Source organism: Solanum lycopersicum, chromosome 8, assembly GCF_036512215.1.
Source record: "Solanum lycopersicum chromosome 8, SLM_r2.1".
Classification (NCBI taxonomy): Eukaryota; Viridiplantae; Streptophyta; class Magnoliopsida; order Solanales; family Solanaceae; genus Solanum; species Solanum lycopersicum.
The window spans coordinates 46698328-46770416 of NC_090807.1; the positions used below are offsets into that span (position 1 = coordinate 46698328).

General features: G+C 35.0%; 2 protein-coding genes across 2 annotated transcripts; both read left to right on the forward strand.

Moving 5' to 3' along the window:
* The first annotated feature begins 17250 nt into the window (after nt 1–17250).
* On the forward strand, nt 17251–29012 carry LOC112942057 (uncharacterized). Its single transcript, XM_069288427.1, has 3 exons — nt 17251–17600; nt 17796–17989; nt 28912–29012. Exons 1-3 carry the CDS (start codon nt 17251–17253, stop codon nt 29010–29012), a joined length of 645 nt encoding a protein of 214 aa, XP_069144528.1.
* Nucleotides 29013–49609: 20597 nt separating this feature from the next.
* On the forward strand, nt 49610–51442 carry LOC138337980 (uncharacterized). The gene is made up of 5 exons (XM_069288428.1): nt 49610–50063; nt 50182–50218; nt 50315–50478; nt 50596–50895; nt 51372–51442. The coding sequence occupies exons 1-5, from the start codon at nt 49610–49612 to the stop codon at nt 51440–51442; spliced, it is 1026 nt and encodes a 341-aa protein (XP_069144529.1).
* The last annotated feature ends 20647 nt before the right edge of the window (nt 51443–72089 follow it).

Here is a 72089-nt window from a genome sequence, read left to right on the forward strand (position 1 = left end):
TAATTGAGACAAGTGGCTTTATTTGTAGAATATGGATTTATAATATTTTAAATTTTCATTCTTTTTTCAGAAATGATAATGCCAAAATCATTCTGTTTGATAACATGCTTGTTTTTAACAAAGTAGAGATTTGAAATATTTAGAGTTTGTTATGAAACTATATAAATTTAGAAGAAGAAAATAGGGAGAAGAGAATAGACTTCTTGAAGTATATTCAAGATTTATAGATCTTTCACTTTTCTACAATGAAGGAAAACCCATTTATTTATAGGGAAAACCTTACTTGGTCCCCAAGTAGGATTCCTAATCATATCCTACAAGGACTCTACATAATTAGACATTCACTATAATACAAATTGTTTATAACACTCCCCCTTGAATGTCGGTAGATTATGTGCCTCGTTAAAACTTTACTAGATAAAACCCTGTGGGAAAAAAATCTAGTGAAGGAAAAAGAGTACACATATCTCATAATACGCATTATGAATGCCTCATTAAAAACCTTACAAGGAAAACCCAGTGGGACAAAACCTTGTGAGGAAAAAAGAGTAAATCGCATATTAACTCCCCCTAATGATAGCATCAATTCAGAGACTAGAATTTTAGTTTTTTAAGCCTGTGCACCATCTTTTTGAAAGTTGTAGTTGGTAGAGACTTGGTGAATAAATCAACAATAATATTACTTGAACAGACCTCTTGCATGTTGATATCACCATTCTTGGGAGCTTATGAGTGTAGAAAAATCTTGACGAAGTATGCTTTCTTCTATCTGCTTTTATAAATCTTTCCTTCAAATCAATGATTTCTGCAAGTTCATTACTTCAACTTCTTTAAGCAAATAAGCTATTGCATTTTGAAAACTCTTCAAGAGTTTTAGTTCTAGTCATCAACTTGCATAATAATACTTGTATATGCTCTATGCTTTAGAATCTATTTAATCCTTATGAGGATGATAAACAAGTTCTTCAAAAACTTGTATATGCTTTAGATTTTGAACCCATTCGATATTTTCGTATCAATTTTGTCAAGTAACAACATTTAATATTAGATGTATGACATCTTCTAGTGCCTATATTGCAATTCAAATAAGCTTTACGCTTACAAAGATGCATCATTCTACTTTTCACTTGATAATTATTTCTATACAAGCATGCTTTAATAGATGTAGAATACATATCCTCATAATCTTTTACAATATTGCGCGCTATTGTATTAAAGATATCGTTAACGATATACAATTTTGCATTGATTCACAATACGACAAATTTATTGAGATCTCATCACTTCATTATTTTTAGGTAGCTACCCCTCTCTTGAGGTTTTCATAAAGTGTTATGTCATATGCTCTCCAAGAGCACATTATCTCCTTATTATGATCATTTTGATTCTTTGATCCTCTCCCTTTTTCAAAGATTATTTTATTTAGAATTGATTAGTCTAACATGCTTCATGCATGTCGTAGACTCTATCTTTAAGGGACATTCAATAGGAGTATTTACAACTTTTGCGTTGCTTCTAATCTCCCCCTTATGTTAGACAAACTAACATATATCTCAATCTTTAGAGAATCTATCCTTGTGCATCAATGTATATTGATTGATTATATACCACATGTCAAAATAATCAGATGAAAAATATTTGGTCCCCGACCATAAATCGATTGAAAGAAAATTTGATCATAATTTATCGGTCTGATGCGTACAATTATGTTTGTATGTAATATCATATTTCATATCAACATATGAATCTTTATTTTCATAAACAATGATTTTACTATTTGAGACATTTAGTGTCACATCATCTTGAGTATTTATCAAGATAAATTGTCTTGATTACATATTCTGAAATTATGATCTTAACTCAATTATTTTTGCACAAACAATTTTGTGAATGTCAAACTGCAAGTTGACAACAAACGCACATGTGATTATCTTATAAATACATCTTTTTATCATATCACATGATAGGTGAATGGGCCCATATTCACCTTATATACCTTTCAGAATTTAAGGATTTTGTCCCAACTTTAGTTGATCCAATCAACTTTATCACGAGAACAAGCAATGTAAAGAATTGTTGAAAAATCTTCTAGTTTTTCAATGTTTGTCCATTACTCAGTATGCACATCTTTGGGATGACCGAATTATTCATGTCAACTAATAAAATTATTAGTACTTGTAAACTCCAAGTTTACTACATCATGTGCCGTTTGCTTTAGTAAATTTATGATTTACTATTATATGAGTAAATTTCATTTTATTAATCCAAGAGTAATTTTCAGATTTATTTCTTCTCAATTACTTCACCCTTTAGGTGAGTCTTGATCCCATCATTGAATGAACTAATCTTAAGAAAATTGTGCATGCAAACATATTATTTGTGCCAACATTTTTACACATCAAGTTGCGAGATAATAATAGACACACATGAAATCATATAGAAGAAACATTTGTTAGGATCATCAAATATCTAAACAATCCACTTGGTGGATGACTAGGTCAACAAATATCTGTATACGTTCCTAGAACGCAAAAAATTTAATCTCAACTTTCGTTTATGGTGGTCTCACAATTAGCTTGCCTTGCTAACAAGTAGTACAAGAAAATTCACCATTTGAAAGAATTTATAGTTTCTTCCATGAAAGTCCATTTTAATTTTCCATAATTCTTCTAAACATTATAGACTAACGATGTCCCAGACAATCGTGTCTAACTAAAGAAAGTATAGGAATTAGTAAATTTCTTATTTACCATAAAATTTGCCTCAATTGCGTTAATTCTTATCTAATACAAGCCCGAAAATAAAACATGAAATTTTTCTATAATACATGTCTTCTTAGAGACATTCTTGGTGATACCACATCATTGACCAAGGTCACAATCTTTCTCATAACTAACATGGTGGCTTACACCTCATTCCCTTTAGAGAATGGATCCATATTTTAGCATTTATCAGAAGTTCTTATTCTTTATGAATGGAACACAAACATGTGAGATTATCAAATTATGATAGCTTTAGTACCTTATTCCATATTTATGTGCATTATTCAATCACGTGTCTTCTTTCAGACATATTATGCACTACAACCACATTCACTTTATGTAATGGAGCAAATTCAGTAAATTTTATGACTTCTTATAAAAAAAACATTATTTTTTCTTTAGTCATTATTATATTATCAATATGGTGCATTTAGACTCATATTCAATGTCTTACCATATAAAAGTGTTTTAGGTCATAAATTGATGGATCTTGAACCCAATATCTTATTATCATGGTGCATCAGGACTTTAACCCAATGTCTTACCCTCTTTTTGCGATTGAACATAAATCCATCGTCTTATTCTTTTGGTGAGCTAAAACTTAAATCTACCGTCTTACCCATAATGAGGCTCAACCTCAAACCTTCAAAATAATTGTAATTTTAGCAGTTTTGATGATCATCAATATGATCGTACATTATAATTACACACAAAATTGAGATTATTGATTTATTATAATCAACATTAGTAGTTAACAAATATAGCTTAATAGATCACATACCTCATATAAAGGTTGAAAACACACCTTTCACTAAATTTTGCTTATTCAATTATTAAAATAAATTAAGAAATTTTCTTCCCAATCGATTAAAATTAAATGTATAAAAAGTCAACAAGTTTCTTTAAATACTTACTTTAGATGGTACCTCTAGATCTGTTACATAAATAATTATAATATAAAGATAAATCATAACTTGAAGATATAAGAACATTATTGCAACCTTTTTGCATAATGCAAGATCTCTTTTGCACTTTTCTCGTCTTCTATCACAATTCTTTAAGAATAGAACAATCGTGCTGATAATGTGTTATGAAACTATATAAATTTAGAAGAAGAAGAAAGTAGGGAGAAGAGAAAAGACTTCTTGAAGTATATTCAAGATTTATAGATCTTTTACAAATCTTCTTTACAATGAAGGAAAACCCCTTTATTTATAGGGAAAACATTACTTGATCCCCAAGTAGGATTCCTAATCATATCCTACAAGGACACCACATAATTAGACATTCACTATAATACAAATTGTTTAAAACAGAGTCATTTTTATATAAACTTAAAATTTGAATTGATACGTAACACTTTTGGCTTATAGTAGAATTTTAAGAGATTAAGATAGTTAGGTAAGTAGGTGAGAGATTTTAGGAGATGATTTTGATAATTGTTGTTTTTAAAAAAAAATTGAGAAAATTGTATATAATAGCAAACTAATAACCTAAAATAAATGGGGTAGCTAGGGTTTGATTTAATTGTGCTCCATAGCAAACTTTAGCAAAAATTTGTCATGTGCCTCTCTCCCAAAAATCTCGCTCGCCACTCTCCCATTCTCGCTCGGCACTCTCCCTCTGCTCGCCTCTTTCGCTTTATACACAAAAGTGTATAAATTTTGTTTCTGTTTTGTACAAAGCGAGAGAAAAATGTACAACACATTCAAAAACATATATCTTTGTGTTATACACTTGATTATACAATTTACAAACATTTTACTTCAATTCAATTGTAGACAAATGCAAATTTTATACAAATATTGTAGAGAAAAAGGCCAACGAATTATACAATTGTGAATTATACAATTGTAGTGAAATTTAATTTCTTCTAGCTTTATACAACAGAAGTGTATATATTGTGTTTCTGTTTTTGTATAAAGCGAGAGAAAAATATATATCTTGTTGCTATACACTAATAATTATGCAATATACATCATTTTAATTCGATTCAATTGTATGCAAAACAAATTTTATAAAAAATATTACAGCGAAATAGGTAGCGAATTATACAATTGTGCATTATACAATTGTAGTGAAATATGATAGCGAATTATACAATTGCAAGCGAAATAGGCCAGCGAATTATACAATTTAGGCCAGCGAATGATACAATTGTATATGCATAGCGAATGATACAGTTTTATGTTTGCTGTAGAGCGCAATTATGCAAACTTTGCTATAGCATACAAATATGAATTTTTTGTTTGCTATATATGAAAGTTGCCCAAAAAAATTACCTATATATTTTAAGGTATTTCTTTATTAATGTTTACTATTTCCTCTTCTTTTTTTCTGTTACATGTTTTATTTTAAATTTATTTTGTATCGTGTCTTTTTTTAATTTATTTTCTAATCATAGTTAATTGTTGTTTATTAATGTTTCTGTATTATTTTTACTTTTTCTTAAAACTATCAAATGTTTTTGTTAAAATTTAATTTAATAATTAAAATAATTTGAGTTATAATTTTTTTAAAAAAAATTCTTGATCAGTTACCTAAATTTTAGACTTGCAATTCAATATGAATAAAAGTAAATACAATTACTCAAATTTAATTTAATTCATGTAGGAGATAAAGTGATATAGTAATTTATGTATTTTATAATTTGTTAGTATTTTTTTTTTCATAAAAAAGTTCTTTTTTAAAAAACATGCAAATTAGTAATATATAAATATTACGTAGTGTTATGGTAGTTGCATTTGATAGATTTTGACATAATTACTTTTTAATTTATTTAAAAAAAAAAGATATTCAAAATTTTAAGACCATGGTATTGAAAAGTTTGGAGTGTTTATTTTCTTTTCTAATGAAGTGATTGATAGTTAGTTTTTTTGGATTTCTTTAAACTCCCACTAAATATTAACATTTTATTTTTTTAACCTCTAGAAAGATAACAAAAAATCATAGATAATTTTAACAAAAGTTGAGAATATTTCATGAAAAATTAAATGATCAAACAAAATCATATTTGATAAATGTTGTATTATCTTAAATTATGAGCCTTGAACGCATGCCTATAAACAAAATTGTATGATATGATATACATGAATATAATCATTTTCTGCCGCTACACAAACACCTATGCTTCATTTGAGATTTGAAGATTTTATGGTTTCTTAAAAAATGATCATAACATTTTGTTAGTAAATATAAATTAATGATCTGAAACTAATAAAGAATAAAATTGCAAAATCCAATTTAGTAATTCTAATAGTAGTTTAATATTTACATTTACAAAAAGATAGAGATACATATTTTCGCAAATTAGTTTTTATTTTCACAAAAAATAGAGTTTGGATGTAAAATTTGAATACAATTTATAAAACATATGCTCACAAAATAAATAGTATAATTGATATTTAGTCATATAAATTAAAATGAAAGAATTGTCTCACATTGTATAATATGATATACATGAATATAATCATTTTCTGTCGCTACACAATCACATATGCTTCATTCGAGATTTTACAATTTTATGGCTTCTTAAGAAGTGATCATACATTTTGACAGTAAATACAAATTAATGATCTGAATCTATAAAGAATAAAATTGCAATATCCAATTTAGAGATTCAAATAGTAGTTTAATATTTACTTTTTCAAAAAGACATAAATACATATTTTCACAACACCACTCTCCAAATACTATTTAAAGAATAATTTATCAAATATATAAGATAATTAAAAACTCTTAATATGAAAATTTTTAACTATTAAATTAAATGTTATTAGATATAATACATGAATTCACAAACCTTTTAATCATGGCAAGATTTTAATCTCCGTTTAGACAATAAACACCAATATAAATATAAAATTTAATTCTATGTATAATTAAAACAGATAGATAAATAAAGACAGACGATAATATAAATATAAATTAGTGCTATAATTTTGAGACAGTATATATACAAATAATATGCATCAACTCAATGTTACCTTTTATTCCTTTAAATATTGTGCTATTCATGACGAAAACAGTACTTTTGAAAAGAAAAAATCCATTGCTTCATTAATGCGAGAAATTGAAAAGATGTGATACTAACTAGGGAAGTGATTGTGTAGAGGGAAGGAAATGGGAAAGTGGAAATAGTAGATATGTTTATAGGATAATTGTAATACAGTAAAAAGTTATTTACTATAAGAAGTTAATAAACTGTTGATGAGAAGTTTTCATTATTATATATATATATATATATATATATATTTATTTATTTATTTATTTATTTATTTATCTTTTTTAAACTTTTATGTTAATCAATTTTTAATTATCTATATGTAATCATTTTTTAGAAAACTCAAAATTCATGAATGTAACTATTCATTTGAACTTTTATCTTCTAAAATAATATCCTTTTTTTCTTTATTTAAAAACAAATTACTATATTAGATTAGTTGATAATTTAAAATTAAAAAATTAGAGATTAATTGTGGCTGACACGTTGGCATTATCACCTCTCCTATTATATATACTAGTATACATACCCGCGTTTTGCACTGTAAATATTTTTAAAAAAATTGTGATTATTTATTATATTTGTTTGTTTGAGTATATTTAATATAGTTATTTTAATAAAATGGTATGTCATAGTGCTAAACATGTTTTATATGCCTTTGTCACTAAATTATAATGTATAAATACATATTTTTATCTTATTTAAAACATAATTATAGTAAATTAGCATAATTTAATATCGATCGTTGAGTATGAATATTACTTGATATTAAAATGTGATTGTTTAAGAAAATATAAATATTGTTATCGAATTATTTATTAATAGAAGTTTTATAAAAAAAGAAAAACTCAACATATTCTTAGGATAGTTTCTTATATTGTTATCTATTCATTTAAATAAAATTATTGATATGTTTTGAATCTAATTGCAATTCCTAGATATTTCTCAAGTGCACTATAACTTTATCCAAATCAATAACTGAGCAAATTTTAGAGATATAATTCTACTTTCATTAGACTATTGGATATTGAACGAAGCCATATCACAAATTTTAAATAGAATTTGTCTGATCACAATAATTAAATAAATTGTGTCAATTTGATTTGTAAGAACAAAAAGTATATGTTAGTCCAATTCTCTTTAAACCAACAGTTTAAAATGAGCATGTAATACATATACGGAATCGTGTCAAAGTGAGTGTTGATCATAATTGATTCGATTATTCTTGATATTTATTAATGAGCATAACGTAGAAATCATGATTAAAATTAGAATACTGAGAGAAAATACATATTCTTATAGGAGAGTTGAGAACATGAAAAAATACAGTTAATGTGTGATTTTAAGATTATGAAATCGTTTGTTTATATTGGTAAGTTGATTATCCTTATCTTTCAAACTTATTTGTTCAAAAATAAAACTCTTATTTTAGTTTGTTACCAAATTTATATATTGTAAGTATTAGTATATTATTTCAAAAATAAAAAAAATCTTGTTTTAGTTGGTTACAAATGCTCATCTTAAACATATTTAACAATCATATTTAACATATCTTTATGCAATCATTTTTTGCCTCATATATTATAGATTAGATATTAATCAACAATATTAAATATTAACTTTATACTAAAAATTGTTTCTCAAATAAATTGACAATTTTTTATACTTTGATATTTTTTATTATGGCGCAGATTTCTTTCCCTCTTTGTTTGCTTACAAAATATCACATTTATATTTTTAAAAAAACAGTCAAAGGACACGTGTTTTAGGATAAACAAACAAACTGATCATTAAAATTTAAACAATAATGTTTCAAGTTAAATATTTCTAAATTTGGTGCCTATGCAATGCATATTGAGAAACTTAAAAGAAAAAGTTATCTAGTCATCATATAATTTATTAAATTGTATGTGAATCTTCGATAAAACTATCTATGCAATAGTTAAAAGATATAAGAAAAAAATAGACCGAACTCATAAATAAATCTCTAAATTTGTTGGGTTATTCCTCTCAAGTATCTCAACTACGTTATTTTTTTATTAAATAATTAAACCACCCATAATTTATTCCTTTTAAACATTTTTAGTTAATTTTGATCGGGTTTTCTAATGTACATGTCTTTGATTGTGTTGTATTGTAATATTTTTTTATTAAAGAATAAAGAAAAAATGTGTTAGTCCCATTTGTTTTCTAATGTATTCAAATGACTTGAAGTAAAACATAACTGTTCTCGAACAATTACATTTTCACTATCAATTGGACTAATGAGTTTTTGAACAACATATGTATCTTCTATCGATACCCCTAAAAAATGTGATTCTGTATCAGCCAATGGTGTATTTTAAAAGGAATAAATTATGGGCCGTTCAATAATTCAATAGGAAAATGACATAGTTAAGATACCTGAGGAGAAAATCCTAACAAGTTTAAAGATTTATTTATGTATTTGATAAAGAAAAACAAAATTAGCAAAACAAAGTAAGGGACACAATATATAATGCGTGTGAATGTATGATAGATGATGAAAGTGTGTAATGACTTTGCCCCTTTCTGTTCATAATGTTATCCCTAATAGGAATGCAATTTTAAATTATAGAAAATCTAAACAACATGTTAAGTACATTTAAGTAAGCATTACTATTATGTCCTAATTTTTATTATTGAAATATTTTTTATTAAATGATGGCTTGAGATTAAAAAAAAAATTGAAAACGAAAAAAGAAGAAGAAGATAAACCTCTTATTTAATTTTAAATATACACAAAAAAGTTCTCAATCTTTTAAAATTGGAAAAAGGGTCAAATATGTCCTTAAACTATTTGAAAAGAACTAGATATACTCACTGTTTAAAGTTTGATTCGCTCATACCCTCGTCATCCAAATTCTGGCCCAGATATGACCTTATGGGCGTTAGTTGTTATGCTGGACATATCCAGTTCATTTTTTATTTCTTTATATGACACACGGAATCACCATATCATTTTGACCTTACAACATGACATTTATATGAAAATGAAAAGGGATTCGGACCCATAAAGACCTAATCCGATCCATAAATCACCCTCCTTTTAATAAACTATCCGACCTATTTTTAATAATTTTGTTTAATTTTATTTTTTTGGGTAAATCTCGAAAATGAGTAATTAATTAAAAAAATTAGGAAAAATATGAAAAGAAAATAATAAAATTACTCCAAAAAATTCACAAATAAATATAGTAACCTTAAATTCAACAATTTGAATAAATTTTTAAAATTTTTTTTTTGGTAAATTCCGAAATGTGTAATTGGCTAATAAAAAATATGAAATATTTGAATTTTTTTAATATTAATGCCAAAAGTTCACAAATAAATATAAAAACTTTTAGTCTACAATTTTTTATTTTTTTCGACTAATTACGCCAAAAAATCACAAAAAAATATAGTAACCTTAAATTCAATAATTTCAACATTTTTTTAATTATATATTTTTTATTAATCAATTATTCATTTGTTAAAATTGTTTAATTTAAGGTTACTATATTTATTTGTGATTTTTTTGCGTAGATTTTATTTTGTTTTATATTTTTCCTATTTTTTTATTAATAAATTGCTCATTTTTGGGATTTTTTTAAAAAAAAATTAAAAAAATGATAAAATTATTGAATTTAAGGTTACTATATTTATTTTTGAATTTTTGGTGTTAATTTTAAATTTTTTATTAATCAATTACTCATTTTCGAAATTTATCAAAAAAATAAGAATTTTAAAAAAAGGTGCTAAAATTGTTGAATTTAAGGTTACCATATTTATTTCAAAATTTTTGGCGTTAATTCTATATTTTTCCTATTTTTTATTAATCAATTACTCATTTTCAGAATTTATCGAAATAAAAAAAAACAAAATTGTTGAAAATGGGTCGGATAGTTTATCTAAAAAGGGGTTGATTTATAAGTCGAATTAGGTGTTTATGTGTTCAAATTTTTAGGGGCATAATTGATCTCTTTTTATTTTCATATAAATGACATGACAATTTCATGTGACATTTAAAGAAATAAAATATGAGTTGGATATGTCCAGCATACCAACTAACGCCCATAAGGACATATCTGAGCCAAAATTTGATTGGCGAGAGTATTAGTGAACCAAACTTTAAACGAAGGATATATCTTGACCTTTTCAAATAGTTTAGGACATATTTGACCCTTTTCCCTTTAAAATTTGAATATGATGACTTGAGATAAAAAAAAATAAATTGAAAAGGATTAAAAAAGAAAGAAGATAAACATCCCACTTAATTTTGAATAGATAAAAAAAAGAATTGATATCTTTAAATTTGAATATGATGTCTTGAGATTAAAAAATAAATTGAAAACAAAAAGAGATTATTATCTAATTTGATTTTTGAATAGACCTTTCAGATTGTTTATTATTATTATTATTATTATTATTATTATTATTATTATTATTATTATTATTATTATTATTATCATGTTATTTTCAAACATTAAAAAAAATATATACCTTTGTAATTCTCACCTAATCAGTGCAAATCACAATCATGGATATCTCCAATCAAATGATAGGAGTAGCACATTCAATAGTATGAAATGATATGATTGAGAAGAGGAATGAAATGAACTATGACTTGCTCTAATGATAAATCAGTAGGAATTAAGATTATGATCCACCAATATCTTATACAATTTTTTTTTAATTATCTTATCAACTTATTTGATTTATCATCTTCAAAGTCTTAAGTTAAAGAAATCAAAGGTCAAGGAATAACATCTTGTACATAAATCACAGTATAAACTAAATAAATAAGATTATGCATAAAGTTAACAATCAAGAATTTGAGGAATGATTGACATATAATTTCTTTTCATAGCATATATATCAAATGAATTCAAGATTTGTTATTTGATGAATTTCATACCAACAAATATCATCGATCATCGCTTATTTTTCTTTGTTGTGAACATGAGATCATGATCCTTAAATCCATAATCCAATTCAAGGGAAGCTAAGATCAAAGTCAAAGAAGTTGAGAGTCAAAGTCTAAAAGTTAAGAAACAAGTCAAAGTAAGTTCTTAAAGTTTTCAAAGTGTCTTAAACAATCATTTTTACTTTGTTTTAGGACTAAAGTTAACAGTTGAGCCAAGAATAATGAGTAGAGTAAACATCTCAAAAGCTAAAAAGGAACTAAGTATTCCCTAAGAGTCAAGTTTCAAGTTAAGTAAAGGGCAAGAGTTGAGTTTATTTCTCAAAAGCTATAAGGGAACTAAGTATTCCCCAAAGGTTTACAAATGTTTCACATTTAAATAAAAAGGAAGCTAGAAGTTCCAAAAGAGTTTTGAACAAAAAGGGAACATTGATTCCAAGAGGAGCTTCTTTAAGATAAAGGGTTCAACAAATTATCTCAATCTAAAGAAAAGAAAGTTTCAATTAAACAATGAGCTAAAGTACATTCTATGAGTATTATTGAGCACCGATGTGGGGATGAGAGGTCATAACTCAAGTCTCCATGTAAACCATGTAGCCACCATGGGAATTGACGGGTCATACTTTTTATATGTTCATGTAAGGAGAGCTAGTGGATCCAATGAGATGAGTAAGGTCCTATACCGATGGCAAGGTGTAGGATGATCCTCTTGCAATGTGAGGTAAGACGTTGTACCATCACTTAGGCTCATAGTGATGGTTGTCGATTGGAGAAACTCCCACAGAAACTATATGACTTTCTTATGTAAGTAAAGTTGAGTTTTTTATTGTATGTTCTTCAACAAACCGAGTTGTTTTTATTTGTTTTATAAGCTTTATATATATCTTGCATATGATTTAAACTGCTTTATATTTATATCCTTTGAGTTAACTATAGTCTTGAGTTGAGCAGAGCCAATGTAGGTTCATCGAATTTCATCAAGCTTAAGTCATCATTTATCCCTTCAACTTGCATGCTCATACACTCAATGTACTGATGCCAGTTGGCGTGCATCATTTTATGATGCAGACGCAGGCACCTTGGATCAGCTCGCAACACTTTATTAATCCAGACCAAGTTCCACAGTTAGTGGTGAGCCTCCTTGCATTCCAAAGGACATCTTTTTTCATTGCTTTATTAGTTTAGATTTTAGGATGTTGTGGGGTCAGCCCCAACATCTCTCTTCAGTCAGTTTAGAGGCTTTGTAGACAATAGTATTTCAGTTTGGAGTTGTTGTCAATTTTGAGGCTTAAATGCCATTTTGGCCAGATTTATGATATGAAGTACTTTACATTAAACGTGGATTATTCTTGTTTAAGTTGAGTTTATTCTTCTGCTGAGTTAAGTAAGCCAGGCCAAAAGTTTCTCTTGAGGGCCATCGATGGTCTTCGAGTGCCAGTCCCGCCCAGGTTGTAGGATCGGGGCATGACAAACTTGATATCAGAGCATAGAGTTTAAACATCCTAGAGAATCTATGAAGCCATGTCAAGATGGTCTTAGTAATAGGTGTGAAGAGCACCACATCTATGATTAAGAGGCTATGACATTTAGAAATGTTTCACTTATTTCAGCTTATTTTGTGCGAAGAGTTTTATCTCTAAAAGTATCTCTCTCTAATCCGTACTTACATGTACATTCAGATCATCATGACTCCAAAAGATCAATAAGAGGTAGACTATGAAGAAATGTTGAGGAACAAGAGGTCGCAAATGCACTTGATGTGCAACCTCAAGGAGAGGTTACCAGTGTTGAATTCTGGGAAGATATTCGGATATTAAGTCATGTTGTGATTAACCAAGTGGGGCAACAGAGAGGAGCTCGACAAGAAGGGGCTGATACCTCGAGAATTTTGTGGGTTCCTTAGGATGAATCCTCCTAGTTTCACTGGATCAAACACTACTGAAGATCTGGAAAACTTTTTGGAAGAATTGAAGAAGTTGGTTGAGGTAATGTATGTGGTGGATGCTGAGAGGGTTGAATTGATTGCATATCAATTGAGGGAAGAACCTAGTTTGATCAATGAAAGGATGGTAGAACTGAGGATGCACCACATCCAAGTTGGGTTTGCTTTAAAAAAAGCTTTCTTGGGGAGATTCTTTCCTCGAGAACTGAAGGAAGCCAAGGTGAAGAAGTTCTTTACTCTGAAAGAGGACTCCATGAGTGTAGAAGCTTATCCTGATGAATTTTACCTACCTATCTCGCTATGAAATGGAGATGGTGAAAGACACGAGGAGCAGAATGAATCTGTTTGTTGTAGGGTTGGGTCAAACTTCAAGTAAGGAAGGTAGGGCTTCCATGTTGATAGGATATTGATATGTCTATGCTGATGGTATATGTTCAATAAGTTGAATAAGAGAAGGTGAAGGATAGTAAAGAGTTCAAAAGCAAGAAGGTAAAGACTAGGAATAAGTCTGGCCAACAGAATGGTTGTTCAAGATGACCATAATTCCACAAATCCAAAGGGCATGCACGATCATCTGCTAGTGCACCTGTACTCAGAAATCGAGGTGAGTATAGCGGTCATAATTCACAACACTTCAGGGTTAGATCGACCCAATCTCAAGGTAGTATGGTACAAAGAGGTAGTAGGAGTTCTGCATGTGGTAGATGTAGTAGAAATCACCCTAGAAAATGTCGTAATGGCCAGAGAGGTTGTTTCAAGTGTAATCAAGATGGTCACTTCATGAAAGAGTGCCCTTATAACAAGAAAGGTGGTGTAAATATTGGAAATAGAGACCAATCTTCGTTAGTTACTCCACCAAACAGGGCTTCACCAAGAGGAGCCACGTCTGGTATCGGAGGAGGGGCAAATCGCCTCTATGCAATCACTAGACACCAAGAGAAATAGAACTCTACGGATGTTGTCACGGGTATGATTAAAGTCTTTACATTTGATGTTTATGCTTTATTAGACCCAAGAGCATGTTTATCTTTTGTAACTCCTTATGTTGCAAATCAGTTTGAAATTCTCCCTGAAAAGCTTTGTGAACCTTTCTGTGTTTCTACTTCTGTTGGGGAGTCTATTCTAGCGGAAAGAGTCTATCGTGATTATCCTGTTTTCATCAATTACAAGAATACCATGGATGATCTAGTAGAATTGGACATGATAGATTTTGATGTCATTTTGTGTATGGATTGGCTCCATGCCTGTTATGCATCAATAGATTGCAAAACTTAAGTTGTCAAGTTTCCAATCCCAAATGAGCCTGTCATAGAGTGGGTTAATAGTTCAGCAATGCCTAAGGGTTATTTCATTTCGTACCTTAAGGAGAGAAAGTTAGTTTCTAAGGACTGTATCTATGACTTAGTCAGAGTTAATAACTTAAGTGTTGAGGTACCTTCCCTTCTATTACCAATCCGTGAGTTTCAGGAAGTCTTTATGATGAACTACCCAAAGTCCCTCTCGAAAGAGAGATAGACTTCAGCATGGACATCATCCCAGATACCCGTCCTATCTCTATTCCGCCATACAAAATGGCACCAACAGAGTTAAAAGAGCTAAAGAAACAGTTGAAAAATCTGTTAAATAAAGGTTTCATCTGACCTAGTGTCTCACCTTAGGGCGCTCCAGTCTTGTTTGTTAGGAAGAAGGATGGGTCCCTTAGTATGTGTATATACCATCGTTAGTTGAGTAAGGTGACCATCAAGAATAAATATCCTCTATCAAGGATAGATGATCTTTTCAATCAACTTCACGGTGCTTCTTGTTTTTCCAAGATTCACCTCAGGTTAAGCTATCATCAGCTGAAATAAGGAAATGTGATATTCCCAAGACAAATTTTAGAACAAGGTATGTGCATTATAAATTTTTAGGTATGTCCTTTGGTTTGACAAATGCACCTACAACGTTAATGGTTCTTGTGAACAGAGTCTTCAAACCTTATTTAAATATGTTTGTCATCGTCTTCATTGATGACATACTGATCTATTCGAGGAATGAATAAGATCATGCTAGGTACCTAAGGGTTGTTCTTCAGACGTTGAGAGATAAGGAGTTGTATGCCAAGTCCTCCAAGTGTGAGTTTTGGCTTAACTGTATGGCATTCTTAGGCCACATTTTTTCTGGTGAAGGTATTATAGTTGACACACAGAAGATTGAGGCAGTTCAGAGTTGGCCTAGACCCATATCTCCAACAAATATAAGGATTTTCTTGGGCTTGGCCAGCTATTATAGGAGATTTGTTGAAGGATTCTCATCTATTTCTTCTCCTTTGACCAAGTTAACTCAGAAGACAATAAAGTTTCAATTTTCTGAAGCTTGCGAGAAAAGCTTTCATGAGTTGAAAAGGAGATTGACTACCGCTTCGTTAACCTTATCCGAGGGAACTCAAGGTTTTGTGGTGTATTGTGATGCATCAAGAGTTGGCTTGGGCTATGTTTTAATGCAGAATGACAAGGTCATAGCTTATGCTTCCAAACAATTGAAAGTTCATGACAAGAATTATCTAAATCATGAATTAGAATTGGCTGCAGTAGTTTTGAATTGAAGATATGTCATAACTATTTGTATGGAGTTCATGTTGATATATTCACTGATCACAAGAGCCTCCAATATGTTTTCACTCAGAAAGAGCTCAACCTCAGACAGAGAAGGTGGTTGGAATTACTCAAGAATTATGACATGAGTATTCTTTACCACTCAAGTAAGGCTGATGTAGTTGCTGATTCCTTAAGAAGGTTGACCATAGAAAGTACTTCCCATGCCGAAGAAAAAAAGAGGAGTTAGCAAAAGATGTGCACAGACTTGCACGTTTGGGAGTCAAACTTATGGATTCCACAGAGGACGCATAGTAGTGACCAATGGGGATGAATCATCCTTGGTGTCAGAGGTGAAAGAGAAGCAAGACCAAGACCCTATTTTGCTTGATTTGAAGGCAAGTGTCCATAGCCAAAAATTATTGGCTTTTGAACAAGGGGGAGATAGTGTGCTGAAATACCAAGACAAATTATGTGTACCTAAGGTGGATGGAATTCAAGAGAGGATATTGGAGGAGGCTCACAATTATAGATACTCCATTAATTAGGGTTCCACCAAGATGTACCATGTTTTGACGGAGGTATATTGGTGGGAAGGAATGAAGAATGACATTGCTGAGTTTGTTGCATAGTGTTCAAATTGTCAACAAATGAAAGTAGAACACCAAAGGCATGGATTTTTAGATCAGAATATAGAACTTTCAAAATGGAAGTGGGAGATGATTAATATGGACTTCATCACAGGCTTTCCAAGGTCTCAAAGGCAACATGATTCTATTTGGGTGATTGTTGAAAGAATGACAAAGTCAGCCTAATTCTTGCTGGTAAAGACTACCTATTCGTCTGAGGATCATGATAAGTTGTACTTTCAAGAAGTAGTAAGACATCATGGAGTTACGATCTCCATTATTTCAAATAGAGGTGCATAATTTACTACATCATTCTGGAAATCTTTCCAAAAAGGTTTGGGTTCCAAGGTGAATTTGAGCACTGCTTTTCATCCTCAGACAGATGGACAAGCAGAGCCTACTCTCTAGACCTTGGAAGATATGTTGAAAGCTTGTGTGATCGACTTCAAAGGAAATTGGGATGATCATACACCTCTCATTGAGTTCGCGTACAACAATAGTTATTATTCGAGCATCCAAAAGGCTCCATATGAAGCTATTTATGGGAGAAGGTGCAGATATCCTATTGGGTGGTTCAAAGTTGGCAAAGCAGGGTTGATAGGACCAAATTTAGTTCACCAAGCTATGGAGAAGGTGAAAGTGATTCAAGAAAGGTTGAAGATAACACAAAGTTGCCAAAAGTCCTACACATACCTTAGGAGAAAGCCATTAGAGTTTGAGGTAGATGATTGGGTGTATCTTAAGGTTTCACCTGCGAAAGGAATTATGAGGTTTGGTAAGAAGGGAAAATTTAGTCCCCAGTATATCGAACATTATAGAATCTCCAAGAGAGTGGGAAATGTGGCTTATAAGTTGTAGCTACCCCAAGAGTTAGTAGCAGTTCATCATGTATTCCATATTTAGATGTTGAAGAAGTGTTTGGGTGATCTTTCATTGATAATACCAACAGAGAATGTTGGGATTAGGTATAACCTATCCTATGAGAAAGTTCCAGTTCAGATTGTAGATCGTCAGGTTCGCAAGTTGAGAACAAAGGAAGTTGCTTTAGTCAAGGTCCTTTGGAGGAACCAATTTGTTGAAGAAGCGACTAAGGAAGCAGAAGAGGATGTGAAGATGAGATATCCATATCTCTTTGAATGCCGAGAGAATATAGATCAAGGTACTAAATTCTCTTATTAGCACTTTATAAGGCTATGTATGAACATGTTACTTGCTTTTGTTATTGAGTGATGAAATGATGTTACTATCCTTATCTTAGTGAAAGGATTCTCATTCGAGGACGAATGTTCCCAAGGGGAAGATATTGTAACATCTCGTGTCTAGAATTTGCTAAGGTTAATCTAAGAAAAACAAGAAGAATCAAATTTGGAAATAAGTAAGGAAATCTGGAAAATTTCCAGATTTCAAAAGTAAGTTTTGGTCACTTTCAAAAAAAAAAGTTTGCAAATTGCCGAGGTCGTATGAGGGAGATATGACTTTCGAAAATTAGGCTGTTGAGCAGGGAAAGTTCCAAATTCGGATTTTATTAAGCGTGTTTTGGCCTTTTCCTAAGTCAATCATTAATTTTATTTTTGGGGAAGTATTTTGGGGTCTAATAGATCCCATTTAGTTTGCATACTTAGAAAATAATCTTGGGCTTTGTAAGAAAGGTGAAAAGAGGATAATGGAGAAGAAGATGTAAGAATTCCAAGATTTCGTTGTGTGGACTTCATCGGGGGTGTTCCCTATCACGTATGTGATATCATTCGTGTTGGGTTCTCTCACCCACCCTCCAACTTGATTCATTACAGCAATTTAGAGTTAATTGAAAGTAAATCTTTAAGTTCTTGATGAAAAGTTTGTGGTTCTTGTGGGTTGATTTGTAGTTGATTAGTAGTTTTGATTCTTGTTTCCGGACTGTTATCGGGTCTAACCTATTGGGTAATGAGTTATTTAGGGACCCTAAATTTTTGGGGTGGGATCCATGGGATTTGGGAAGGTTTAGAGATGTAAAACGTAGGAGAATGTCAGGGAAACCCGTCTGATACGCACAAGGGCGCCGCGCCTCCAAAGCGATTAGGAAATAGTGTTTCCATCAAGCTCTGGCACGCCGCACCTGCCAGAGCACCTGAGGAAATCATCTGTCCATCAGGCTCTGGATCTCCACGCCTCTCAGAGTGCGTCGACCCCTTGAAGACCCCGTTCTTTCCCTATCCTTCTATACTAGTTCCTAAGTGATGTACCCTTCATTCCTAGTTGATTACAACACTCTAGAGTACATATAAACATCATGAAATCATCCATAAACATGATATCATGATCCTTGAATCCATAATCCAATTCAAGGGAATCTAGGATCAAAGTCAAAGAAGTTAAGAGTCAATGTGTAAAAGTTAAGAAGCATGTCAAAGTAAGTTCTTAAAGTTTTCAAAGAGTCTTAAACAATAATTTTAAATTTTTTTATGACTCAAGTTACAAGTTGAGCCAAGAGTAAAGAGTTGAGTAAACATCTCCAAATCTATAAGGGAACTAAGTATATCCTAAGAGTCAATTTTCAAGTTAAGTAAAGAGCAAGAGTTGAGGTCATTTCTCAAAAGCTATAATGGAACTAAGAATTCCCTAAAGGTTTACACATGTTTCACATTTTAATAAAAAGGGAACTAGAAGTTCCAAAATAGTTTTGAACAAAAAGGGAACATTGATTCCAAGAGGAGTTTCTCAAAGCTAAAGGCTTCAACAAATTATCTCAACCCAAAGAAAAGAAAGTTTCAATTAAACAATGAGCTAAAGTACATTTTCGGAGTAGTATTGAGTACCGATGCAGGGATGAGAGTTCATATTAACTCAAGTCTCTATTTAAACCATGTAGCCACCATTGGAATTGACGAGTCATACTTTTTAGATGATCACGTAAGGAGACCTAATGGATCCATTAAGTTGAGTAAGAACTTATACTGATGTCAAGGTGTAGGATGGTCCTTTTGCAATGTGAGGTAAGATGTTGTACCATCACTTTGGCTCATAGTAATAGTTGTCGGTTAGGGAAACTCCCATAGAAACTATATTACTTTCATATATAAGCTAAGTTCAGTTTGTTATTTCATTTTCTTCAACGAAATGAGTTGTTCTTTTTGTTTTATAAGCTTTATATATATCTTGCATATGATCTAAACTGCTTTATATGTGTATCCTTTGAGTTAACTATATTTTTGAGTTGATCAGAGCCAATGTAAGTTCATCGAATCTCCTCAAGCTTAAGTCATCGTTTATCTCTCCAACTTGCATACTCATACACTCAATGTATTCATGATAGTTGGCCTGCATTGTTTTATGATGCAGACGCAGGTTCCCTAGGATCAGCTCGCAATGCTTCATTAATTCATAACAAGTTACACAGTTAGTGGTGAGCCTTCTTTGATTCAAGAGGACATCCTATTTCATTGCATTATTTAGTTAAGCTTTTAGGAAGTTGTGGGGTCTGTGCCAACATACCTATTCAGTCTGTTAAGAGGCTTCGTAGACAATAGTATTTCAGTTTGGACTTGTTGTCAGTTTTGAGGCTTAAATGCCATTTTGGTCAGATTTATTATATTAATTACTTTCTTTAAACATGTCTTATGTTTGTTTAAGTTGAGTTTAGTCTTCCACTGAGTTAAGTAATCCATGTCAAGGGTTTGCTTGAGGGAAACGATGATCTTCGAGTGCCAGTCCAGCCTAGGGTGTAGGCTCGGGGCGTGACAACTTCTTCTCATACATAGTAAACAGAATTAAATAATGTATAAGTTTTTTCCAAGTCCATTGTGACTTTTTGTGCAAAAAGTCACTGATTTTACTATATCAAAAGAATTATTGTGTAGATTCTTTCCTTGATATCTTGTTAATGCCTTTTGATATTTTATTGTGATTAGATACCTAAACTGTATTAACACTCACTAATCAATTTAGTCTCCATATAATAACATTAAATGATTTGGCTTGAATGTTTGAAGTTACAATTGATTCTACTTAAATATTTTCATTATGGTTAGTTGACTTTTGGACGTTTTCAAAATTTTTAGCTTTGTGTCCAATTTCATGGCATATATATATATATATACATACATATATATACATATATACATATATATATATATACATACATACATATATATACATATACATATATATATATATATATATATATATATATATATATATATATATATTTAACTTCTACTTTTATACTAGAAAAGTGTTTTGAATCTTGGAAATATACCTATACCGAGTGAAGTATCATTTAGGGTAGTTTTTGACACACCTCAGCCTTTGATGAATTCTGTACAAGTTTTCATGAAGAAGATATTTTCCATAAACTTTTCAACAATCTTAAGGATATTTACAGATTACCAATTACAAAGAAGCTCTCATGATTATGGTATTGATGATTGATGGTATCAATATGTTTTGTATAAGAAGTGTATGTAATCGAACTAATATCTCATCAATTTCAATGCTATAATACCTATTCTCATGCGAGTATACCCGATGAACTTTGGCTTTAAGGTGATCATAATGATCTCTATTAAAATTGTAAATTATTAATGAATATTTATTCTTTATTGACATGAGCTTGTCTGTAAAAAATGTATGACATCTTATTTTGTGAAAGACTATTTATTTTGATAGATGAATCATATCTCTTGCAAAGATAAATTATGACTTAGCTAAACTTATGGATTTAATATCTAAGCGCTTACCCGGGGTTTTTGAGGAGTCACCTTAATCGATAGGTATGATCTTATCCTATGTTTATTGTCACGACCCAAAGTATACCCTAGATGTAACATGACATATAGAACCCCGAGAGACCATACACGAATCACTTATCACACATATACAAGATAGTATAATTTAAGGAATTCAAAATAAAACATTTAATTTTCAAAGGAATATCACAAAGCAAAAGTCTAATAAGTCTCAATTAGTCATCTTATACATTACAAGGAAAGTGATTGTGACATACATCATACAAAGTATGAAAACTAGAAATGACATAAATAAGTAAGGGTATCTCAGCCCTTGGAACATGAGGACTCACAAATATTCAAAGTCTATGAAACCTACTAGCCACGAGTATGGGGGGTTGGGCGTCAGACCCAATACTAGTAAAACAATGTAGGCACAAGCATAAGGCAATATGCATAATGACATGTGATGAGTGGCATACTTGCACTTATTTAAGGTCCATTTATCTCTATAATTAGTGTCTGAATGCCTAATTGTTTCCTACTATATTAGGATATTATTGGTTTCCAGTTATGAAGGCAGGTTGACAAGGAAAGGACTGATGTTCGAAAGAAAGCAAAAAATGTAAAAAGAAGTGCAAAGTAAATAGAGTTTATCCCCTATTATGAAGGGTGGATTGCCAACTGAGCACAACCTTGACCAATTTGATAATGCATAGCACTTGTGTCAATCACATAAGGTCGGCGAATTCCAATAGAGATGGTGATGCACCAAATGATAATGGTGGTCCGGATGCCTATCGCCCAAAGATACAATATGTAGTGCAAAGATTTAATGCTCTAAAGGTAAACCAAAATGATATTGGGTGATTTAACACATGTGAAAGGCTGACTCAGTTTAGTGTGCTAACAAAGGTTCATGCACCTGAAGCTTAGAGAATGACAAGCAAAATAGAGGGGCAAAGGGTAATTCATTAAGCATATTTGGTAAACCCGACTAATATCGCCGAAGTAGTCACAATGTGGGTTTTCGACCCAAATTTTCATAAAGTATAAACAGCCCAACGGATACAATTCTAAAGGAGAATTCCATTATAAGCATTTGAAAATTTTCTTTTGAGTGAGTCTATGAACACTTCACCTTTGATGAACAATTTTCTAACTTTGTAGGTTTTATAATTTAGAGTTTGAATTTGATAAATTGAAGTTGAATCCAAAGTGGATTTATTATTAAATTCTTGATTTTATGTTACCCATGTCCGATTTCATAGAAGGTATAATTTCTCTACCTTTTGTGAAGGGTGGCTAAAACACCAAGATCTAGGGGTTCTCAAATGGGGTTGGGTGTTGATTTAATGTAGTCGGTATTGTGCTATGCTCGAGTGTGTTGTTGTTTGTCCATGAAATCCGTTATTACCATGGGGATAACTCACGGTTTAAGGTTGCAAACTTTATTCCTATTTCGAGTCTCTGGTTGATGCTCGAGAAAGATTGGTTGGATTTGTTGCAAACTTTATTTCTTAAGTATGATTATTTGCTTATGATCAGTGAATGTAATTATTGAGTACATGTTAATTGTAATCACCCCTACTTTTTTTTTTATCCTCTTTGATGCGGATCCTAGTTACGATGATCTCTGTTGCAGCTGATCTGATATAGCGATTTCTTTTATTTCAGAGTAATGGTGACATTCTATTTTTTAGATATCCATTGGTCTCCATATATCATTTAAATTCTTTATTTTTTTTCAAAGACTTGATATGTATTCAGAATCTTAAAATGTATTAGATACTCTTTATACTTATGCTTATCGGTTTTTAGGATTTCTTTGTTGTTTTCATATCGGTTATGGCCTGAATTTTCTTTGGGAGTCTCGTATTCACTATTTAGTTATTCTTACACACTATTTTGGGGTTGTTAGGGTTGTGTGTCATCATGACCTCAACTTTTGGGTCATGACAAATTAGTATCAGAGTGCTAGGTTCATTGGTTCTATAAGTTAAAAAGGACGATATCTTGTAAAGTCTTACAGACCGCTATGTAGACATCCGTACTTATCTTTTAGAGGCTAAAAGATACCTAGTTGGAGAAATTATTTTCCTTTGATTATTTTATTGTAAATTATTCAATAAAGTGTTGCATTCCTCTAATCTATTCTCTTTACATAGACGGTGAGGACTAGAGCTAGTACCTCAAAAGAAGAGTAACTACTGCTGCTCAAGCCTAGTTCGTGAGAGAAGTAGAGGACGTAGTGTAGTTAAAGGTCATGGTCCAATGAGAGGGGCACATCCTGTTCAAGATTGAGATAAAGACGCATTGTCTGATCCTGTATATGAGCATGATGTAGTTATTGGGTAGCAAAGTGAGGAGAGCGGACTAAATCACCCTCCCTTGGTTCTCGATAATGATCCAATGCTTTAGAAGTTGATTGTCAATTTATTTCCTAGATTGGATAATGTCCCACTTTTTGGTTTTTGTCCAATACTACAGGGTTTCGTATTATTGTTGGTTCTATACCTTCTGTTCAAGGGCCTTGTGTGGGATTTAAGACTCCTGGTTCCTATTTAATATCTTTTTTGGCACCTCCGAGATTTGCATCTCCACTTTTTCCTAATAATGCAACCATATTTGTTTCCGAGTAGTAGATTTTTTTATAGATTTGTCACAATGAAAACTCCTAAGATTAATGGTACGTCTGGAGAGATGTTTTATGACTTTTTGACCGAGTAATAGGACAAGTTGTTCAACCTGAGTAGCTTAGAGTCTTACGAGGTGTGTTGCATCTGTTATATGTTTTTATGAGTTTCCAAGGAGTAGTAGAGACTAGTCCTTGATTATAGGCTCGTTGGTTCTCCTACTATGGGCCAAAAGTAGTTTATTGCTGTATTTCTTGAGAGGTTTATGCCATATAGGTTTCAAGTGCATCGTAAAGACAAGTTCGATCAATTGGAGCAAGGCTCCTTATTAGTTTTTGAGTATGATGCTCGTTTCATAAGTTGTGCCGATATTCCATGTCAAGTATCCCACAAAGTTTGTACTGATCAGTAAGTTGGTAAAAAAGGTTCGCTAGTTATCTTCAGGAGGCCGACACCTCTCTTGTATTATCAAGTGGTATATTCTAGAGTATTATTCATCATTGATGATATTCAAAATGCTATATAGGGTATCGGCACAAAAAAACCAATTAAAGATTAAGTGATTATTGTTAGTAAAAATACGCAACTAAGAATCGGGGTCTTCTCCCATAAGGAGTGATTTAATAATAAGAATTTCAGATAGGAAGTTAAAATGCAACTAATTAGGTATGGATCATTCCACCAAGTTTAATAAGGAACTTTTGGAAGCAATTATCACAAGTTAACTACAAACATGGATTAAAACAATTAATAAATGATCTAGTGATGTGGGGGTTGGTATTAATGTCAAATTGGGTTATACAAGGCCTGCTCAATCATGCTAGACAACTATAGACACGTCGGGTAATCTTCAATGAAACTAATCTTCTTTTGATCTCCTACCATCATATCATAAAATATGTTTTTGGTAACATCTATGTGCATTCCTAATCAACCCAAGACCTTCACCTTACAAATATCTCTATTCTTAGAAAATCACAAGATTCAATTCTAAATTGGAGGCATCAAGTTATTTAATCACTTCAATTGATCTTTTTTGTGCATTATGTAACAACCCAAGGGTATACCCTAGAATTTACACGGTGTATTCGACCTCTCTCAGGTCTTATACAAGCACTTAGACATCTTTCAGCGCATATATATGAAATGTAGTTCGTAATTGAAACTTCTATCACAATAGTCAAACTCTTTTATGGAAATATATGAAAGAACTAAGTCTCAACATAAGCCAGCTTAGAAACAAGTCTTTATCATAGGGTCACGAAACCTTACATCAATTCAAAAAGAAACTATAGTCTATTAAAAAAAAGAAACTAAAACATAAGCCATGTCCTCAAAACATATGAGCACATACCAAGCTTCTTGAGAAAATGCTATTTCCAAAGCTTCAACTTCTAAAAGAATCCTCACTTGCCACCTACACTTGTATAAATAGATAAACATATGGAATTAGCATATTGAATTCACCAAGTATGGTAAACATGCAAGAAAACCATGCAAAAATGGACATTTCCTTTAAGATATACTTTTCATGCTCTTTTGATAGAATACCTCATAAAACAAGTATAAGACCCATCTTCAAGTCAATAAGACATATTAAAGTAATACACCATACATAAACATAGTCACTTAGGACCCATTTAAGCATTTAGACTCCCTACCCAAGGTTACTCTAAGACTCACTTATGTAAGACATGAAGAGACCGCCCATACACCCTCTTCAAGCACACCTAGGTGATCCTCAAAGCTACCCTAAAAAAAGATCCTTTCAATTTAACGTCTTTAGTAAAAGAAAATTATTAATTAGAGTAATTTAAGAGACTAGTAAACAATTAGAGGACTTAACATAATGGTCTTGGAGGACCTAGGGAACTCACTCTAGCATCTCCAAAGCCTACTTGTGCAATGTGTAGATAAGGTCCCATTTCACTACCCACACATTGTAGAACCTATCCAATAACTAGAGTACACATCCCATATGATGAGAATATAACCGACATTGACCACACTAGCTAGGTATGGAATCCGGAGTCTACCCTACTCCGTTGAGGGTATTATACTTGCCAAAGATAGAACTAGTACTCATTCCATGTTGGCATATGGTTAAGGGATATAAAGGGCTTCTTTTTACTCTAGTCTCATACTCAAGTAGAGATACTACCACAAGCATATCCCTTATGTGCTTTGACTTTGATTTCATAGAGTAAATCATTACCTAGGTGTTTTAGAGAAGGTACCATCATAAAGTCCTACTAACTCATAATATTTTTTCTATCAAGGATTGGTCCACAAGGGCTGCTAACCAAAGTCTATTAGGATTGATCTAATGACATTCTTAAAGATGGTGGCATGCTGTTCCGGCCAAACTATCTCTAAGTCCATCATTCCATTCAAGAATGAGGAACCATATAGGTTTATTCCTTCAAAACACTTCTCATTAACCTTATTTTCATATTCAAGGTTTCATATACTTAACCTTATTGTCATATTCAAGGCTCTACTTTCTTAAAATTTCCTTTCTTATACAAGGCATTACTTTCTTAAGCTTCTTTTCTGATTTGAGGTTGTACATTCACTTAAGGTTCTAGAGTTATCAAGAAAGGGCACCATGCTTAGGTCTACATGTTTAAGACATACTCTACAATACCTCAATTAATCATTCAAGGAAAGGCACCAACCAAGGTCTACCGATCCTAGACCTTCATTCATAATTGCATTCAATACAATTCAAGTACAAAGTAGCGACAACTAAGTCTACCAACACAAGATACAACATCATTCTATAACGGCTCTCTCTAGTCCTTCATAAATCATATATCAACAACTAGAGAGGAGGTACATTCAATCATATGCACCCATACAAGATCATATAGACATCATACGGGGACCTTCACTATATACATTCACATGTACCATATCATGATCATTCCATTATTCACATAATAATGCAGACAAGGCCATGTTCATAACATTTATAATAAGTAAACACCGCTACCTTAAGTGTACCATACCAACCAATAACAATTCAACATCAATTCTACACTTAATAAAGGAATTAAGTTAACTTACAACTTCTCAATAGCCCCAATCACCATTGCGTAGCCTTTTCCACAAATTCACACAACAAGAGATCTTACCAATAAAAATTTACATAATACTAGGCCAATAATTCAACCATAGCAATGGTTTAACAAAACCCAATATAGTTATCAATACTATAAGGTAATCTATGGAAAATTTTAACAATGATCAACATATAATTCAATATCCCATGACAATCTAAACATGAATTCAACCAAATTAGATCATAATCAATACACCCACTTTAGAGCCAAAATTAGAAATTCAAGGAATACATGGTTTCATGGAAGTTTTGATCATAATACCATCAATTAACATTGATTACTTCATAAAATATCAATTTAAACCTTTTTATGCAAGAACCTATGATTAGAATTTGAAATAGTGTTTTATGGTTTTTGAGTCTTTTGAAAAGCCTTTGAAATTGACTCCTTAAATGATACAAGCATCAAGTGTGAAATCACCATACCCTATTGAAGTTCTATCCACGAAATTAGGGTTGAAACCATGGAGAATTTTCCCTTCTTCCTTGGAACTTGATGTTCATCAATGGAGGATTTAACTAGAGAGAGAATTTTAGAGAGAATGGAGAACTTGTAATTTTTTTGATTTTAATTGAGGGTTGGGGTTTTTGATTAGGCTAATGGGTGTATAATAACCTAAAATCAATATATAATATACCCACAAAATATGCAAAATACCCTACATTAATTGGATCTTTTTAAACAAGTCAAACTTAACTACAATTTTCAGAATTATCGTCGGGGAACAAGTCCGCGTCGCGGAGCTGTTCCCTCAATATTTTTGAAAATAATTTTTGGGACAGTAGATTCCAAGACGGAGACCAAGATTTTTGCCTAAGGTGAACCAAGTCCGCGGCGCGGACTGGTTTCTTCCATGAACAACTTCTTGCTACCTTGGGCAACTTGTTTGCCAAAGGTTGGGTCCTCCTCAAGGACCCCTAGGTGGTCCTTGGGGATTCCTAACCAAAATTTTTGACCCTAAACATGTCCATATATGTTTTAAGGTCATCCCCAATGATTTGGTCTCCAAACAACACCTATAAACACATACAACATACAAGGGCACACTAGCACACACTTAAGACTAGTTTTCGGACGTCTTGGTCGTCTTTTGACATTTGACTTCAAAACTGTTTAAAAATGAATTATGAAGCTATTCTTCACTATTTTTACTAGTTATTATCTCATTAAACCCTTGTAAGGCTCTATTTAACCCTTGTTACACATCAATTGGAGATCTATACTAGGATTAAGTTCTCCACCTTAACCTCTAAATTATACTCACACCAAATAACCCAAAACATGGATGAACAACCATAAAATAGAGAAAAACACAATACCCACTAAATTAAATCAATGCCAAACTCCATACTCACAAACTGAGATTTGGGGTTTTAGCCAATCATTGTAAAAGTGAAAGAACGTATACCGATCATGACTCCAACCATATAAATAGTTGGAAATCAACAAAGGTCTTCAATAACCACTTTGAATTAAATCGACAATTGTAAATTAGAAAGTTGTTTTAATCAGAACCTACTACATAACACCTCTTTCTCTAACTCTTCTATATAAAAATATTTACTATTTCAAGGAAAATAATGATCCCTTAAAGTGAGCCTAAAGACTAACTTGCAGGTGGCCAATGGTACCACTTCTTTGACATGAATGGCCAATCTGCTTCCAATGGAGTTATTCAAGCCACCGGACTAGCAAAATCTGTTAGCGGATTGCAATAAGAGAAAAACCAAAATGGGTGCATCTTAATCGCGAAGGAATGAGTAGACCAATGTAGCAATTTCTGCAAGAGAGTTGGACTGGGCATGGAAATTATCTCCTTTCGATCAATCTAGTTTGCTTCATGTTTATGTTGAAAGGAATGATGATTCTATGCCACAAGAGCTATACCTATTCAAAAAATCAGACGTTTCTACCACCCCTATTCATAGATCTACTATGGAAAATCTTCAGGGAATCGCCCCCAATTAGCAAAATATGCACAACAAATTTCGAGTAACTCAGGAGGGTCTGCGAGAGCCTTTGACCTCTGGGATCATTCCCTACATATGGGAGAACATCTTACTGCAATTTCAAACAATATTGATGACAGTTTTAGGAACAAAGATAAATTTGATGAGGTGACTGGAGACTCGGCGAGTCTCTTAATAAAAGTTCAACACCAAAATATTGCCAATCTGTGTTTAAAACACAATTACTGATTTCAACAAACTTTGTAGAAACGCTAATTTATCAAAGTTTAATGAACCCCTAAAAACAGATGAACATAAATGAATTCACAAAACTACAATTGAAAAAACATACCAAAATCTGTAGAAGACAGAAGGGAAAAAGATCAAGCGCACGACATGCACAGTGTCCCCTTAAGAAAATTATTCCCCTATAGTATCCGAGGTTTGATTTGGAATGTGTCGTCCCAGGATAGATGATATCAAGCACCAACATATTGATACCCAAAACGCTGGTATCAGCGAGCCACTCAGCGGCAGGAAAGTACACGAAGAAAATTTGTGTAGAAGGAGAAAAAGAAATCAGAAAAACTTTGTAAGGAAATTTTTTGAAGCATATGTGGTATTTATAACCAAGAGAAAGTTTAAAATCTTTCAAACGGTGATATAACGTACTTTAATTAATTAAACAAACAAATAGCTAAATAATTAAAAAACATTATCCAAAAAATAATCTCTTGATCATTTTCCAAAGCCAAAGCCGAAGCTGAGCTGAGCGACGACGACGGCGCGAGGGGGAGTCCCTCTTTTCAATAATTTTAACAATTAATATAAGTGTTTCTCTATTTAAACTCTTTAACTTTTCTTTCCACCAAAGATGAGGGAGAAATGCATTTTTACTAATGCGTAAGAGGACTTTTCAACTTCTCAACTTTTCAGGTTCCTCTCTTTCATCTTCCCTCAATTTCCCATTTACTTTTGCTACATATCCAACAATCCCCACATGAATGGGGAATGTTTATAGCATAAGGAATTCATGATTGAGTGTAAACTTTACAAACAAGGATTAATTACATCTGGATAAGAAGGTTTCCCTTTGGACTTTCCGTAGTGAACATCTTAAAGATATACTCGGTAAATCGATAGATGCGATACATTTGAACCATAAAGTTTTGATCTATACATAGACAAATATATGTCACACAATTAACGCTTTACCGTTTATGGTTGTTACAGTTGTATTCGTTTCAGCCATTAACACCTCCTGGCTTCATTAACGCAAAGAGCATAAGATTTTGACATAAAATTCTCTTCGAAGAAGCTTACATTTCACATTAATACAGGTGATTTCTCACCGTGTCATCTCGTAGCTACACTATTTGGTCAAATTTGCCAAACTTAGAAAACCATTAAAAACTTTAAGCTTTATTTAGTCATTAACAAGCCATGAAGTCTTAACCTTGTTCCTGAACATTGTCTTCATCATGAGAATGTATTAAGTTGATCGACAATATCGAACCGTCAGTCACAATTTTGTTTTTCTCCTTGAATCTATCTCATGGGATCGATGGTCTGCTAGATAGAGTTACCGCCATGCTGATTTGTCCTAAGCTGTAAACCCATTCTCTTAGATGATCTTTGAACTACCTCTCTAACTAGGACTTTTGTTAGTGGATCTGACACATCATTGCTTGATTTCACATAGTCAATTGTGATAATTCCATTACGTAGAAGTTGTCTTATGGTGTTATGTCTCTGTTGTATATGATTAGACTTCCCATTGGACATGATGCTCCCTGCCCTACTTGTTCTTGATTTACTATCACAATGTATCCAAATAGGTCTCACATCTTTGGGCCACAATGAAATATCCTCTAGGAAATTTCGGAGCCATTCAACTTCTTCACTAGCCTTATCTAAAGTAATAAACTCAGATTCCATTGATGAGCGTGTGATACATGTTTGTTGTATGATTTCTAAGAGAGTTCCTCTCCACAAAGTGTAAACACATAACCACTCGTGGATTTTACTTCATTTAACCCGGTTATCCATGCATCACTTATTCTTCAATCACGGCATGGTATTTATTATAATGCAAAACATAGTGTTGTGTATGTTTTAGATACTCCAGGACACGTATCATTGCCACTTTTTGAGTTTGATTCAGACTACTAGTGAACTTTCTCAAATAGCACATGCTATATGTGGCCGCGTACAATTTGTAATATAGATCAAACTTCCAACACTCTGGCATATTCCAATTGAGAATCACTTTCACGTATATTTTTTTTGGAAATGTAAAGTTTAAATCAATTGTAGTTTTGACAACATCGAAATTCAAGAGAACTTATCCATTACTCTTTCAATAAAATGGTATTGAGATAATACTAGTCCCAGAGGAGTTTTGAGAATGCTTATTCCTAAGATCAAATCAGTAACTCCTAAGTTCTTCATATCAAACTTGTTAGACAACATGCACTTAGTATCATTTATATGATCAATATCTTTACTCAGTATTGACATTTTGTCAATATATAGACAAACAATGACTTCATGATTCAAAATGCTTTTAATGTAAACGCAGGCATCAAATTATTTAATCTTGAATCTATTTGCCAACATTTTTTAGTCAAATTTAGCATTCCACTATTTGGGTGTTTGCTTGAGCCCCTAAAGAGACTTCACAAGTCTACACACCTTCTCTTCTTTACCAGGAACTACAAACCCTTCAGGTTGTTCCATGTAAATTTCTTCCTCCAACTCTACATTTAAGAAGGCTATCTTAAAATGCATTTGGTGGATTTTAAGGCCATGCACTGCTGCTAGTGCTTTTAACATCCTAATTGATGTTATCCTTGTTACTGTAGAATATGTGTCAAAGTAGTTCTGACCTTTCTTTTTTATGTATCCTTTGATTACAAGTCTAGCCTTATATTTATCAATAGTACCATTAACTTTCATTTTCCTTTTAAAGATTAATTTTTATCCTAACGGTTTCTTTCCTAGAGAAAGATCAACCTATATTACCTACAATTGAATCAATCTCACAATTGACTTCTTCTTTCCAATAAGTTGACTCAGACAAAGATATAACTGCATTAAATATTTGAGGCTCATTTCAAGCAACAATGCAATAAATTTTGGTCCGAAAGAAGTGGATTTTCGTTGGCGAGTGCTATGCCTAGATCCTCACTAGGTAGTGTATTTTCTGTTGAATTTTGCATGGTCGTTTAGGTCTTTAACTTGTAGACTCACATTTATTTTCATACGGATAACTGTGTTCAAAGAAATCTCTGTTATCTGACTCAACTACTGTATTAGTATGTATCTCAGGATTATCAGATTTATGAACCAAAAACCAGCAGACCTTACTGTTCACTATATATCTAATAAATACACAATGCACCATTTTGGGTAAAACTTTGACCCTCTTGGGGTAAAGGAAACTCTACCTTGGCTAGAAACCTCCTCACTTTGAAATATTTTAATTTGAGTTTTATTTCTTTCCACAACGCATATGGAATTGATTGTGTTTTTCCATGGGGTACCCTATTGATTTCTATTAGCCGTAAGGATGGATTACCACCAATGGTTTCACGGTGTACCAGAACATATTATCAAGGCATTCATCATTTCCACTAATATCTTGTTCTTATGTTCTGCCAAACCATTTGACTATGGTGTATAAGGTGTAGTAGTTTGATGAATAATACCATATTCCAAACATATCTCTGCAAAAACCCCTATCATTTCAAGTCATTTTTATCTTTTAGATTCAATTGATTCTCCACTTTATTTTTTAATTGCTTATATTTATCAATTGTTTCATCCGTAATATTAAGAAAATATACGTAACAAAATGGAGTGTAATTGTCAATAAAAATTACAAAATACTTTTTTCCACCACAAGATGATGTTGACTTCATATCACATTTATATGTGTGAATTAAGTCTAAATGTTTGAATTTCTTTCAACACACTTATAAGAATGTTTAATAAATTTAATTTCCACACAAAATTCACATTTTAATTAATAACATTTGGAATCCACCAATACTTCTAAAGTAACCAGTTTTTGCAAGAATTTGTAATTTTACATGTCCTTAATTGGCATGACGTTTGACTCCAATAAGTAAACAGAAGAAAAATTCCTATTAATACTGTCAACAACTATTACATTAAGTTTGAAAGGTTCTCACTGAGGTAGGCCTTTCCGAAGAACATCTCATTCTTACTTATTACAACTTCGTTACTAACTAGGACACACTTCAACCTGTTAGTAACAAAAAGTGCAACATAAATTAAATTCTTCCTAATAGTAGGGACATACAGAACACTATTCAGTTAACACCTTGCCGGATGTCATTTTCTACATAACTTTCCCTATTCCTGCAATCCTTGTTATAGCTCTATTTCTCATGAACAAATCTTCATCGAACTCAACAAGAGTGTACATTGGAAAGGCTTCTTTCATGGAGCATATATGTCAAGCGGTATGTGAGTCAATAAACCACTCCTTCGGATCTCCAACTAACTTGCACTCCGAGATTATTGCACACAAGTCATCTGCATCTTCCATCACTTCCACGATATTTTCTTGACTTTTGCCTTTGCCTTTTTCTTTGTCCTTTCTTAGAGCATGACACTCAGAAGACTTATGAACAGTCTTACCACAATTTTAATAGTTGACCTTGAATTTCTACTTTGCATGTTCTAACTTTTGTCTAATGGACTTCTTTTTCTTCTTGTCTTTGGTAGGAGCTTCTTCAACAATATAACCCCGATTATTGTTGAACACTTATGAGATTTCTTTTCGGCGGTTTTTTTTAACTTCCTCAGTATTGAGATGAATCACAAGATCTTCAAGATTTATTTCCTTATTCTTGTGCATCCTAGAAGATAGGACATCCTTCATGTCACCACACACCGTACTCGAGCTCTCGGAGGTCTTGCTATAACACCCCGTCATTTTCATGACCTATACTAGAGATTCATATCTTGTATAATGATGATGTTAGACCTAAAATAGTGTAAATAACTTATTTGAGAAGTATTAGATCCATAGATTTAAAGAAAGGCCTTGACGTCTAAAAATTAGCTAAATTGAACTAGTTAACGTCCCTATGTTTGGTGAAGGTTTCGTAGGGTCATATGAAGTCAAAAACTTGTAAAAATACTTTGAATAAGTAGAATTTAAAAATTTACAGTCATGACACCCCAAGGAACACAAGAGAGGTCCTTTAGGAATACCCGGACTTTGGGCAACCAGGCTGCCAAAGCAGTCTGCATGCGTAGTAGGACTTTTGTGGCTTCTGCGGGACGCAGCCATCATGGGAGATTTGAAGTTGGACTCGCGATGTGGTTCCTACACGAGTCTCACTGCCTCAACCCGGATTTCAAGAATAAATCATGAAATTAACTCCGCGACACTCAACCACTTTCCAGATTCGTAAAAGTCATATTTTAAGCAATTTGACTTCACAAGAAGACCCATTTAAGTAAGGGGTCTTATGGGTGATTTAATGGGTTACTATATAAGGTATTAGGGTAAGTTTTAGGTCAAATCGAATGTCCAAATCAAGTCTCAAAAGTTGAAATAGGAAAGCACTTTCATCTCTCCCAAATTCTTCTTCCTCAAAACCTCCATTGAAGACCAATGGAGCTCCAAGAAGAAGATCAAGCCTTCAAGTTTCCAACCCAATTTTGTGTCTTTATATTCTATTAGGTATGGTTTATTTCACTCTTGGGATTTCTTTCCCCAAGAGTTCCATCCAAAAGATGATTTCTAAATCCCCCAAATCTATGTTTTTCTTCTACACATAGGTCTTTTTTGAAAAATAAGATTATGAATCAATTGTGATAAATTATGATGAATTAATGTTTTTAAGTATATAGTTATGGTTAATTGATGATTTACTAATATATTTCCCTAGACCTATTTCTTTTCCCCAATTTCATGAAACCCCTGAATTGATATGGTGAATTGTGAAGATTATGAACATGTCGATTGACTACATTGTTGTTGATTATGTAATTGCTTCTTTAATTTACATTGTTTATATATTCTTGGTAATTGAAGTATTAAGGTTATTTGAAGGGCAATGAGGTATGTTGATTGATTATTCTGGGATACAATTATGAATTATAAGTTACTTAGATAGTAATGCTTATAGGTCTAAGATGTGGTTGTGATGTTGATGATAAGTATTCCTCATCCTTTACCCTAGACTATTGAATTGATTATGAATTATGCAAGTATGTTATGGTATGATTATTATATGATTGAAAGTAGTTTCTCATGATTATAATAAAGTGTTAAGTGAAAGGTTTACTCACTTATGAGGTGGTGTCTAAAGTTAAATGATTGTTCACACTTCTGATGACCTATGAGCTAGATATGATAAGTGTTTACAGAAGGGTCCAGAAGAGACTAATTTGCACTTGTATGATGAAATAATATGATTACTAAATGGAATAATTGCTTAGCACCGAAAGAGAATGTAAATGAGAAGCGGTCTCACGTTTATCAAGTCCAATCTCCGACATGGGTTTCCTCACGTTAGTAAGTCCAGATTCCCTAATTATGTGTTGTCTCATGAGATGAAAACCTCCATATTAGTAAGCCAAGGTGTCTAGTAACAACCTCCTTGACCTTTAACTATGTGCCCACATATGACTCTAGCCTAGTGGATCCATCTAGATAGTTACGTACAAATGGTTACACCTTAGGCAAGTGTTAACCCTCTCTTTTCGATGTGGGAGTAGAATGCCAGATTCCATGTAGCTCACATGGTCTCATATCGGTTATTGCACTTCTTTTTCTAATGTAAAAGTAAATGAATAAGTTAAGTATGTGGACTCTTAGTAGGGTTGTCTGAAAGGCTAGTACATAGGGTAAGAGATGATATGAGACTTTTATTATTCATTGCACATGTGGTATCCTAAGGGATGGTTCTAGTAGTGTTCTTTTATGATTATGATTATGATTATGCTTATGCTAATAAGTTATGAGTAAGTATTTATGTATAAGCATGTTATGTAAATATGTTGTAAGTATCAAATGGGTTGCTTAATGGGATACTAAGCCTTGGATAGGATTATGGGGTTCCATCTTGGCATTGCACAAATATTGCTTGGGTTATCTACATGTTGAGTTTCTATTATGTTGAATTTACTTGTTATGCTTTATATACATGCATGTTGAGTTAAATTGATAGAAAACATGGTTTTGACTATAATGTCCTTTTCTCATGCATTAATGATTTTTGTGCATAGGATCCATACTTAGTACATGTGGTTTGTACAAATCCATATTTCTTACCTTTTCCCAAACATTGTAGGTTCGGGCCATTGAGGTATCTTGAGGCTAAAGCAAGAAGGCTTGGACTAGACTCTCCAAGTTTTGGTAGGTTCTCTAGTTCGAGGATGCTACTACATACTCTACCTTAGTCGTACTTTTATTGTATAAAGACATTCTTTTCTCTCAAAGTGTTAAAGTTGTTGATGTAAGCCCTAAGTGGAAACCATGAATTTGTAGAAGGGCTATGCCCGGATGTTTTACTTCATTAAAATAGTTTTATTATAAGACAAAGACTTAGACTAAATTCTTATATATTATTATGTTGACTAAGCGACAAGCCTATGTATGCTTTCTCTATAGAGGTCTATGTAAACCTCATTACTATATAAGTAGAAGTTTTAATTTTTCCACACTTTTGACCTATGATATGTGATGACGAATTCTAAGAGGCTTATTTTATCCTCTTTGAGGACGCCGCCGCCGGTAATGACTAGGGTGTACTTTGGGTCGTTACACTTGGACAAGTCCTTAGCATCATTCATCGCATATGTTTATATAAAAAGTAGTTCGGAATTAAGACTTTTAACAACAAATGAGCCTTAGTTCAAAATCTCACGAATATCATGGGTCAAAACCCATACATTATCAAACAAAAAATATCAAAGTCTAATACAATGTCTTATGACATGAAAAGCTAAACATAGCTATGTCCTCGAATCAATTTAGGACATACCAAAACTTGCTTGAAAGGATGCTAATTGCAAGCTTGCTTCCAATAATCTCCTCACTCGCTACCTACACCTTTAGAAATAAGACAATATATGTAATAGTACATTAGAATGCACTAAGTATGGTGACATGCAATAAAACCATGCTAAAAGGACATTTGCTTTAAACTATGCTTGCATGCTCTTTTGGAGAAAACCTCATAAAATAAGTATTATGACCCACTTACAAGTAAACATACACAGATATAAAACATTTTCCAACTAATCCACAGTATAGCACTAACATCACGTCAAACCATATAATTATATAACCCTCCTACCAAAGGTCCTCCTAAGACTCACTTAAGTAAGGTATGAAGCGACCGCCAATACAACCCCTTCACAAACACGTAAGTGATCCTCAAGACTTCCTAAAGTAGGATTATTCCAGTTATATCATTAGGCTTTGTACCTATAATTACTCTAAGATTCACCTAAGTAAGACACGAAGAAACCGCCCATACACCCTCTTCAATCCTACCTAAGAAATTCATAAAGCTACTCTAGATAAGTACCTTTTCATTCGCATGCATAACTAAGTCAACCAATAGTCACTAAGACACTTAAGAGACATTCACATTTAAAAGACTTCACATAATGGTCTTGTAGAAGACCTAGGGAACCCTCATCCTAGCACCTTCAAAGCCTACTAGTGCAATGTATAGATTACGTCCCATTCCACTACCTACACTTTGTAGAACTTCTCTAATACTAGAATGCATCCCACATGATGAGAATAGACATTAACCAACATAGACCAATAGTAGCTAGGCATGGAACTTGGAGTTTACCCTACTCTGATGGAGGATGTTCTACTTGACAAGGGTAGAACAAGGATACATCCCATGTAGGCACATGGTTAAGGAATATCAAGGGTTTTTTGTTACTCTAGTGTCATTTTAGGGAGAGTCACTACCACAAGCATATTATCTCGGTGCGAGCTATGTTCTCATAGAGTAAGTTCAATCACAATACCAAGGATGGTGGCTTCCATTAAATGGTCAATACAAATAGCTCAATGACCTTCTTAGAGATAGTTTCATGTCTTTCCAGCCAACCTATCCCTATGTCTATCATTCATACAATAAGGATACCATTATGACTTTCAACTTCAAGGATATCATAATCTTCTCTCTAGTTTGAATGTTCCAAGTTAATGACCTTCTTAACCATGTTCAAGGTCACATTTCAACTATACATTCACATACATGATAAATGTGGTTAAGCCTACTAAGTAAAGGATTCATATTCACATTCTTTCATGTATCAAGTAGAGGGATATAGGTTACCAAAACAAGACACACACATCATCTTATCACATATACAATCACATTCAAGTAGCACATAGGGACAACTAAGTCTTCTACAAGTCACCCCATCCACTCCTATAGAAACATCAACATAGTCCATCATAAGTCCTATATAAAAAATTAGAGAGAATTTTACTTCTACATCAAGTATACACATATAAAGACATTACTATAGTCTATCATGATCACTTAAAATCAATTAGGAGAATTTATGCTTTCACTTCACTCATACACATAAGTCATATAAGCCTTCACAATGATCACCTAAATATATACAGCATGATAACATCACAATTCAAAATGTAATGTCGACAAGGCCATGTTATTCTTAATTATAGCACTTAAGCACCACCACTATAAGTGGACCATACCGATCAATACCATTGAATAAAAATTTTACACTATATAGAAAGATTAAGTCATCTTACCACCATTCCATCATCAACACCACCGATTGTTAGCCTTCACAATCAATTCACTTCACCAAAGGCTCTTACCAACAGCCATACACACATTTCCAATCAAACATAAAACCAAACCCATAATCCAACATGATACAATATGAACATGATGAAATTAAGACATCCTATATACAATCCTAACATGATGTTACATAATTCAATAGCCCAAAGTATTCTACTCAAGAATTCAATACAATAAGGTCATGATCAAATCACCCACATTATAGCCAAAATTACGGTTTCATGAAAATCATGGATTAATAGTAATTTTGATCCAAAATCATTCAATTAAAATTAATTATAACCTAAATAATTGATTCGAATCATATTATGCAAGAACCCATAGCTAGAATTAAAAATAGAAGTTCATGCTTTGAGAAAGTCTTCGAAAAAGCCTTTGAAGTTTGGCTCTTTGAAGAAAATGAGTTAGACGATGAAAAACCATACATTGATAAATATATCCATGAAATTTATGAAGATTTAATGGAGAAATCAAGCTTCTAGCTTCAACCTTGCATCAAGCTTCAATGGAGTTCTAGAGAATTCTATTTGGTGGGTCCTAGGTTTTGATTTGAAATAATAAACTCAACTATAGGTTCTAGACTTATAAAGTGACTTAAAATACCCAAAAAAGCTTAAGTAACAGAAAAATATATTATTTAGAAGCTAGGTGAATTTCCCTACATGCCCTTACCTTGGCCGAGAATCTGCAGGAATGGCAGACCCCAAACAAAGCCTGCAGACGACGTACCGTCGATGGAATGACGGCTCAATCCTGCAGGTCCGTCGAATGTTTAATAGACCATGAATTTTGGGGGCTTATATACCACACCTAAGTGTGTATCAATGTTCCCCATCAACGGGGCGTCGCCTTGACTATAGGGCGTGGATTGCCATTCTTGGTTGGGACTGCCTTGGGCAGTTTCAAGGCCAAGTTTGGGTCCTCCTCAAGGACCCATAGGGTGGTCATTGGGGAGTCGTTCCCAAAAATTTCCAACCAAAATACACTCTTCTAGATATTAGGAACAATTTTCACCAATTTGATCTCAAACCAACACGTAAGACATGCAATGGCACACTAGAACACACAAACACGTCTCAAAGCTATATTTTGAATGTCTTAGACGTTTGACCTCCAAACTCAACACACTGCCTATTAACACTATAAATTACTATTTTAAGACCTTATAAACTCATTAAACACATGTTAATATCTAGCTTAACCTAGTTTGTTTTTAGGGTGTTACATCTCGATCATTATAGCCACTTGAAAAGCTTCATTTACTGCCATATCTTCAGCAATCAAATCATGAAAAATAAGTTGAAGTTCTTGAACTTGTGATCCAATAGTTTTACTATCTACCATTATGTAGTCTAAAAACATTAACCATAAACTTTTTCAAGAATGCATCTTTTGCCTTATATTTCTTCACAATTGCATCCCACAATTCTTTCGAAGTTGTCATTGCACTCAAGACATTATATTAGTCGTTCTCTAAAACACTCGTAATGTATCCCTTACTCACGAACTCTGCCTATTTCCATGCTTGAATAATCATGAATATTTCTCTATCTAACATTTCAACAGAAGTCACTGAAGTTTCTTCATTGGTAAATTTCTGCAGACCAAGAGCGGTAAGCTAGGAAAATACCTGTTGCTGCCATCCATTGAAATTCACAACAAAAAATTTTCCTAATTTCTCTGCTGGTGGTAGATTAGTTTGGGTTGGTACAACAACAAAGATTCTAACATTGTTGTTTGTCATTTATTATAAACAAAAATTAATACACACTTAGTAAGAAATAACTGAAAATTGCAGACTTAAAGGAGTATAAAACCATGAAGGTTTTTGTCACTACCAGAAACAAAGATTAAAAAATAAAATAATAATTTTCTTAAGATTGTTGTCAATATTTTTTAAAAACACAATTAATCATTTAACTAAATTACAGAAATACGAAGTTGCTAGAGTTTAATTAACAGTAAGAACAGATGAACATAAAGTAATTTAAAAAATTAAAATCTGGAAAACATTCCAGAATCTGTAAAAGACAAAATAGAAAAAGATCAATCTCACTTAATGCACAGTGTCCCCTTAAGGAAATTATTGTCCTCTAGTATCCGATGTTTGATTTGGAATGTGTCCTCCCAGGATATAATGATCTCAATCACCAGTGTATTGATACCCAAAACAATGGTGTCAGCGAGATACTCAACAGCAGTAAAGTACATGAAAAAACTTTATGCATAATGAGAAGAAGAAATTAAAAAGAATTCGTAAGGAGAAAGTCTAAATAATATGTGGTATTTATACCTAAGAGTAATGTTTGCAACCTTTCAAACGATCATGGTTGTTCCTGAAAGTTGCAACCTTTCAGTCGTCTCCAAAGGCGGGAAAGTCTAAAAACCCAAAAAAGAATTTAATAAAAAAAATTTGACATTTTATTTAATTTAGTTAATTAAATAATTAAGTAACTAAATAATTAAAACAAACTTTGTCAAAAAATAATCTCTCGATTGATCATTATACAAAACAAACTCGAGCCGAGCGAGCAATGACGACGACGACGCGAGGGGGTCCCTCTTTCCAACCCTTTTAACAATTAACAGAAGTGTTTCTTTATTTAAGATCTTCTACTTTTCTTTCCACCTCTGATGAGGGAGAAATACCTTTTTACTAAAGCACAAGAGGACTTTTCCAGTTCCTCTCTTTTCATCTTCCCTCCATTTCCATTTTACTCTTGATATATACCTAACAATCCCCCACATGAATGGATAACGATAATAACATAAAAAATTCACGGACGAGTATGTAATTTACAATCAAGGTTCAATTTCATATGGATAAGTAGGTTTTTTCCTTAGACATTCCATAGTGAACATATGTAAGATATACTCGGTCAATTAGTAGATGGGATATCTTAGAACCATCGAGCTTTGGTGTATACCTACACAACCATATATCACACAATTAATCCTTTACTCTTTATGGTTCTTACTGTTATGTTCATTTCAGCCATGAACACCTCCTGTCTCATGAGTGTATAGAGAATAGGCTTTTAACATAAAATTATTGTTACACCTTGTATCCAAAACAGACCAAAAATCAACTTTTAAGAAATCTGCAAGTGCAATTAACAGTTACCATCGACTAATTGTATCCTGACCCATGGCTCGTACTGCACATCCGTCATTTGTGACTAAAACTCTCCCATGATGCAGCCCAGAAAAATTGACTAAGTTTTGATCCATGGACAGACCTATGGCCCGTAAGTCAGACTACGGTTCGTAATCTGTGTTCGTTGATCAATGCCGTATTTACCCACCCTTTGACATGAACCACGATTGACTGGTACGGTCCATAGATGGACCTATGGGTCGTAGGTGAAAATTAGTAGACAGTTAGGGGGAAATGACTGTTGGGTCAACTTCAAGTGATAATAAATCTTAGAAAAAATGAATTAGGTGTCCCATGAGATATTAAATGATAGATAATTGAATTAGATTTCCACAGCCACCTAACCGAGTTCGCTAAATAAGACCTCCAAGTAAAAATTTATGCCCGCTTTAGTAAAGATCTATCCAAAAAACCCAACCTATATACCCAAATGATGGACCGTCGATTGAATGATGGCCCGTTAATCCAGGTAATCATTTGGTACGACAATAATTAACTCAGGTGTCTTTTGGTCTTTTATTACTTTGTTTTAAAATCAAAGAGACATCGTTTTTACCCTAAATCAGTATATTTTAGTAAGTTTAAGCCTAAAAACATAACAAAAACTTAGCTAAGTCAAAATCATAAATCAAAACTTAGAAAATTATATGCAAGAAAGGATAAATAAGTCAAGAACCCTAGTTCAAGAAAGTAGAAAGTTTCCAGCATTTCCAGCCCCAAAATTTAAATATTTCTCCATGAATTTTATCACCAGGCATTTGAGATTTCACTAATGGGTTTCTTTCCCCATTGGGACCCTAGTTTTCAGTCAGATTCTTGATTCCTATATCATTATTAGACCTAGGGTTTCTAAAACTTCGATAGAACTTCATGAATTTATTAGTTATATGTTCCAAATCAGATTATCATGTTATTACTCAGATTATTGCATGAACTTCAGAACCCTAGCTATGTATTTTTTAGTTCTTGAATTACACACACTAGGTCAGATTTTCAGTTACTTCAGATATACATGCCTCAGTTATGAATGCATAATTACAAGATTAATTGTTGCTTCTCAGTTTGCATGTTCAGTTTTGAGATATCCATTATTTATAGAAACTCAATCATAATTAGTCAATTACATAATTCATAGGAAGTAGCATAATACCGAGTTGAACTAAGGTTCAACATACCCAATTAGTCCCAGAATTACTAGCCAGGTAGGTTGTAAGTCTCCTCTGTTAGTTTAGTGGTCATGCCAGCATGCCTTTCTACCTCTGCCAGGGTATATTGGGTCCTCTTGATGGGGCTTATACATCAGAATCCACATTAGCTCATGTGGTTTTATTTTCAGTTATTAGTTGCTCCCACAATTCATTCACACTCTCTTGCATCGACAATATTTATTGTCCGGTTAGTAATTTATTCTCAACATGTTATAAATTTGGTCATTGCATTCCAGTTACCTCACAATTCAGTATATCATGTTTAATATTATACTTGATTTTATGCTTATTAAGTTGTGCTATATTTCAGCTTTACTCTATTCTACATGCTCAGTACATTCAAGTACTGTCGCATACGTGCGCTAATTTTCTCATGATGTAGGTTCAGGTTCTCATCATCTAGATCACGCTTAGATCGATTCTCGATCTCCAATTCAGTAGAATTAGTGGTGAGTCCTTATTCTCTGAGGACACTAGTCATGAGTTCATTTCACTCTTTAGTTTCACTTTTTCTAGACTTAGATGGGGCTTGTCCCAGCATTTTCTAGTCAGTTAGAGGCTTATTTCATATATAGTTAGTTTCAGCTTGGTGTTGAATTAATAGTTCCTCTGTATTAAACTCGTCATTATTTCAAATATCCAGTTATAGAATATGGGTATTCCCTATCTTTTCATTTTAAACATGATTTAGCTTCCACATTCTATTTATTATCTTTAGTATGATCATAATCATGCCAGCAAGATTAGCTTGGGAACTTGTGGTCCTAGGTCCTGTATCCGCATCTCGAGGGTAGCTTGGGGCGTGACAATTATATTTGAAATGACTTACGCATCACGCTCCCATAGGTTTCTAACCGTGTCATTTCATAGCTACACTATTTGGTTTATTCTTCTAAACTTAGCAAACCATTAAAAATTTTAAGCTTCAATAAAGCATTTTCAAGCCTTAAAGTCTTAAATTTGTTCCTGAATATTGTCTTTATCATGAGAATGGATTAAGTTGATTCACAATGTTGAACTATTACTCACCACTTTGTTTTTGTCCGTACTAGCTCTTGGAAATATTCAGTCTGTTAGATAGAGTTACCGCCATGATGAATTGTCTAAAGTCGTAAACTCATTCCCGTAGATTATCTTTGAACTGCCTCTCTCACTAGGTCTTTCATTAGTGGATCTGACACATTATATTGCTTGTCTTCACATAGTCAATTGTAATAATATCCACTAGATTGCAGTTGTTTTACTGTGTTATGTCTCTGTTGTATATGATGAGACTTCCCGTTGTGCATGATGCTCCCTGTGCTACCTATTGATACTTTACTACCACAATGTATGCAAATAGGTCCCACAGTTTTGGGCTAAAATTGAATATCCTCTAGGAAATTCTGGAGCCATTTAACTTCTTCATCTGCCTTATCTAAAGTAATAAATTCAAATTTCATTGTGGAGCGAATGGTACATGGCTGTTTGTCAATTTCCAGGAGAGTTCACTTCTACCAAGTGTAAACACATAACTACTTGTGGATTTTACTTCATTTAAATCGGTGATCCAATTTGCATCACTATATGCTTAAATAATGGTAAAATATTTATTATAATGCAAAACATAGTGTTGTGTATGTTTTAGATACTTCAACACATGTTTCGCTTCCATCTAGTTAATTTGATTTAGATTACTAGTGAACCGACTGTACCAACCCTAAAAAAATGAATAAGATAAATGCTTAAGGTGTCAAGAATGCTTGAAATTAGACCCAGGGTTCACACGGATTGATACGCTTGGAAAGGTTGGAATCAACCATGTAGGGATATTGAAAACAAAGATTTAATCGAAAGAGTCTTTACCGGACTTAAAAGAGGAAAATTTCAGTTTTGAGGGTCCAGGGGTAAAATGGTCTTTTCCAGGCCAAAGGTAGTATCGTAATTACCCTAAGAAATTAATTAATTAATTAGTTAATTTAATTAAAAAAACAATTAGGCTCGGGTTGACTCGAAATGGTCCATTTTGCAAGGGTCACTCCACCCGAGTTCGAGCCCCAATGGAAGCAACATATTGGTGTTTTAATTATGTTTTATACTTTGAACTTTTAAGGGAATAATGGTCCTTTCATTAAGATAATTAAATCAGATTTTTATTTAAATTAACAAGGAGTCCTAGTTTGACTAATTCCCAAACTAAAACTCCTAATATTAGACTACTCTCATGATCTCTCTCTCACGATCTCTCTCTCACGTTTCATCATCTCTCTCATGTTGGTTTCTGCCAGAACAACTAAAAGAACAGAAATAATATCAAGAGTTCTTCACACTTGAAGAACTCACATGAAATTTTAAGAAAAACAAAGAAACCAAAAACGTTAAGGCAAAGAGAAGTTGTCTGTCGAGTGGTGTGGACGTTGAGGAAGCTTGGAATGATTTTGGAGAGGGTTTTGGGCAGAAACCTCAATGTTTGAAAAATAAAATAAGGTATGGCTTAGTTCCCTCTTGGTCCCTTTCCCAAGATACCCCTTAAGATTCAGTCTGAAAACTAGGATTGTTTTCCCCGTTGCATGTCCGTGTTTCTAGCTCCCAATGATTCGTAGGTTGGGTATTGTTTGCTGGTAGATTTAGGTGTGGGTGATGTTTTTGTGTGTAATGTGAATATGTTTATGTATGTAAAATCATGAAAATGACAATCAATGTGTGTTCGAATTTATGTGCAAGTGTGTGCAAGTATCTGACTTTTGCAAGGGTCTCGGCTTGATGCTCAAAATTTGATAAAGTTGTAGTTGTTGTTTTATGTGCATATATCCATGAAAAATCGTGATGTTCATTTAAGAAAATGTGGCTGATTTAGTGAAAAGCTTTTAGCCAAATAAACTCATGAAAGATGCTCCAAAAGATGAGTTAAAATGGTATATGAATACGCCCTAAGAACTAACATTGAAAGGTTGATAAAAGGAAACTAAAAATAATGAATAAATTTCCAGCTTGGTGTACCTTAATTTCGTTCAAAAATATCATTGGAAATCTGTAAATTTAATAAATTTTATAGATGTGAGGCTACCAGGATTCGAACCTATAACCTCACCCTTTTGCTACTAGAATTCACAAAAAAAGAAAAGAAAAGGGAATCGAAACTGGGTCTGCTGGTTTAGGAAGAAGAGAACAAGAATTAAAATAAATAAATGGGAGGCATGGGAATTGAACCCACGACCTCCAGGTAGCGAGTGCAGAAGAGAAATTAAAGAAAAGAGAATGGGAGGCGTAGGAATCGAACCCACGACCTCAAGTATTGAAAGGAAAAGGCGAAATTAATTAAAGAAATAAAGTGAGGCTATGGGGGTTCGATCCCCCAACCTCACTGCCACACGTCTAACTTAGTGAATTTTTAATTAAAATAAATATAGTAGGCTTTGGGGGTTCAAACCCACAACCTCACAGCCCCTAGCGAGATTAAAATTTAAATAAGAAGGCTGTGGGGGTTCGAACCCACAACCTCCCAATTTCGAGCAAAAATTAAGAATAAATAAAAGAGGTTGTGAGGATTTGACCCCACAACCTCTTGGTTTAGGCAAAATTGGGTAACAAGATGATAATGAAAAATAAAAAGGGGTTGTGGGGGTTCGAACCCACAACCCTTAGGCAAACCTAAGAGGAAAACTAAAGATACAATATCATGGAGATTAAAAATAAAATCAATGAAAAAAGTAAATGTTATCCAAGTGATTCGAACTTGGGTTTCCTTGACAAACTTCGATATTGATACATAAGTCATACGTGAACAAAATATCCATGAATAATGCCACCTACTTAGATCAAAATCAAAATCTTTACATATACACAAGATACATAAGTCTTGTACGACATAATCACAGAAATGTATGAATCACTTAACGAACTATGAATAAAGCCCCATGGCTTGTATGTATAGACTCATAAGTCTAGCATACATTCAAAAGTAAGTGAACCTAAGATGTATGTAATGAAATTATGAATACTAGAAGGGTTAAATATGAGTGTAAGATACACTAAATGACCAAGTGCATTGGCATAAGATGAGATGAACAATGAAATGAGGAAATAAACAGTGAAATGATGAAACCCTACAAAGGTTAAGTAAGGGTGTGAAACATATTGAATCGCCAAGTGCATTGGCATATGATGAAATTAACATTCACGTAATAAGAGGTGAGTAACTATGAAAAGCAAAGGTGCTAATGACAATGAATGTGGTGACAACATGATATGAGGCTAATGTAATTTATGAGAGCAATCACAAATAAGCACAAGTAAATGTTACCAGAACGCACTCACCTATAAGAATGTAAGAAAATGAAGAAACCAGTCTCTATGAACACTATAATGAAAGTAATGAGCTTAACACATTTAATGCTTATGATGAGATGAGAAATCATCTAATGAGCTATGATGTCCTCATACTAGAAGCCAACTTCCTTGGCATATGAGATGAATGTTATGGAACTTTATACGGAGTATCGATAGGCTAGCTATGAGCGGTGATGCCTTCTTTTAGGAAGGGCGGAGCTTCACGTTACTCTTATGAGATGAGACTGTCCAGCCTACCGAGTATGAGTCTTCTTATATCTCCTAGTCTTCGAACCTACACAGCCAATATAGGGATCAAGCGGGGTTAGATTCCCATGTATGCTAGCATGTTATTGGTCAATTTGGCCGGTGATTCAACCTTTTTCGGTGTGGGAAAGACACTGGATTTTATGATTCTCACATGATTTATATCAGTTAAAGTTAAAGTTCCCAATGAATGAATGAGGCCAGCCTCAAATGATGCACATAATGAAATGAATGATACCAAAGATGTTAGGAAAGGTGAGTTAGATTCAAGTAATGACATTAGGTCATTCTTGGTCATTGCACAACGAACCTAATGAAAGTCTTCAACTACATCCTAGCTATTGCTGGTGTTTACAATGGCCTATGAATGAAATCAAATGGAGTACGTATGAATGAACGAAGCAGACTCTATGTTTGCTGATAAAGACTCCCTAGTTTAGCCACCATCTGTTGAGACCTCATTTTTGGGATGTTTTGATGTTAAGTCCATGATTCCAAGGTATCATGGCATCTGAATGAATGATATTACAGAAGTTATGTGCTACATGCAAAATGTGTTGTATGCTATATGATATGTGTTATGTGTAAATGTTATGTGTTCTGTGCAAATGTTAAAAGTATGAAGATGTATGTTATTCTCATGGCATAACTTTCCTATTCCAAATCTGGATAGCTCACTGAAATTCCTAATTCAAATTTGGAAAGCTCATTGACTTTCCTAATCCAAATTTGGAAGCTTTCCTAATCTCAATTTGGCAAGTCCACTGACTTGACTTCCAAAAATCATGTTGTTAGGAAAGAGCTATTCTTTCTCATGCATGTCCATGGTGTGTGCTTGCATGTACCCATACTTGGTAAAAGTGTGTACTAACCCTATACAAACTCTACTATTTTAAGTGCAGGTCAGGTGGACAATAGAGCTACAGGATCATCGTTGCATTTATTCGGACGTTCAACATTCATCCGGTTTTGGTAGGTCCTCATACTTTCTCGGATGCTATTGTTTTATATTCTAGCTCAGTTGTAGAGTTGAGCTAGTGGAGCATGTTTCACTAGCGTTTCTTTCCTGTTTTTATTCAGACCATGTATTGGTGCCATTTTTTGCAATTATACACTTAATAAGAATTGAACTATTTCTTTCAGTTGTTTATCTTTAACTGTTAGATGGTTGATGGTGAACAATTACGTATTAATGAGAATATTTTTATGAGTATGTTAAGAAACAAAAAGTTTCAAATTTTCCATCAATATTAACCTATGTAAAGTAAGAATGACGTAAGTAGGCTTGTCTGCAACCTCTGAAAGGCCAACGACGCCAGTCTCGTTTGTGGTCTAGATTCCAGTCATGAAAAAGTTGGTATCAGAGCACTATGCTAAATTTTGAGGAATATAAGTTCACTTTAACTACATTGAGTAGTTTCTAAGTCATGGTAGTGAAGTGCACCACTATCAAGGATTATAGACTGCATGATGGGTAGGAAAATTTCTTTTCTTATCGTGATTTTCCTAATGTCTGAGTTCTTGGTGTTATGAGAGTGTCTAACATAAATCCTTGTTGTTTTTATAAGAATGAACACTAGGAGTGCTAATGGTCATAGGAGAGGAGGAGAAATTGTTGGGGGTAATCAGAATCCACCTCAGGCTCCAGCTGAAGGAGTGCCCATGCCAGTTAACCCGATTGAGTTGACTAATGCTGAGGTGAGGGCATCTCTGGCTCAGATGGCACTGGACATTACGATGCAAGCTCAAGCTATGACTGCCCAAGTCAACCGGCAGGATGTTCCGAGAGAGAACCCACAGGTTAGCAGCATGGCTGACAGGCTCCGAGACTTCACAAGGAAGAACCCTCATATATTCACAAGTTCTAAGACATCAGAAGATCCTCAGAAGTTTGTGGATGAAGTACATACAATTCTGGTGGCTATGGGGGCCACAGATATTGTGAAGGCTGAATTGGCTTCTTATCATCTCAAGGATGTTGCACAGACTTGGTGCAAGATGTGTCAAGATAGTCGAGTTTTGGGTGGAGTGACAGTCACTTGAGATCTATTCAAGACAACATTTCTTGAGAGATTCTTCCGGATAGAGATGAAGGAAGCTAAGGTTAAGGAATTCATCAACTTAACAACGCTCTATTGCAGTCAGGGAGTATTCCCTGAAGTTTGTTAAGCTATCAAGGTATGTTATATTCCTTAGTATTTAATAGTAAAAATGATGAGAGTACCGAGCCTTGTTGAAATTATCCAGGTATGTTTCCTCCCTGGTTTCAAACAGCAAGGATGATATAAGCAGGTTCCTCACGAAAATCAACGGAGACCTGGAGGAGGAGTGTTGGTCTGTGATGATCCATGATAATGTGGACCTTTCAAGGTTAATGGTGCATGTCCATCAGGTAGAGTACAACCGCAAGAAGAGAGGTGTTCGTGATGTTAAATCAGGCAGGACCCAACCATGGAGGCCACATAAACAACTTTGGTGTCCATGAGCATCCCAGGTTCAAGAAGGGGCAACGCACTTCTTGGAACTCTAACTCTCAGAGGATTACAACACCTAAGGAGGCAGTCCTGAGCCCCATAAGGGAAATGGAGGTGAGATGCAGCATTCTAAGAAGAACTGTGCTAAGTGTGGCCGAGTTCACAGCGGAAAGTGCAGACAAGGAACTAATGCCTGCTTTGGTTGCGGTAAGAGTGGGCACAAGGTTAGAGAATGCCCACAAAACAGAGGTCGGGCTGGAGGTAATGCTCAGGCTAGGCCAAATCCACAGGGTGCAGCAGCAGCCGAGCCTCCTAAGAGGAACAGGTTCTATACGTTGAAGGGCAGGGAGGAGCAGGAGAAGTCCGCTGATGTGGTCATAGGTATGTTGCAAGTATTCTCAACTTCTTTTTATGCTTTATTAGATCGTGGGTCTATGCTTTACTTTGTAACTTGTTTACTTGCGCTAACTTTTGAGATATTGCCTGAGTTCTACATGATTCTATAGTGGTTAGTAAACGTTTAGGAGAAAATGTAAGAAATGATAGAGTATACAAGGACTGCCCAATAGTTGTAAGTGGTAATACTATGTGTGCAAACTTGATTCAGTTACCCATCCATGATTTTGATGTTATTCTTTGCATGGACTTGATTCATAGTTGATATGCTTGATTGGACTATCATAGTTGAGTGGTGAGATTTCACTTCCCAAGTGAAGAAGAGTTAGTTTGGGAGGGGTAGAATTTGATTCGTCCTAATCCCTTGATTTTAAATCTTAAGACCAATAAAATGATGTCCAAGGGGTTACTATGTCATGTTGTGAGTGTTAATGATATTGATCATGACATTCCTCCCATAGATTCAGTGCCTGTAGTGAATGAGTTCCTAGATGTGTTTCCTGAAGATTTGCCTGGAGTTCCTCCCTTTTGAGAGATTGAATTTTGTATCAACTTAGAACCCGATACTAAACCAATCTCAAATCCTCCTTCTAGAATGGCTCCAGCAGAACTCAAAGAGTTGAATCTGCAATTGAAAGATCTCACTGCTAAGGGTTTTAATTCAGCCGAGCATATACCCTTGGGGCTCTCCAGTGTTGTTTGTAAAGAAGAAATATGGGACCTTTAGAATGTGTATCGATTGTCGGCAGCTCAAAAAATCACTATCAAGAACAAGTATCCACTTACCAGAATAGATGACTTGTTTGACCAAATCCAAGGGTCTAGCTTCTTTTTTGAAAACTGATCTTTGTTCAGGGTACCATCAACTTAGGGTTAGGGATAGAGATATCCCAAAGACATCTTTTTGCACCCGCTATGGTAACTATGAGTTTCTAGTGATGTCATTTGGTCTCACGAATGCACCTGCTAAATTTATGGATCTCATGAACAGGGTCTTCTGTGAATACTTTGACTTTTTCGTCATAGTATTCATTGATGACATTCTCATCTACTCTAAGAACAAGGAAGAGCATGAACAACATTTGAGACTAACCTTGCAGGTATTTAGACGACATCAGTTGTATGCCAAACTCATCAAGTGTGAATTTTGGCTGAGATCAGTGACCTTCCTGGGTCATGTTGTGTCCAATCAAGGTGTAGAGGTTGATCCCAGGAAGACTGAACATGTTAAGAACTAGCCAAAGCCCCATACTCTTACTGACATTTGTGGCTTTCTAGGATTGGCTGGTTATTAACGCAGGTTTTGGAGGGCTTTTCTTCCATTGCTGCCCCACTGACAACTTTGACGAAGAAGAAAGCCAAGTTTGAATAGATGGAGACTTTTGAGAAGATTTTCCAGGATCTCAAGGACAAACTCACTTCAGCCCCGGTGCTTACTCTGCCTAAGTGTGGTGAGAATTACACTATCTATTGTGATGCATCTAGGGTTCGTATGGGTTGTGTTCTTATGCAGGTTGGTAAGGTGAAAACCTATGCTTCCAGACAGCTCAAGGTTCATGAGAAAAATTATCCCACTCATGACCTGGAGTTGGTAGCTGTGGTGTTTGCACTAAAGCTGTGGAGGCATTGTTTGTATGGAGTGCATGTGGATGTGTTCACAGATAATAAGAGTCTCGAGTACGTGTTCACACTGAGGAAGTTGAATCTACGTCAGCGGAGATGGTTGGAGATGTTGAAAGATTATGACATGAATGTGCACTACCATCAAGGTGAGGCTAATGTTGCGGCTGATGCTTTGGGCAGGATGAGAATAGGGAGTACAGCCCACATTGAGGACGAGAAGAAGAAGTTGGAAAAAGAGGTACAGAGACTTGCAAGACTTGGTATGTGATTGGTTGACTCTACTAGTGGGGGTGTTTCAGTTCATCCTAGTTCTGAATCATCCTTGGTAGTTGAAGTCAAGAAGGGTCAGCATCTTGATCTTGTGTTGATGGAGTTGAAGGACTCAGTGTTGTTAAAAATCAATGAGTCTTTTGCTTTGGGAAGTGATGGAATACTTAGGTATCAGGATAGGCTATGTGTACCAGATGTGGATGATTTGCGAACCAGGATTGTGGATATTCCATACATCAAGGTTCCACCAAGATGTATCATAATCTTAAGCAGATCTATTGGTGGGATGGCATGAAGAAGGACATTGCAGAATATGTGGCTAAGTGTCTTAATTGTAAACTGTTAAGGCAGAGCATCTTAAGCCTGGTGGTCTGACTCATATTATTGAGGTTCCTACTTGGAATTGGGAAGCCATTAATATTGACTTTGTGGTTGGTCTTCCGAGGACTAGGAGGCAGCATGACTCCATATGGGTTATTGTGGACAGGTTGACTAAGTCTTCTTACTTTATCCCTATGAAGTCTACATACAGAGCCGAGAATTATGCGAGATTTTATATTCATGAGATTGTGAGGTGGCATGTGATTACTTTGTCTATCATTTCAGATAGAGGAGCTCAGTTTACTTCACATTTCTGGAGATCTTTCCAGATAACCTTGGGCACGCATGTTAAACTTAGTACCGCCTTTCATCCTCAGACTAATGGGCAGACAGAACGCACCATCCAGACATTGGAGGACATGTTGAGGGCGTGTGTAATTCACTTCAGAAGTAGTCGGGATGACCATTGCCTTTGATAGAGTTCTTGTATAATAATAGTTGTCACTCTAGCATTGGAATGACACTGTTTGAGGCACTGTATTGTAGGAGGTGTAGATCTCCAGTTGGGTGGTTCGAGGTTGGAAAGTCATCCATTTTGGGTCTAGAGATCATTTATGAGTGCTTAGAGAAGGTTAGAGTGATTAGGGACAGGTTGGCTACTACTTATACTCGGCAGAAGTCATTTGCAGACAATAGAAAATGGCCCTTAGAATTTGATGTTGGTGACCAGGTTTACGTGAAGATATAGCCTATGAAAGGGGTGATGAGATTTGGTTGAAAAGGGAAGCTGAGTTCGAGGTATGTTGGGACATATGAGATCCTACAACGTGTGGGTGAGGTGGACTATGAGTTAGAATTGCCTGCAGAGCTAGCTTTTGTCTATCCAGTCTTTCATGTCTCTATGTTGAAGAAGTACCTAGGTGATACAACATTGATTCTACCTGTGGAAGGTTTGGGGGTTGATGAAGACTTGTCTTATGAGGAGGTACCTGTTGAGATCTTAGAAATACAGGTCAAGCGGATGAGGAACAAGGAAATTGCCACAGTGAAGGTATTGTGGAGAAATCATCTTGTTGAGGGTGCTACGTGGGAGGCTGAGGCCGACATGAGATCTCGCTACCCTTATTTTTTCAGCTCTTGAGGTTAGCCATCCGACTTTTAAGTCTATGTTTCCTTATCTCTCTGTATTTTGTTGTTTTTTGTTGACTGTGCATAGTGATTATGTTATGATCTCATTGACATTACGATATGTAGTGGTAGTGTCATTCGAGGATGAATGTTTCTAAGGGGTGGATAATGTAACAACCCTAAAAAATGAGTAAGATAAATCATTAAGGTGTCAAGAATGCTTGCGATTAGACCTAGGGTTTACACGGAATGATACGCGTAGAACAAGACCTCAAAACCCTTACTACTGCCAAGACAACTAACTTGGGGAGTTATTTGAGCTTGGAAAGGTTGGAACCAACCATGTAGGGCTCTCAAAAATGAAGATTTAATTGAAAGAGTCTTTACCGTACATAAAAGAGGAAATTTTTAGTTTGAGGGTCCAAGGGTAAAATGGTCTTTTCCAGACCAAGGGTAATATCTTAATTACCCTAAGGAATTAATTAATTAATTAGTTAATTTAATTAAAAAACCAATTAGGCTCGGGTTTACCCAAAATGGTCCATTTTGCAAGGGTCACTCCACCCGAGTTCGAGCCCCAATGGAAGCTACATAGTGGTGATTTAATTATGTTTTACAATCTGATATTTTCAAGGCATAATGGTCCTTTCACTAATCTAATTAAATCAGGTTTTTATTTAAATTAATAAGGAGTCCTAGTCTTACTAATTCCCAAACTAAAAGTCCTAATATTAGACTACTCTCTCACGATCTCTCTCTCACGTTTCATCATCACTCTCACGTTGATTTCTGCCAAAAAATCTAAAAGAAAAGAAATAATATTAACAGTTCTTCCCACTTGAAAAACTCACATAAAATTTTAAGAAAAACTATGTAACCAAAAACGTTAAGGCAAAGAGAAGTTGTCCGTCGAGTGGTGTGGACGTTGAGGAAGCTTGGACTGATTTTCGAGAGGGTTTTTGGCAGCAACTTCAACGTTTGAACAATAAAATAAGTTATGGCTTACTTCCCTCTTGGTCCCTTTCCCAAGATACCCCTTAAGATTTAGTCATTCAGTCAGAAAACTTGGATTATTTTCCCCGTTGCATGTCCTTGTCACTAGCTTCCAATGATTCGTAGGTTGGGTATGTTTGCTGGTAGATTTATGTATGTGTGATGTTTTTGTTTTGAATGTGAATATGTTTTTGTACGTGAAATCATGAAACTGACAATCAATGTGTGTTCGAAGTTATGTGCAAGTGTGTGCAAGTATGTTACTTTGGCAAGGGTCTTGGCTTGATGCTCAAAATTGGATAAAGTTGTAGTTGTTTTTTTATGTGAATAAATCCATGAAAAATTGTGATGTTCATTTAAGGAAATGTGGCTTATTTAGTGACAATATTTTAGCTAATAAACTCATGAAAGTTGCACCAAAAGATGTGTTAAAATGGTATATGAATACGCCCTAAGAACTAACATGAAAAGGTTGATGAAAGGAAACTAAAATAATGAATAAATTTCCGGCTTGGTGTACCTTAATTTCGTTCAAAACGAAGGTTGGAAATCTTGGAATTTAATACATTTTGAAGAGGTGAGACCACTAGGATTCGAACCTGTCACGACCCAAATCGGATCGCGACTGGCACCCACACTTACCCTCCTATGTGAGCGAACCAACCAATCTAAACCTTAACATTTCAATGTAATAACAACAGAAAGTAATGCGGAAGACTTAACTCATTAATAAAATCAATTCATTAACTTCTAAAATTCAACATCTATTATTCCCCAAAATCTGGAAGTCATCATCACAAGAACATCTACGATCAAATGACTAAACTAAGAGTATCCTAAAAGCTAAAAATACATAAGAAGCTAGTCTATGCCGGAGGTTCAAGGCATCAAGACATGAAGGAGAAGATCCAGTCCAAGCTAGAAGCGTTAGCTCACCCTGAAGATCCGGTGTGACGAAGACTGGCTTGAGTTACTGTTGAGTCGAAGATGACGACACGTTTGCTGCACTCCACAAATAACAAGAAGAAAAACATAAAAGTAGGGGTCAGTAAAAACCACGGGTACTGAGTAGATATCATCGGCCAACTCAAAATAGGGAACAATATATATCAAATATTATCGTAAATCAACTATAAAACTCAACATGTAGCAACAACAAGTACTATAATCATCAATAAGTACCATCAAGTTCATCCTCAAGCCTCAACACCATACTCATTTAGGAATTAAGTTTATTAAGTTGAGTATATTATCATCTTTCAAGATTCATTATCTTTCCTCCTCTTGTGTCGGTACGTGACACTCCGATCCCCTACTATTATGTGTCGGTACGTGACACTCCGATCCCCTACATGTGTCAGAACGTGACACTCTGATCCCCTACATGTGTCGGTACGTGACACTCCGATCCCCTACATGTGTCGGAACGTAACACTCTGATCCCCTACATGTGTCGGTACGTGACACTCCGATCCCCTACATGTGTCGGAACGTGACACTCCGATCCCCTACATGTGCCGGTACGTGACACTCCGATCCCCTACATGTGTCGGAACGTGATACTCCGATCCCCTACATGTGTCGGAACATGACACTCCAATCCCCTACATGTGTCGGTACGTGACACTCCGATCCACTAATACTATGTGTCGGAACGTGACACTCCGATCCACTAATACTATGTGTCGGAGCGTGACACTCCGATCCACTAATACTATGTGTCGGAACGTGACACTCCGATCCACTAATATCATTCTGTAAATCATCAAGCCTTCTCTATTCCAAGGAATCATCAATCCCATTACTTTAATTCATCAAGTCTTCTTCTATACCAAGGCATCATCATTAATAATGTATATTAAAGTTTCTTTTCAAGATTTGGGATTCAATATTTTCATCATGCTTATCTTATCACAATGACATAATCATATCCATGCAAACATACCATTAAGAATATAGTAGGGTTTACAATACTACCAATACATATCATTCACTATTAAGAGTTTACTATGAAAGCATGAAAATCATAACCTACCTCTACCAAAGAATTGAAATCAAGGAAGTTAATCCTCAAAGCTTGGTGTTTTCCTCTTCTTCTCGATCGTTTCTCTCTCTCCCTTCTTGTTCTTTCTATTTTCTTATTCAAACCCTCTTTCTTTTACCCTATTAGTATATAATTAAGAATAAAAGATGGAAATAATACCCCACTAATTAACTTAGGGTTACCTCTTTTAACCCCCAAGAATTTGAGTTATTAATATAAAACTACGAACTTTATAATTAAGGAAAGAATAGTCAAAAACGTCCCTTAAAACTTAACCAGAAATCCGACTCCAACTGGGATTATGCAAACTGTGACGGGCCGTCGTGCCTGCGACGGTCCGTCCTGCAGGTCATCGCAGAGTTCAGAGACCCAAATTTCCACCAAGGGTCTGTGACGGTCCGTCACACTTGTGACGGTCCGTCCTGCCATTCCGTCACAAAGTTCAGAGGGTCGATTTTCAGTACCCAACTTTAGATTTTCTAAGTGTTTTGAAACGAGGCCCTGCGACGATCCGTTGTGCCCATGACGGTCCGTCGTGGGGTCCGTCGCCTCAGCCTGTTTTCCCAGAAATAAAATCTGCTGCTCAAAAACGACTAGACAGGTCGTTATATTAGATACCAATTTACCCATCGTTTGTCCCCGAACGATCACAAGAAGGAAAAAAAGGGCGAAAAGGAGTACCTGAATCTGTGAACAGATATGGGTATTTTTCTCGCATATCCGCCTCCTTCTCCCAAGTGGCTTCTTCAACCGGTCGATTCTTCCATTGCACCTTGATGGATGCAATCTCTCTTGACCTCAACTTGCGAACTTCTCTATCTAAAATAGCAACAGGCTCATCCTCATAAGACAAGTTCTCATCAAGCAAAACTGAATCCCAACGGATAATGTAGTTTCCGTCCCCATGATATCTTTTCAACATAGACACATGGAATACCGGATGTACTCCGGACAGCCCTGGAGGCAAGGCTAACTCATAAGCCACCTCTCCTACTCGCTTAAGTACTTCAAATGGTCCAATGTACCTTGGACTTAGTTTACCCCTTTTTCCAAACCGCATCACCCCTTTCATGGGCGAAACTTTCAACAAGACTTGTTCACCTTCCATGAACTCTAAGTCTCTAACCTTTCGATCTGCATATTCTTTTTGTCTACTTTGCGCCGCTAGAAGCTTTTCTTGAATAGACTTCACTTTCTCTATCGAATCCCTCAAAAGGTCAGTACCCCAAGGTCTAACCTCGAATGCATCAAACCAACCAATGGGAGACCTACATCTCCTCCCATACAATGCTTCAAATGGGGCCATATCAATACTTGAGTGATAGCTATTATTGTATGAAAACTCCGCTAAGGGTAGGAAGCTATCCCAATGGCCACCAAACTCTATCACACATGCACGAAGCATATCCTCCAACACTTGAATCGTTCGCTCAGACTGACCGTCGGTCTGAGGATGGAACACAGTACTAAGGTCCAACCTAGTACCCAATTCCGCATGCAATGTTTTCCAAAACTTAGAAGTAAACTGCGTACCTCTATCTGATATGATGGATAGTGGAACCCCATGCAATCGCACCACTTCCGAGATGTAAAGTTTGGCTAACTTTTCTGCATTGTAAGTCACCTTGACCGGAATGAAATGAGCAGATTTAGTTAACCTATCAACAATCACCCAAATAGAATCAAACTTTCCCAATGTCTTGGGAAGACCAACCATGAAGTCCATTGCGATCCTCTCCCATTTTCATTCCGGAATGGGCATTCTCTGAAGTGTTCCTCCGGGCCTTTGGTGTTCATACTTTACTTGTTGACAGTTTGGACACTTAGCAATAAAGTCAACAATATCACGCTTCATTCTACTCCACCAAAAGTGTTGTTTTAGGTCACGATACATCTTGGTTGCACCCGGATGTATAGAATACCTTGAACTATGAGCCTCTATCATAATAGTGTTGATCAAATCATCGACGCGGGGTACACATACCCTTCCCTTGATTCTCAAAACACCTTCCTCATCGATTTGTGCTTCCTTAACCTCCCCTCGCAATACTTTATCTTGGATTCGCCTTAATTTCTCATCATCCAACTGTTTTTCCTTAATTTTGTCAAGAAAAGAAGATCTTGACTCTACAGAAGCCAACAATCCTCCCTTCTCATTTACTTCTAATCTCATCAAGTCATTAGCTAGAGTCTGAACCTCTCTAGCCAAAGGGCGTCTAGAAGCTTGCAAGTGAGCTAGACTTCCCATGCTTCCCACCTTTCTACGTAAAGCATCCGCTACAACATTCGCCTTCCCCGGATGATACAAAATAGTGATGTCGTAGTCCTTCAGTAGTTCCATCCATCTCCTCTGTCTCAAGTTCAAATCTTTCTGAGTAAAGACATACTGTAGGCTACGATGATCCGTACAGATCTCACACTTAACCCCATATAAATAGTGTCTCCATTGCTTTAATGCAAACACCACCGCAGCCAATTCCAAATCGTGGGTCGGATAGTTACGTTCATGCACCTTTAGTTGCCTTGAAGCATAAGCAATCACACTCTTCTCTTGCATTAGTACTGCACCCAAACCAGAATAGGATGCATCACAATAAACAATGAAGTTCTTACCCTCTACTGGCAAGGTAAGGATAGGTGCGGTGGTCAACAAAGTCTTGAGCTTCTGAAAGCTTTCCTCACATTCGTCCGACCATGCAAATGGAAAATTCTGCTTAGTCAAGTTCGTCAATTGGGAAGCAATAGAAGAGAATCCCTTAACAAATCGGCGGTAGTAGCTAGCTAATCCAACAAAGCTCCTTATTTCTGACACATTAGTAGGTCTTACCCAATTTTTCACTGTCTCAATCTTAGAAGGATCCACCATCACTCCATCTTTGGAAACCACGTGCCCCAAGAAGGACACTGCATCTAACCAAACTCACACTTAGAGAACTTGGCATAAAGCTTTTTCTCCCTCAACATTTCCAATACCATTCTCAAATGCTCTTTATGTTCCTTCTTTCTCTTTGAGTATACCAATATATCATCAATAAATACGATCACGAAGAGGTCCAAATATGGCTTAAAAATCCCGTTCATCAAGCTCATGAACGCAGCAGGGGCATTCGTAAGACCAAAAGACATCACTACAAATTCGTAATGCCCATACCTCGTTCGAAAAGCAGTCTTTGGCACATCTGTTGCCCGTATTTTCAATTGATGATAACCAGATCTCAAGTCAATCTTAGAGAAGACACAAGCACCTTGTAACTGATCGAACAAGTCATCAATGCGGGGAAAAGGATACTTGTTCTTATGGTTACCTTGTTTAGTTGTCTGTAATCTATACATATTCGAAAACTCCCATCCTTCTTCTTCACAAACAAAACCGGAGCACCCCAAAGAGATGCGCTTGGTCTAATAAAGCCTTTGTTTAACAACTCTTGAAGTTGGGCTTTTAACTCTCTTAACTCCGCGGGAGCCATTCTGTAAGGGGGTATCGAAATGGGGCGAGTACCCGGTTCGAGATCGATACAGAAGTCAATATCCCTATCTGGTGGCATACCAGGAAGATCTGCAGGGAACACATCCAGAAACTCACGGACCACTGAAACTGACTCAATTGAAGGTACTTGGGTAGTGTCATCCTTGAGATGTGCCAAGAAAGCTAAACACCCTTTACTAATCATTTTCTTAGCACGAAGAAAGGAGACGATGCGGACTGGATTGGAAGTGTAGTCACCCTCCCACACTAACGGATCTGCCCCAGGCTTGGCTAACGTCACCGTTTTAGCATTACAATCCAAGATCGCAAATTGCGGAGAAAGCCAAGTCATACCCAGAATTACATCAAAATCATCCATTTCTAAGATAACCAAATCTACATAAGTATTGCTCCCCGCAAAGTTCACCAAACAAGACCTATACACCTTCTCAACTACCACAGACTCACCCACCGGAGTAGAGACACGAATAGGCATATCAAGTAATTCACAATGTAAATTTAGACCATTAGCAAATGAGGAAGATACATAAGAAAACGTGGATCCAGGATCAAACAATACAGAAGCCATGCAATCACAAACCAAAAGATTACCTGTGATGACAGCGTCAGATGCTTCCGCTTCAGACCGCCCAGGGAAAGCGTAACAATGGGCCCTATCGTTTGTCTGTCCATTGCCCCTACCATGTTGTGATGTAGTGGCCCCAGTTTGCCCATTACCTCTGCCGTTTTGGTGACCACCATTACCTCGACCACCACGTCCTCCAGAATAACGGCCTCTACCATGACCACCTCTACCTCTAGCTATTGGGGGTCTACAACTTTGTCTGGGACAATTTTTTCCTAATATGTCCAATCTCCCCACATCCATAACACTCTCTGGAGTCAAGCATAGGCCTCTCGGAGAAGTGTTGACTGGTCTGAGGTGGTCCCCCAACTACAGTCTGTAGTGAAGACTGAATTGGGCGGACTAAGTAACTTCCCGAACCCTGTCCTCTAGTGTAAGAACCATTAAACTCACCTCCCTTTTGAAACCTTTTTGATGTTGATGTTGTGGCGAAGTCGTCTGGCTTCACTCCTTCCACTTCTATCACAAAGTCTACCACCTCTTGGAAGGATTTTGCCGTTGCCGCTATCTGTAAGGCCGAAATCCGCAATTCTGACCTCAACCCCTTCACAAACCGGCGAATTCGCTCTTGTGGACTGAAACACAGTTGGGTGGCATACCGGGATAATGCACGAAACTTAGCCTCATAGTCATTGACCGACATCCTACCTTGCTCTAGGCTCAAGAACTCATCCCTTTTCCTATCCCTCAAAGTTCGGGGGATATACTTCTCCATAAACAAGCTAGAGAATGAAGCCCAAGTCATAGGTGGTGCCTCTGTTGGTTGACACTCAATATGTGACCGCCACCACATTTTGGCGTTCCCTTGAAACTGATAAGTCACAAACTCCACACCAAACCGTTCTACTATACCCATCTTGTGTAGTAGCTCGTGACAGTCAACCAGAAAATCATAAGCATCCTCCGATTCAGCACCCTTGAAGACCGGAGGTTTCAATTTCAAGAACTTACTGAAAAGTTCATGCTGATCATTTGTCATTATAGGCCCAGTAGTCAGACGTGGAAATGTGCCTATGTCCAATGAGGCAGCCATACGAGGAGCCCTAGTGGCTGCATGTTGTACTTTTGAAACCGGAGGTGTTGGCGCAGAAAACACTGGAGGTGCCAGACCTTGATCAGATAACCCGCTAAGATAAGCCAGAACCTGATTGATCATCTCTGGGGTAGGTTGGGGTGGCATTTCCTCATTCTGCACTTGTTCATTTTCCCCATCCTCCCCTTCTCTTATTACCTCCTCAGTCGGTGGAGGGGTCACTGCCCTAGTATCAGATGGACTAGGTGTTCGTCCTCTCCCCCTAGAGGACGTACTCCCACGACCTCTACCACGGCCCCTTGCCGGTGTTCTTCCTCGAGCCACAGCCCAGTGGCTGGCTCAGTTGTTTCTTGTCTGGCCGGTGTTGGTGTTGGCGTAGTCGTTGCTCTAGTTCTAACCATCTGCGAAAGAGAGTGAAGATGGTCAGATACCAATTCGTATCGCCTAGATACCAATTGGACTCAAGTAGTAGCACGAAAGAAAGAATGAAAGAGTGAAATTTTCCTAATGTATTATAGCCTCTCAAGGAAAAGTAAAGGCGTCCCCCTACCGTTCCTTAAGACTCTACTAGACCTGTTCTTGTGTGATGAGACCAACGAACCTAATGCTATGATACCAAGTGTGTCACGACCCAAATCGGATCGCGACTGGCACCCACACTTACCCTCCTATGTGAGCGAACCAACCAATCTAAACCTTAACATTTCAATGTAATAACAACAAAAAGTAATGCGGAAGACTTAACTCATTAATAAAATCAATTCATTAACTTCTAAAATTCAACATCTATTATTCCCCAAAATCTGGAAGTCATCATCACAAGAACATCTACGATCAAATGACTAAACTAAGAGTATCCTAAAAGCTAAAAATACATAAGAAGCTAGTCCATGCCGGAGGTTCAAGGCATCAAGACATGAAGGAGAAGATCCAGTCCAAGCTAGAAGCGTTAGCTCACCCTGAAGATCCGGTGTGACGAAGACTGGCTTGAGTTACTGTTGAGTCGAAGATGACGGCACATTTGCTGCACTCCACAAATAACAAGAAGAAAAACATAAAAGTAGGGGTCAGTACAAACCACGGGTACTGAGTAGATATCATCGGCCAACTCAAAATAGGGAACAGTATATATCAAATATTATCGTAAATCAACTATAAAACTCAACATGTAGCAACAACAAGTACTATAATCATCAATAAGTACCATCAAGTTCATCCTCAAGCCTCAACACCATACTCATTTAGGAATTAAGTTTATTAAGTTGAGTATATTATCATCTTTCAAGATTCATTATCTTTCCTCCTCTTGTGTCGGTACGTGACACTCCGATCCCCTACTACTATGTGTCAGTACGTGACACTCCGGTCCCCTACATGTGTCGAAACGTGACACTCCGATCCCCTACATGTGTCGGTATGTGACACTCCGATCCCCTACATGTGTCGGAACGTGACACTCCGATCCCCTACATGTGTCGGTACGTGACACTCCGATCCCCTACATGTGTCGGAACGTGACACTCCGATCCCCTACATGTGTCGGTACGCGACACTCGATCCCCTACATGTGTCGGAACGTGACACTCCGATCCCCTACATGTGTCGGAACGTGACACTCCGATCCCCTACATGTGTCGGTTCGTGACACTCCGATCCACTAATGCTATGTGTCGGAACGTGACACTCCGATCCACTAATACTATGTGTCGGAACATGACACTCCGATCCACTAATACTATGTGTCGGAGCGTGACACTCCGATCCACTAATACTATGTGTCGGAACGTGACACTCCGATCCACTAATATCATTCTGTAAATCATCAAGCCTTCTCTATTCCAAGGCATCATCAATCCCATTACTTTAATTCATCAAGCCTTCTTCTATACCAAGGCATCATCATTAATAATGTATATTAAAGTTTCTTTTCAAGATTTGGGATTCAATATTTTCATCATGCTTATCTTATCACAATCACATAATCATATTCATGCAAACATACCATTACGCATATAGTAGGGTTACCTCTTTTAACCCCCAAGAATTTGAGTTATTAATATAAACCCACGAACTTTATAATTAAGGCAAGAATAGTCAAAAACGTCCCTTAAAACTTAACCAGAAATCCGACTCCAACTGGGATTATGCAAACTGTGACGGGCCGTCGTGCCTGCGACGGTCCGTTCTGCAGGTCGTCGCAGAGTTCAGAGACCCAAATTTCCACCAAGGGTCTGTGACGGTCCGTCACACTTGTGACGGTCCGTCCTGCCATTCTGTCACAAAGTTCAGAGAGTCGATTTTCAGTATCCAAATTCAGATTTTCTAAGTGTTTTGAAACGAGGCCCTGCGACGGTCTGTCGTGGGGTCCGTCGCCTCAGCCTGTTTTTCCAGAAATAAAATCTACTACTCAAAAATGACTAGACAGGTCGTTACAGAACCTGTGACCCCACCTTTTGGCTAATGGAATTCACGAAAAAAGAAAAAGAAAAGGGCCTGGGGGAATCGAAATTGGGTCTGCTTGTTTAGGAAGAAGAGAACAATAATTTTTTTAAAAAAAGGGAGGCGTGGGAATCGAACCCACGATCTCCAGGCAGTGAGTGAACAAGAGAAATTAAAAAAAATAGAATGAAAGGTGTCGGAATCGAACCCGCAACCTTAAGGTTGGAAAGGAGAAGGCGTAATTAATTAAAGAAATAAAGAGAGGTTGTGGGGGTTCTATCCCACAACCTCACTTCCACACATTTAACTTAGTGAATTTTCAATTAAAATAAAGATAGGAGGCTGTGGGTGTTGGAACCCACAACCTCACAGCCCCTAGCGGAATTAAAATTTTAATAAGGAGTATGTGGGGGTTCGAACCCACAAACTCCCAATTCCCTGCAAATATTAAGAATAAATAAAAGAGGTTGTAGGGGTTTGATCCCACAACCTCTTGGTTTAGGAAAAATTGGGTAACAAGATGATAATGCAAAATAAAAAGGGGTTGTGGGGGTTCGAACCCACAACCCTTCGACCAACCTAAAAGGAAAACCAAGTAGAAAACTAAAGATACAATGTTAATGATAGGGTTCAATCTAGACTCACAATATCATGAAGATTAAAAGTAAAATCAATGAAATATGTAAATGTTATCCAAGGATTCAAACTTGGGTTTCCTTGCCCAAACATCCATATTGATACATAAGTCATACGGGAACAAAATATCCAAGAATAAGGCCACCTACTTAGATCGAAATCAAGATCTTGGCATATATATACAAAATACGTAAGTATTATACTACATAAAAATAAGAATGTATGAATCACTTAACGAACTATGAATGAAGCCCCATGGCTTGTGTGAATAGACTCATAAGTCTAGCATACGTTCAAAAGTAAGTGAACCTAAGATGTATATAATGAAATGATGAACCCTAGAAGGGTTAAGTATGAGTGTAAGATACACTAAAAGGCCAAGTGCATTGGCATAAGATCAGATGAACAGTGAAATGAGGAAATGAACAATGAGATGATGAAACCCTAGAAGGGTTAAGTAAGGGTGTGAAACACACTAAATGGCCAAGCGCATTGGCATATGATGAAATGACATTCACATAATAAAAGGTGAGTAACTATGAAAATCAAAGGTTCTAATGATAATGAATGTGGTAATAACATGATATGAGGCTAATGTAAATAATGAGAACAAATATGTCTAAGTAAATGTTACCAAAATGTACTCACCTAATAGAGTATAAGATAATGAGGAGACCAGTCCTTACGAACACTCTAATGAAAGTATAAAGCTTAACACACTTCATATTAATGATAAGATGAGAAATCATCTAATGAGCTATGATGTCCTCATAGTAGAAGCAAGCTTCTATTACATATGAGATAAATATAATGAAACATTATACTGAGCACTGATAGGCTAGCTATGAGCGGTAATGACTTCTTTCGGGAAGGGCGGAGGTTTACGTAACTCTCATGAGATGAGACTGTCTGGCTTGCCGGGTATGGTTGTCCTTATATCTACTAGTTTTCGAACCTATACAGCCAATATAGGGATCTGGCGGGGATAAATTCTCATGTACGCTAGCATGTTATTGGTCACTTTGGCCGGTGATTCCACCTCTTTTCGGTGTGGGGAAGACACTGGATTTCATGATGCTCACATGATCTATGTCCATTAAAGTTAAAGTTCCCAATGAATGAATGAGGCCAACCTCAAATAATGCACATAATGAAATGAATAATACCAAAGGTGTAAGGATAGGATAATCAAAAGGTGAGTTAGATTCAAGTAATGACATTAGGTCATTCTTGGTCATTGCACAACGAACCTAATGAAAGTATTAAACTACATCCTAGGTATAACTGGTTTTTACACTTGCCTATGAATGAAATGAAATGGAGTACGTATGAATGAACAAAGTAGACTCTGTATTTTCTAATGAAGACTCGCTAGTTGAGGCACCATCTGTTGAGCCCTCATTTTTGGGATGTGTTGATGTTAAGTCCATGATTCCAAGGTCTCATGGCATATGAATGAATGATATTAAAGAAGTTATGTGCTATATGCAAAATGTGTTGTATGCTATATGATATGTGATATGTGTAAATGTTATGTGTTCTATGCAAATATGAAAAGTATGATGATATATGTTATTCTCATGGAATAACTTTCGTATTCCAAATCTAGAAAGCTCACTGACTTTCATAATTCAAAATTGGAAAGCTTATTGACTTTCCTAATCCAAATTTGGAAACTTTCCTAATCTCAATTTGGCAAGTCCACTGACTTGACTTCCAAAAATCATGTTGTTAGGAAAGAGATATTATTTATCATGCATGTCCTTGGTGTGTGCTTGAATATACCCATACTTAGTACAAGTGTGTACTAACCCTATACAAACTCTACTATTTTAGGTGCAGGCACAGGTGGACGATAAAGCTACAGGATCATCGCTGTAATTATCCGGATGTTCAACATTCATCCGGTTTCGGTAGGTCCTCATTCTTCAGAGTTGAGCTAGTGGAGAATGTTCCGCTAGAGTTTCTTTCCTGTTTTTATTTAGACTATGTGTTGGTGCCATTTTTGCAATTATACACTTAATATACGAATTGAACTATTTCTTTCAGTTGCTTATCTCTTAATGTTGGATGGTTGATGGTGAGAAATTGTATATTAATGAGAATGTTTTTATAAGTATGTTAAGAAACAAAAAGTTTCAAATTTTCCGCCAACATTAACCTATGTAAAGTAAGAATGACGTAAGTAGGCTTGTCTGCGACCTCTGAGAAGTCAACGACGCCGGTCTCGTCTGGGGTCTAGATTTCAGTCATGAAACCGACTCAGTTTTCTAATAGCATAGGCTATATCTGGTTGCATACAATTCATAACATACATCAAACTTCCCAACACTCTGGCATATCCAATTGAGAGTCACTTTCACCTACATTCTTTTGAAATGTAAAGCTTAAATCAATTGAAGTTTTCATAACATTTACATTCAAGTACTTCAACTTATCCAATACTCTTTCAATATAATGGAATTGAGATAATGCTAGTCTGTAAGGAGTTCTGAGAATCTATCATTTTTTCAAAGCCGAAGCTTAAGCTTGATGTGTGGTGATTTCACAGACATTTCTAATGCATTTCACTTAAGAGTTGTGTGAGTCTATAGCCTTTATGTATTGATTTTAACAAAATTTGGTGCTGTGGTTTGCATGAAAAATGTTCAGGTGGCAAGAGAAGAAAACAACTGAAAAATAGTGCAGAAACAGACTATGGATGCAATCGGTGGTGCGTCGTTCAATCGATGGACCGTAGGTGGTGATCGTCGATGAGCAGCTCATGACCTTGGAGGAAAATCAAGGAAGTCTTAAAAATTTTGGAACTACGAGAGGCAACGACGGTACATTAATATCGATGGACTGTACTGGTAAACCGTCGTTTTGTTCAGAAAAGGTTCCAATATCTGATTTTGGAAGATTCTAAGTGTAGAGTTATGGAGGGGCATCGACGGACCGTAGATGGATCGATGAACCATGTTGTTGGTCCATCATTTGATTCAGAGAGGGTGCCATCCGATGAGAGAAATATATTATAAGTCTTGACTGACAGAATCGATGGTCCGTCAGTTGGTCTGTAGATTGATGTCGCATCACCTGAACAAACTTTCCTTATTTTAATTCCTTTTTCATTAGGACTATGTTTTCTATATATATGGTATTAAACCCTCATTTTTGGGGTTAGCTACTATTACTTTTGTTCTACTTTGTCTATTGGAATTGGTTGTTGCAACTTTAGCAATTAATTGATTTCCGGATTTTGTTTGAAGACTTTTTCTTACAATTTCAAGTTGGATTTCTGGGTTTATTCTTCTTGTTGAGTAAGTTCATGATTTCTTCATCTAAAACTATGAATTGTAATCTTGCTACCATGGGTAACTAAATTCACAATTAGGGTTGTGGGAAGCATGGGTAATTAACAAAGTAATTCTAGTAATTAATCAATTCTTGAATAGCGTTTTGCATGCATTGATAATTCTTTCGTTTAAAGGTCTTTTTAGCGAGTGGACGCGTTAGAACTCGCGTTGTTGATACTTGTTGGACAAAGGAGGTAGTTAAAAAGAAAAAAATTATCAACATAGATTTAGTGTGACACTATATAATAGGCTAGTATCAATTGGTGCGAAGTAATAACTAAGTCATACATCGATTACGATGTCTAATATGAGGCAATGGTAAGGGTTAGTAAATTATACATACATAGTCAGACCAAGGTGCAGGATGAAATTCTCTATATGCCAGACATAGGATTTAGAGATACCTAACTTATCACTTTACATGTAATACACTAGGAAAGAATTGTTATTGCTAGGAATGTTGCGTTATGAACCTGTGGGGAACACATATACCATAGTTACTCTCTCATCTTGATAAAACCAAGGTTTATTTTTGTTTAAATGCTAATTATATTGTTAAAAGAATTTGTTTCACAAACCCCCCTTAGTTACTAGCTCTGGAAAGACATTACCTAAATCGATAGACTTGTGAGTTAAAGCTAAGTCTAAACAATTTTCCTTGTAGGATCGACCCCAACCTACTACTTGGGTTCTCTACTTGATAACGATCACTTATGCTTCTTTTGGGAGGCATAATTAGAGCGTATCAAAACCGCGTCTAGCGAGCGAGTGACGACAGTGTGAGGGAGGTCCCTCTTTCCAACCTTTTTAACAATTAATAGAAGGGTTTATCTATTTAAACTCTTCTGCTTTTCTTTCCACAAACGATGAGGGAGAAATTCCTTTTACTAAAGCATAAGAGGACTTTTCAAGTTCCTCTCTTTCCATCTTCCCTCCATTTCCCATTTACTCTTGCCATATACCGAACACAAAAGGCTCAGCTAGAGGGAACAAATGAGACCACACCACAAAGGAACATTGATGCACACATAACTGCCACAAATGTTCTCTTACAGGATGTAGCTGAAGAGGGAATTCGAACTCAACAAGACCAAGATATGTCTTTGAATAACGATCTTGGTCATAAAGTCAAGGCTAATAAGAAGGATATTCACTAAAAAAACCTTTAATTGCCAATAGATTTTACTAACAACTTAAGTTGTTTAGTATTCTACTAACAAATGACCGACATATTTCTAACCGAATAATATTTTAAAACTATACAATGAAATTCTAACAGATTACCAATATAAATTTTATTAACTAAGTATTTTAATTGGTAAATACAACGGGAAAAAATGGTGCCAAATTTAGCAACATTTTATCAATGGATTACCAACAGAAATATTACTAACACATACCTTTTGTTGGTAATATTACCAACGAAGTACATATCGGTTAGTAAATAAGAAAAAAAAATTATTTATATGATTTATTAACATATTACCAATGAATTACTAACCAAACATTTACCAACGACAATATTGTGTTGCTAAATTTACCAACCAAATATGAATGTGTTGGTAAATTAGTAATGAAATATAATTTGTTGGTAAACTCGCCAACCAATATCAAATTAGTTAAAAAAAATTCCGACGAATAAAGATTGTAGCTAGTAAATTACTAACATCATTAAAATAGTTTGTAATACACCAACCGATCACTAATCCATTGGTAAAATTTACCAACATACTAATTATTAGTTGGTAATATTACATATGAATGCTTAGTTGGATACTAACTATTACCAACTCTCACAAAATTTATTGGTAAATTAGTAATTACTAACTTATATTTTAACAGTTTGTAAATTATTTATTGGAGTTTATTCTTTTGGTAATCATTATTTAGTGTTGAGACTTTCATATTTAATTTATGTCATTAGGCGTTTTAACCTTTAAATTTTAACCAAAACATGACTTTGTTGAATATTTTTTGTAAAAATGCTCAGATTAGAACTCTGTCTGTATCATTAGTTTCGAAAGATCGTTTTTTTAATCTCACGGGAAGGTTCATTCATGTTTTGAGGATTTCATTTTTGTTTTTGCCGTTATGCATTTTAAATTTTATGTTTAGGCCAAAATTTTACTTTGGTCTATATTTTTGTGAACGTGCTCAGATAAGAATTTTGTTAGCGTAAGTAACTCCAAAGGTCATTTTTTATTTAGTAGGATGACTGGTTTGAGTTTTGAAGCTTTCATTTTTAGTGTGTGCTGTTAGGTGTTTAACATATAAATTTTAGCAAAAAGTTAACTTTGCTCAATATATTTGATAACATACCCATATAAGACAGTTATATGTGAAAAATCATTTTTGATGTAATAAGATACATGGTTCAGATTTTGAGGCTTCCATTTTTAGCTTATATCGTTAGGCATTTTAGGTTTTAAGATTTGGCCAAAATTTCACTTTTGTCAATATTTTTGGTAATTTCGCTTGAATTGAAATTTTATTACCGCAGTTAGCCATATAAGTTTTGTTTTAATCTCGTAGGATGGTTAGTTTGGGATTTGAGATTTATTTTCAGTTTGTGTCGTTAAGCCTTTTAACTTTTAACTTTTGGCTAAAATCTAAAATAGGTCAATGTTGTTGGGAAACATGCTCAAATTTGAATTTTATCAATGCGGTTAACTATGAAAGATCATTTTTCTCTTTATACGATGGTTGGTTTGGATTTTGAGGTTTTCATATTCAGTTTGTATCGTTGGGCGATTAAACTTTTAAGTTTTGACAAAATTTTGTTTTGCTTAAATTTTTTTGTAAATGTGCTCTCAAGAAAATTTTGCCAGTTCAATTAGCTTGGAAAGGTCTTTTTCATATTTAACAAGATGGTTGTTTTAGCTTTGGGACTTCTATTTTCAGTTTGTGTTGTAATGCGTTTAAACTTTTGGCCAAAATTTATACTTGATCAATATTTTTTGTAAACGTGCTTGAATTAAATTTTTTGATATAATGATATTTGTCATATTGATTTTAATTTAACTTGTTATCATAGATTTTGAATTGTTTCATTCAAATACAATTTATAAAATTGATTAATATTTTTGGATTTATATTCTTGCTCTTAGATTTTTAAATGTAATAGATTAATAAATATTTTACTATTGAATAATTATTCAGTTAATAATATTTTGGACAGATTGTCAATCAATTACTAAGCTAACATTGAACTTGAATGATATATTACCAATAAACTAACAATC

Excerpts from the sequence above, each read along its gene's own strand:
- LOC138337980 (XM_069288428.1), top strand. The coding sequence starts at position 49,610 with ATGAACACTAGGAGTGCTAATGGTCATAGGAGAGGAGGAGAAATTGTT. Across the intron at positions 50,479-50,595 it reads TGTTCGTGATGTTAAATCAG|GAGGCAGTCCTGAGCCCCAT; the intron begins GCAGGACCCAAC and ends ACAACACCTAAG. Across the intron at positions 50,896-51,371 it reads GTCCGCTGATGTGGTCATAG|ATTCAGTGCCTGTAGTGAAT; the intron begins GTATGTTGCAAG and ends TTCCTCCCATAG.
- LOC112942057 (XM_069288427.1), top strand. The coding sequence starts at position 17,251 with ATGTTGAAAGCTTGTGTGATCGACTTCAAAGGAAATTGGGATGATCAT. Across the intron at positions 17,601-17,795 it reads CCTGCGAAAGGAATTATGAG|GTATAACCTATCCTATGAGA; the intron begins GTTTGGTAAGAA and ends TGTTGGGATTAG. Across the intron at positions 17,990-28,911 it reads CCGAGAGAATATAGATCAAG|GTGGCCAATGGTACCACTTC; the intron begins GTACTAAATTCT and ends ACTAACTTGCAG.